At 38.9% G+C, this 72089-nt stretch overlaps 3 protein-coding genes and 1 pseudogene across 3 annotated transcripts; 2 read left to right on the top strand and 2 right to left on the bottom strand.

Moving 5' to 3' along the window:
* The first annotated feature begins 21497 nt into the window (after positions 1-21497).
* Positions 21498-21965, top strand: LOC138893326 (uncharacterized; annotated as a pseudogene).
* A 9109-nt stretch (positions 21966-31074) lies between these two features.
* Positions 31075-41170, top strand: LOC104096700 (T-complex protein 1 subunit eta). Its single transcript, XM_009603114.4, has 14 exons — positions 31075-31256; positions 32041-32301; positions 34497-34622; positions 34746-34949; positions 36560-36729; positions 36855-36990; positions 37731-37847; positions 37974-38093; positions 38170-38268; positions 38352-38441; positions 39495-39582; positions 39830-39918; positions 40127-40201; positions 40848-41170. The coding sequence occupies exons 1-14, from the start codon at positions 31242-31244 to the stop codon at positions 40935-40937; spliced, it is 1680 nt and encodes a 559-aa protein (XP_009601409.1). The 5' UTR covers positions 31075-31241; the 3' UTR covers positions 40938-41170.
* A 691-nt stretch (positions 41171-41861) lies between these two features.
* LOC104096701 (pentatricopeptide repeat-containing protein At5g11310, mitochondrial) lies at positions 41862-45231 on the bottom strand. Its single transcript, XM_009603115.4, has 2 exons — positions 44401-45231; positions 41862-43326 (listed from the first exon to the last, which is right to left on the bottom strand). Exons 1-2 carry the CDS (start codon positions 44996-44998, stop codon positions 42098-42100), a joined length of 1827 nt encoding a protein of 608 aa, XP_009601410.1. The 5' UTR covers positions 44999-45231; the 3' UTR covers positions 41862-42097.
* Positions 45232-46204: 973 nt separating this feature from the next.
* LOC104096702 (ABC transporter G family member 32-like) lies at positions 46205-56912 on the bottom strand. The gene is made up of 25 exons (XM_009603116.4): positions 56195-56912; positions 54214-54334; positions 54036-54124; positions 53872-53956; positions 53573-53732; positions 53416-53492; positions 53274-53324; positions 52965-53055; positions 52585-52886; positions 52221-52499; positions 51807-52123; positions 51541-51701; positions 51330-51433; positions 50795-50945; positions 50407-50529; positions 50236-50330; positions 49815-50147; positions 49446-49736; positions 49178-49261; positions 48764-48897; positions 48451-48678; positions 48067-48238; positions 47706-47960; positions 47076-47378; positions 46205-46383 (listed from the first exon to the last, which is right to left on the bottom strand). The coding sequence occupies exons 1-24, from the start codon at positions 56467-56469 to the stop codon at positions 47106-47108; spliced, it is 4251 nt and encodes a 1416-aa protein (XP_009601411.1). The 5' UTR covers positions 56470-56912; the 3' UTR covers positions 46205-46383; positions 47076-47105.
* Positions 56913-72089: the final 15177 nt, after the last annotated feature.

Below are 72089 nucleotides of genomic sequence, written 5' to 3'. Positions count from 1 at the left end.
TACGGCATCACCCTTCGTGCATTAACACTCTCCCTTACCATAATGCAATGCATAAATAACAATAGGGAGATAGAATAACAAGTACAAACCTTACTTCAACATTTGGTTCCATAACATCAATCTCAACTTTGAAATAAAAATTTCATTATCACCAGAAAATCCGTAAACATGATAAGAATGATAAATTGAACAATACTAGTATAACACATAGCAATTAGGCATAGGAATGAGACAATATAAGAAAAACTAAAGAAACATGGAAAACAGGTAAATTGGTGGTGCATAAGTACTCGTCACCTCACATATACGTCGCTCACATGAATTTCACTTAGCAAGTAATCTAAGGTTCCTAATTCCTTCAAGTCAGGGTTAGACACAATATTTACTTCGCTCCGAAGGCCACTTAATTCTCAATCACAGCTTTTTCTTTGGAATTCACCTCCAAATCACTCGTATCTATTCAAAAATGACTCAATAATACCAAATACTGCTAAAGGAATCAATTATATTGCATAAATTAAATTTCCCAAATTATCCTCCAAAAAGTCAAAAAATTGACCCCGGGCCCGCTTGGTCAAAACCTGAGGGTCGGACCGAAATCCATTTACCCAGTCATCCCCGAGCCCGAATATATAATTGATTTTGGAATTCAACCTCAAATTGAGGTCTAAATCCCCAAATTTCCGAAATTCCTAGTTTCTACCCTAACCCCTAATTCTATCATGAAAACTCTAGATTTTAGGTTGAAAATTCAAGAAATGTAATGGGTAATAAAAAGAAAATGGTTTAGAATCACTTACCAACAATTTGGGTAAGAAATGACTCTTGAAAAATCGCCTTTCACCGTTTGGTTCTTGAGAAAAATGATTTTTTGGCTAAAATTCCGTTTTTGGATTCTGTTATGTGGTAGGCGACAATGTTCATCGTGTTCGCAAGACCCAGCTCGCGTTCGCGATGGTTACTTCCCCTGGCCCTCGCGTTCGCGAGGCATTGCTCGCGTTCGCGATAAAGGAACGACTGACTCCCCCCTCCCCGGTGCCTAACACTACGCGTTCGCGATGGGCTTGTCGCGTTCGCGAAGGGTAACGCCCCCATCGCTTCGCGTTCGCAACCAATCCTTCGCATTCGCGAAGAAGAAATCCCTGCCTCATCAGTTTACTCTTCGCGTTCGCGAGAGGACCTTCGCGAACGCGAAGAAGGATATGCCAGACACCAGAATCTGCAGAAAACCAGATTTTTCCCTAGTCCAAAACACCCCGTGGCCTATCCGAAACTCATCTGAGCCCTCGGGGCTCCAAACCAAACATGCACACAAGTCTAAAAATATCATACGAACTTGCTCGCGATATCAATTCGCCATAATAACACCTAGAACTACGAATTTAGTACCAAATCAAATGAAATTCTCAAGAACACTTTAAAATTTCTATTTTCTCAACTGGACGTCCGAATCACGTCAAATCTACTCCGTTTCTCACCAAATTTCACAAACATGTCTTAAATATCATAACGAACTTGTACCGGGAAACTAAAATACGGACCCGATACTAAAAATGCCAAATATCAATCAATTATTAAAAACCAATAATTTCCAAACTTTTAATTTTCATCAAAAAATCATAACTTGAGCTAGAGACCTCTGAATTCTATTCCGGGCATACGCCCAAGTCCCATAATTCGATACAGACCCACCGGGACCGTCAAAATATAGATTCAGGCCCGTTGACCAAAAATATTGACCGAAATCAACTAAAATCAGCTTTTAAGGCAAAAATTCTTATTTTCATTAGTTTTCAACATAAAAGCTTTCCGGAAACCTGTCTGGACTGCGCACGTAAATCGAGAAGGGTAAAAATGAGATTTTTATGGCTTAAGAGCGCAGATTCGAGTTCTAAAATATAAGATGACCTTTTGGGTCATCACATGTTTAGACTTGATTCAATGATGCTTGAATTTTGTAACTTGTGTTTGGATGTTTTCATTAGTTTATGTTTACTTTAATTGTTTGTATTTTATGGGTTTAAGTTGAAATGGTGGATTAATTGGTTGGAATGGTGGATTAATTTATTGGTTGCTGTATTTTTTAATTGGCAGGTGGTGTGGCTTTAAAGCAGCTCAAATTTGGCAAAAGTTGTCCAGTTTTTTGACTGTTTTCCGACCACAGTAGTAGTCAAATGCTCGAAAATTTTCCATATTCAGGAACATTTGCGACCGCAGTAGTGGAAAACGTAAAAAAATAAATAATATTAAAATATATTTACGACTGTTGTAGTGGAAAAAGTAAATAAATAAATAATATTAAAATTAATTAGCGACCGCAGTAGTGAGAAATTTAAATAAATAAATAATAATGGATTAAATTTGTGGGAAGACTAAAATAAATAAAAATGCATTGTAATATTTGTGACCACTCTGGTGGGAAAGTTTAAATTAAATTATAATTATTTATAATATTTGCGACTGTAGTAGTGGAAAAGCTTATATAAAAATAAAAATTTAATTTATATTGTTTGCGACCGTGTCAGTCGCACAATTGACAATATTAACTAGTCGTTTTTATATTTTGATTTTGGGACTACCGTAGTCGCAAATTACAGACGGAATAAGTCGCAAACTATTTCAGATCAACTATTTTGCGACCGCATTATTTCGGTATGAATGTAGTCAGAAACCAGCATTTTGTGACTGCATTCCGACCGTTTTGACAGTCAAAAACTAGCCATTTTCTAATAGTGTTTAATTTTTTGGTTCTTTATATTAAATTTTCAGACCTTTATTGATAGTCTTCTTTGAGACATCTGAATATAACAACTTCTTAATACATTACATGTGAAGCAAGCAAAATGCTCTAGAACTCTTTTTTGGGTAATTAAAAGGTTTTGGCAAAAATTTTAAGTGTTTTTAGAGTGAAAATTATATTTCTTTGAAAACTATCTAAAAGTAATTTTTTAAAAACGACAAAACATACACGCTTTCTAAAAAAAATAAAAAATTAAACAAACATGTTAGTTCAAGCTACACAGACAAATAAAAGTTAATTCACATTTTTATGGGATAGTTGATTTTTTGCTTTGCTGCCTATATTTTCCATAGTTGCGAATAAACCTTCGTGTCGTTGTAACGTCATGTATATTTAAGTCATCATTCTCATTTTTGGTGTAATTTGTATTTAAATAATGTGTTATTTGTTTTCATCTTTTGAACTTGAGAAGATTTGTTATAACAGTTTTGGGACTTTTTGTGATTCGATGCCATTTTTAAGAAAATGAATCAAATAAGACATTTTATGGGTTTTAACATTTGTTAACACTTGACAGTTGATGGAGTGCTTATATTTTTCATATTAGCTTTTAGTTATGATATTAAATTAAGGTTAAACATTTTACAAAAACAAAATGTTCAAGCTTATTTTTGTTTTAGCCGGACATTAAATGATATATAACAAGTTGTAATAGCATATCACTTAATATTGAGTTCACATTTTGCTAATTGATCTAGTATTTATAAACCTTCGATCCTTATATATACTTCATGAGCATACTTATTAATATTTATATTACAAAATATAATAGACACGTGCAACGCACGTATCCTAAAACTAGTTAACAAAGAGAAGAAAAAAGAGAAATTATTAATTCTTTGCTCCTAGTTGTGTACTTTCAAGCCCAATTCTATTTTTCGAATCCGAAAGATGCATTACTATTTACAGCAAGTATTACGCCATATATAAAGACATCAATCCCCCGCTTGTTTTGGATAATTCCTACTTTATGCAACATATTATTGCTTGTTCGATTTTCTAATTAAGTACGTGACGAGAGATTATCATATATTACGAAATACCTCATACAACGACTTAATTTTTTTCTACCTTCTTTCGGGTGACGCCTCACCGTTTTAAGACAAGCCAAATCATGGTTGCTTAGTACCTATAGAGTTCTGGTTGCGTCCATGTGCTATTTAATTTTTATGTTGTGTAACGAGAGTTAATTATTGACTTTATAAGGTGTGTCCGTATAAACTACGCATATATATTGCAAGTTTGACTTTTTCCTCTTAACCTTCTTTTAACACTCAATTTCCTCCTTATATTGCACATTGGAATATAAGTATGTCTTTATTATAAATACTCGTTAAAAATTACTAACACAAAATAAGAAAGTTGTTAAAATGATGCAAGAGTACAATAAAATCCTAAAGTATCATGTTGTAACTTAAAATTTTCAATATTTATTCAAGGAATTTTTTCATTCCTATAATTTATTTGAAACCTTATTACGAAAAATGTCCATGTATTGGTATTTACCTAACCTAAACACATTCTAGTTACAAAATATATACAATCCACCTTAAAAGGTTCCTAATCCATTATTTGTGTCTTCAATCAAGGGATTTAGTTATACCATTTTCCTTTGTTCCCTCCTCTCCCCCCTCTTCTCTGCTGATTCTCTCTTTCTCCCCATATCTCGAGTAAACGGAGTACTTTGAATAATAACGAATTTTTCAACTAAATCTGCTACTCTAACAGACTTTTCTCAAAATCCTCTTTCTTACTCTTCTTTTTTATCTCATTTATATACTCTTTAAAGTGTCAATAGATAAGCTAACCTCATGTACTAGTAAAGGTAATCACTGAATTGAATGATAATGAATTGGGAATTCTTTCCAACTACCCTGCCCTTCATCAAGGACCAACCTATTGCAAAAAGTTCAAATACTATTTTAAGATAACCTGCTTTACCCTTAAATCTTGTCCTTTAATTAATAAAGATGAATATTATGAATTATTGTTCCAACCGGCAACTACCATGCCCTTAATTCTACAAATGAATAAAATCTACTAGAGAATGCTCAAGGAAAATTCAAAGTTACCGTTACACCATCTTCTCTTATAATTAAATTCTTGCATTTTCTTTGCTATCTGTTCATATGGATGGGATAGTAGTGGTCGATATGTTAATTTCAATATCGACAAAATTTTGATAAACTCGGAGTCAAGTTACGACGCATTACTTTTAGCCATTACAGAGCATCTATCAATTGATATACAATTACAACTTTCATACATTATTTCTATTCAGTTGTATACAACTACAATATCATACCACTTAAATACAAATTTTATACAATATGTCTTTTGTATCTGATTTATACATAGTAAAAATAAATTTTATATAACTAATTATATATTATACAACTTATCTATAACTTTCATACATTATTTCTACCCAGTTATATATAACTACAATATCATACCACGTAAATATAATTTTTATACAGTATGCCTTTTGTATATTTTGTATCTGATTTATACATAGTAAAAATAAATTTCATATAACTAATTATATATTATACAACTTATCTACAATTTTCATACATTACTTCTACTCAAGTATATACAACTACAATATTGTGATGACCCAAAAGGTCATCTTATATTTTAGAACTCGAATATGCGCTCTTAAGCCTTAAAAATCTCATTTTTACCCTCCTCGATTTGTGTGCACAGTCCGGACAGGTTTCCGAAAAGCTTTTATGTTGAAAACTAATAAAAATAAGAATTTTTGCCTTAAAAGTTGATTTTAATTGATTTCGGTTAATATTTTTGGTAAACGGGTCCGGATACGTGCTTTGATGGTCCCGATAGATCCGTATCAAATTATGAGACTTAGGCATATGCCTGAAATCGAATTCGGAGGTCCCTAGCTCAAGTTATGAATTTTTGATGAAAATTAAAAGTCTAAAAATTAATTATTTTTAAGAATTGATTGGTGTTTGGTCTTGTTAGTACCGGGTCCATATTCTAGTTTCGGAGCCTGGTACAGGTTTATTATGATATTTAAGACTTGTCTGTGAAATTTGGTGAGAAACGGAGTTGGTTTGACGTGATTCAGACGCCCAGTTGAGAAAATAGAAATTTTAAAGTGTTCTTGAGAATTTCATTTGTGTTGGTGCTAAATTCATAGTTCTAGGTATTATTTTGGCGATTTGATCGCGCGAGCAAGTTCGTATGATATTTTTAGATTTATGTGCATGTTGGTTTGGAGCCCCGAGGGCTCGGGTGAGTTTCGGATAGGCCACGAGATGTTTTGGACTTTGGAAATCTGGTATTTTGTTGCAGCAAGTATTCTGGCATGTCCTTCTTCGCGTTCGTGAAGGTACTCTCGCGAACGCGAAGAGTAAACTGGGCAGCTGAAGATTTCTTCTTCGCAAACGCGAAGGCTTGGTCGCGAACGCGAAGCGATGGGGGTGTTACCCTTCGCGAACGCGACAAGCCCATCGAGAACACGTAGTGTTAGGCATTAAGGAGGGGGAGTCAGCCGTTCCTTCATCGCGAACGCGAGCAATGCCTCGCGAACGCGAAGGCCAGGGGGGAGTAACCATCGCGAACGCGAGCTGGGTCTCGCGAACGTGTAGGCTTGGTAGCCAGTACCCTTCGCAAACGCGACAGTACTCTCGCGAACGCGATGAACACTATCGCCTAGCACTTAACAGAATCCAAAAACGGGATTTTAGCCCAAAAAATTATTTTCTCAAAAACCAAACGGTGAGAGGCGATTTTTCAAGAGCCATTTCTTTCCCAAATTATTGGTAAGTGATTCTAAACCATTTTCTTTCAATTACCCATTATATTTCTTGAATTTTCAACCTAAAATCTAGAGTTTTCATGGTAGAATTAGGCGTTAGGGTAGAAACTAGGGATTTCAGGAATTTGGGGATTTAGACCTCAATTTAAGGTCGGATTCCAAGACTAATTACATATTCGGGCTCGGGGGTGAATGGGTAAAAAGATTTTGGTCCGAACCTTGGGTTTTGACCAAGCGGGCCCGGGGTCGATTTTTTGATTTTTTGGAGGAAAATTTGGAAAATTTAATTTATGAAAAATAATTGAGTCCTTTAGCAATATTTGATATTATCGAGTCATTTTGAATAGATACGAGTGGTTTGGAGGGACTTGTGTGCAAAATTTGAGGGTCAATCGAACTTGATTTGATAGGTTTAGGCATTGAATGTAAAAGTTGGAAATTCTAAGTTTCATTAAGCTTTAATTGGAACATAATTCGTGGTTTTAGCGTCGTTTTAGGTGATTTGAGGTTTTAATAAGTTCGTATGATGTTTTAGGACTTAGCATTATCTCTTTTACGTGCGTGTTTCTATAAGTATTTGCGCGAGTTTAATTTTATATATAGAGAGGGACCTCGATGGGAATCCACTTTTAGCAGCTAACTCAAGCTCGCTTGCCTTAGCAATTTCGACATTAAAGTCAATGACACCAGCTTTGGCCTCTTCCAAGGTTTTTCTCCTCATGTTGTACATGGCGTAAGTTTTTTCAACAATTAGGGAAGCCTTTCGGCACTTGAGTTCTTCCTTGAGTTGGGTTACCTCGGCAGAAAGTTTTTCCAGGCGGACCTAGCAGATTTGAGGCTAACATCAAGGTCGTGGATAGTTGAACTAAAGAGCCTATTATGCTCGATAGTTTTCCTGTACTTCTCTTCTAGCTGGGCGTGTTTCTCCCCCACAACAGCAAGCTCTTCGATTTTGGAGTTCAAGGCTGTCTCTAAGTTAATCACTCTTTCAGCGGAGACAGCCTCACGCTCAGTTGCAGCAAGAACGGTGTCCTGAACTTCAGCCCATTTGGCCTTGGCTTCATCAAATCTAATCCTCAGCGGGCCAATTTCTTGGATAAGGGTTACCACTTCTTGCTCGCTTTGCTGCAAATGAGCCTTCAAAATAACGACCTCAGTAGCTTTGGTTTCCAGTTCCGAGAGGCGGAGAACAGTTCAGTCCCGTTCCACCAAAGGCTGATTCCGTTCAGAAGTAAGTTCCTCCTTCTCACAAATCAACCTCTGAAGGACCTCAAAAGCAAGAAAGTTGGCCTACAAAATAAGAAAAAGTAAAACTTAGAATACATTCATCAAAAGTAGAAGAAATAACAAAGGAAGAAAGGAACGTACCGCTGCGGCATTGCGTATGGAGTTGTTCAACAAACACTCTCCCAAGAGTGCTTGAATATTTTATTAGTCTTTCTCTAAAGCCAAAGGCTTCAAATAATTATCAAGCTCCACCGACCGGAATGGCAAGTTGCATCTGGTAGAGACCGAAAGAATAACGTTCCTCCTCCTTTGTGGATCTTCAGAAGGGGCAGCATAATTTTGCCCCAAATTCCGATGAACTGGGGACTATGGAAGAGGAACACCCTCTTCATGGTCAGGTACGGTCGGTGGAGGCGATGTAGCAACTGCTGGTAGAAGAGTGGATGAAGATGGAAGTGATGTAGCAGTTGCTAGTATTGGTGAAGATAGAGATGAAGCTGATGGAGTTGAAGAGTGAGAAACAGCTGCATCAAATGCAGTGCTGGTTGTTGGATGCTTGCCAACCAAAAACGACAAGGACCCGATACTCAGCCCCGCAGTATCGGGTACAATAATGGGGGCCCGAAAATGGGAGTTGACATTATCTACCAAATCAAACTCTCCCCAAATTGTAGAGGCATCGTCCTCGGTTGGTGTAGCTCTCTCAACAGGTCGAGCATCTGGTTGAGATGATGAGGATCATTGTCTTCTATGTAGAGAAGCTCATTCATTACTAGTTTCTTCAACATCAGTAATCATCACAGTGTCTATGACCGGCCCGGAAAGAGGACCAGTCACCATCGCCACCGGAGATGACTCGGGGGCATCAATCTTTGCCCTCTTATTCTTTTCCCCAGCCGTGGAGGAATGTCTTCTCTTCGGTTGTTTATCCTCCGGCTGGGGACCTCGTAAAGAAGTGTTTGTACCCGAAACAGGCCCGGAGATACCTGTTCGAGTAAGTGCCTCCTGAAGCAGTCTCGTTGCATCAGCAGGATCAGCCAAGACATCCTCCTTGGGGACAACAATAGAGCCCGCAGGTAGACCTAATTTTGTGACAAGTCAGAAGAGTTCAACCAAGTTCTCCGTATACAAAAAAAAATATTGGGAGCGAGGTAAGTTAAAATTACCATGATTTTTGGCCTTCCACCCGTATTTAAGGGCCAGTTTTTTCCACAAACTAGTTTCGGGCGTCGTGATGTCCAAGAACTTTTGAACCCACAAGTCCAAGACTTCCATCACCGGTGGGATCCATCGAGTTGCTGAAACAAACGAATGATGGGGGATCAATACGGCTATAGAAAATATTTAGTAAAAGGAAATACTAAAAAAAGAGCTTACGAGTGTGGTTCTAAGCGGCCGGAAAGGATGAAACCGTTGCCGGAATGATGTCATTAGTGGCGACTGCAACGAACTATTCCATCTACCCACAGTCGTTGTCATCATCCATGCTAGACAGCAAAGCATGGTGGTCATGCTTGCAGAGGTTTATCATTCCCCCACGGAAGATTTTGGGAGAATAGAGATTCATCAAATGAGCTAAGGTTAGCTCCTCTCCAGTCTCCTGGCACAAGCATCGAAGGCATGCAACCGTCCTCCATACTGAAGGACTTACCGGTGCCAAACACACCTGGTAGCGAAGGCAAAACTCTGGGAGGGTCACAGAATCAAGCTCTCCACTCAAAGAAAACGCACCCAAAGTAAATGGATACATGTAAAAGTATGTAAAACCTTCCTTGGGAGGGTCACTCACTCCGATATATCATGAGCAATGATATCCAACTCATGGCGGCGGCAGTCTTCCTTCACAGGAGGAATACTGGAAGGACGAATGGAAGAAGGGTACCTACTAACAGCCCATGTATGAGGGTTAACAGTAGGAAATTTCTCTTCTAAGTCCTTTGTGGTATTGAGTCTCCTTAGGATGATGGTACGCACCGTTGGAGGAGCAGAGTCCCCGGCTTTGTTCTTGTTCTTTGAAGAACCGGTACGCTGGGAGGAATAAGCCATTGAATAAGAAGAAGGAAAATGTTTTTGTTTGAAGAGAATTAGAGAAAGGATGGATGTCACGACCCAAACTCCCTCCGTATAATGTCATGACGGCACCTAGTCTCTACGACTAGGTAAGCCTAACAAATTGCGAAAAATAACAAAACGAAAGTAAAACTTGGCAACTAACAGTAGTGGATAACTGAATAACTAGTAACAATGCCGCTCGACATGTATAATAACCAACACTCTAGTAATACACAATATTCCCAAAACCCGAAACATCATAAGTCATAAGCTACAGGAGGAAACTAGTATCTCTATACACCAGAGTCTAATAAAAGAAGTACATAAGGTAATTGACATAGGGGAGGATAAAAGGGGACTCTGAGGTCTGTGGACGCGGCAGATGTACCTTGAAGTCTCCGTACAGCAGCAAGCACTCTCAGCTAATAGCGGGGCTGATAAGAAGTACCTGGATCTGGACACAAAAACATGTGCAGAAGAGTAGCATGAGTACGCCACAATGGTACCCAGTAAGTGCCAAGCCTAACATCGGTCAAGTAGTGACGAGGTCAGGTCAGGCCCACTAGTAAATAATAAATAAGGCGGGAGAATATACAGTATAATAAGAGACTAGAATTTAACAAAAAAGAAACACAGCAAGGCAACAGTATAATACATAGGGGTAAACAACACGGGATCTCCCGAGATATCGTCTCGTAGTCCCAAAATAAATATACAGGGAGAACTCCCGAGGTACCGCCTCGTAGTCTCAAAAGTAAATATACAGGGAGAACTCCCGAGGTACCGCCTCGTAGTCTCAAAAATAAATATGCAGGGAGAACTCCCAAGGTACCGCCTCGTAGTCTCTAAAGTAAATGTACAGGGAGAACTCCCAAGGAGCCGCCTCGTAGTCTTAAAAGAAAATATACAGAGAGAACTCCTGAGGAACCGCCTCGTAGTCTCAAAAGTAAACACACATCTCAAACCGACAAATACGATAGTTAACAACAAATATTTCTACAGTTATACTAATAAAGATCAAGAAAAAGCAGGAAATCAACTAGGCATGCTTCACAGAGTTCAAATAAGCAGTTAAAGCACGTAGACATGCGATATTATACTAAACAGGATAACTACACATATTGGGATAGCTTAATTAAGAATGAAAACAAACTAATACTCATTTAAACGGTATAACTTAAATTAAAGGAAAAACAAGTTGCTACTCAGTAAAATAAATCAGGTTTTACAACAAATAGCCTGTGTACGTACTCGTCACCTCACGTACACGACGCTCACATATCATAACAGTACCAAATCCTAAGGGGATTTCCCCCACACAAGGTTAGGCAAGCCACTTACCTCGAACCAAGCTCAATTAATCGGTAACAATGCCTTTTCCACGAATATCCGACTCTGAATAGCCAAAATATAGCCAAAATCAATTACATACCACAAATACAACTATAAGAAACTAATCTAATTAATGAAATCAAAGCTAAAGCAAACAATTAGAAAATCGACCCAAAAAGCCTCCCCGAGTCCACGTCTCGGAATCGGGTAAAAGTCACAAAATATGAACATCCATTCACTCACGAGCTCATTCGTACCAAAATTATCCAAATCATATATCAAAATCCCAATCAAAACTCAAAAACTTAGTTGGAGAACTTCTCCCATTTTTTCCAAATTTCTCAGCCAAATTCCTTAATTAAATGATGAAATCAACTATAGATTAGTGGAATATAACCATAAACGAGTTAAGAATCATTACCCTAAAGTTCTCTCTGAAAAATTCTTGAATTATTGCCTCAATCCGAGCTCTCAAAGACCCAAAACGAAAATGAGATCAAACCCTCGAAATTGACCTATTCTGCCTAGCGATTCCGCATCTGCGGACTACCAGTCACACCTACGACGCCGAACTTGCGGAATTTCCATCGCAGGTGCGGAAATGACTTAAGAGGCCTGGGACTGCTTCTGCGATGAGGTGGACGCACCTGCACGTGCGCACCTGCGGACAATGGTCCGCTTCTATGAAGTCCTCACCCACTCGGCTCCCGCTTCTGCGATCACTCCCTCGCAGGAGTGGCTCCGCTTCTGCGCCCCTTTTGTCGCACCTGCGACCACTGGTTACCCAGACCAGGGCCGCATCTGCGAGCTCCCTTCCGCACGTGCGAGTCCGCACCAGAAACCAGAAAACTTCAGCAATTTGCATAAGTCCAAATTTAATTTGTTAAGCATCCGAAACACACCCGAGGCCCCGGGACCTCAACCAAACATACCAAAAAGTCCTAAAACACCATACGAACTTAGTCGAGCCCTCAAATCACATCAAACAATGCTAAAAACATGAATCACCCTCCGATTCAAACTTAATGAACTTAAAACTTTAAATTTCTACAACCGATGCCGAAACCTACCAAATCACGTCTGATTGACCTCAAATTTTTCACACAAGTCATAATTGACATTACGGACCTACTCCAACTTCCGGAATCGGAATTCGACCCCGATATCAAAAAGTCCACTTCCGGACAAACTTCCCAAAAATTCGACTTTCGCCATTTCAAGCCTAAATCAGCTACAGATCTCCAATTCACATTCCGGATACGCTCATAAGTCCAAAATCACCCAACGGAGCTAACGGAACTGACGAAACTCCATTCCAGAATCATCTTCCCACAGTTCTGACTACGGTCAAAATCCTAAGACTTAAGCTACCGTTTAGGGATTAAGTGTCCCAATTCACTCCGAAACCACAACAACAACCTCCCGGCAAATCACATAAGCAGAAAAAGATACGGGGAAAGTAGTAAACAGGGGATCGGGGCTATAACACCCAAAATGACTGGCCGGGTCATTACATCATCCCCCTCTTAAAATAATCGTTCGTCCTCATATGAGTATAGAGATATACCTGAAGTGGTGAAAAGATGAGGATAACAGTTGCGCATATCATGCCCGGTCTCCCAAGTCGCCTTCTCGACCGACTAACCCCTCCACTGAACCTTCACTGAAGCAATGTTCTTTGATCTCAACTTTTGGACCTGCCTGTCCAAAATAGCCATTGGTTCCTCAACATAAGATAAATCCTTGTCCAACTGGACTGAGCTGAAATCCAACACATGAGATGGATCGTCATGATACTTCTGAAGCATCGAAACATGGAATATTGGATGAACTCCTGCTAGACTGGGAGGTAAGGCAAGCTCATAAGCAACCTCCCCAACACGTTGCAACACCTCAAAGGGACCAATGAACCTTGGTCTCAGCTTGCTCTTCTTCCCGAACCTCATAACGCCCTTCATAGGTGAAACTCGGAGCAAGACCCACTCTCCAATCATGAATGCAACATCGCGAACCTGCCGATCCAAATAACTCTTTTGTCTGGACTAGGTTGTGCGAAGTCGATCCTGAATCACCTTCACCTTATCCAGGGCATCCTAAACCAAGTCTGTACCCAATAATCTAGCCTCGCCCGGCTCGAACTAACCTACTGGAGATCGACACTGCCTACCATACAGAGCCTCATACAGTTCTATCTGGATGCTCGATTGATAACTGTTATTGTAGGCAAACTCCGCAAGTGGCAAAAACTGGTCCTAAGAACCTCCAAAATCTATCACATATGCACGGAACATATCCTCTAATATCTGAATAGTGCGTTCGGACTGTCCGTCCATCTGAGGGTGAAATAGTGTGCTCAACTCCTCTCGAGTACCCAACTCATGTTGTACGGCCCTCCAGAACCGTGATGTAAACTGCGTACCCCGGTAAGAGATGATAGATAGCGCTACGCCATGAAGCATGATGATCTTGAGGATATAAATTCGAGCCAGCTGCTCGGAAGAATAGGTAGTCATCATAGGAAGGAAATGAGCTGACTTGGTCAGCCTATCCACAATCACACAAACTGCATCAAACCTCCGTTGAGTCCGTGGGAGTCCAACAACAAAATACATAGTGATCCGCTCCCATTTTCATTCCGGAATTTCTAACTTCTGAAGTAACCCACCTCGGCGCTGATGCTCATACTTCAACTGCTGGCAATTTAGACACTGTGATGACCCAAAATATTATCTTTAAATTTAATAATTAATTATGCGATCTAAGCACTATTTACCATTACTCGACTTGTGCGTGCAGTCCGTAAAAAATTTTCTGAAAAGTTTTCAGGTGAAAAATGGATTAAAATGTGCGTATTGTGAATTGGGACTTGGGCGTATGCCCGGAATTAAATTCCAAGGTCCCTAACCCGAGATATGGAATTTTGACGAAAAAAATTAAAGTTTAAGTTCAAATAGTGACCGGATGTCGAATTATGTGCAAATGACCCCGGAATAGAATTTTGATGATTCCAACAGCTCTGTATGGTGATTTTAGACTTAGGAGCATGACCGAAATTTTATTTGGAAGTCCGTAGTGGAATTAGGCTTGAAATGCCGTAAGTTGAATTTTTGGGAAGTATGACCGTGGGGTTGACTTTTTGATATTAGGGTCGAAATCCGATTCTGAAAATTTTTATAGTTCCGTTATGTCATTTATGACTTGCGTGCAAAACTTGAGGTCAATCGGACTTGATTTGATAGGTTTCGGTGTTATTTGTAGAAATTGAAAGTTTCAAAGTTCATTAGGCTTGAATCTATGTGTGATTCGTGATTTTAGCGTTGTTTGATGTGATTTGAGGTTTCAAATAAGTTCGTATGATGTTTTAGGACTTGTTGGTGTATTGGGTTGAGGTCCCGAGGGCCTCGGGTGAGTTTCGGATGGTTAACGGATCAAAAATGAGACTTAAACAGTTGCTGCAAAAGCTGCTGCAAATTCTCTTCTGTTGTGCAATCGAGCCCCCAGAAATCGAGCCGAGGATCAAAGGCAGGCTCGAGATCCATGATCGAAGGCCCAGGATCGAGGGTTATAACCAAGGCCAGTGATCGAAGACCATAAGGATCGAAGCCATGATCGAGAGCCAGGATCGGACTCCCCATGATCGGACTCCCATGATCGAGGTCCAGGATCGGACTCTCATGATCGAGGTCCAGGATTGGACTCCACGATCGAGGTCAGCCTGGACAGATCCGTAAGTTATAAAAACAGGGGGGTTTCGTCCCATTCGCCATTTTTAACAACTTGGAGCTTTGAGCAGAGGTGATTTTTGATATATCTTCAAGGAAAAACATTGAGGTAAGTGTTCTTAACTCAAATCTTGGTTAGATTACCCGAATCCATCACTGTTTTTAACATTTAATTAGTGATTTAAGTTAGAAAAATTTGAAAACCCTCTTGGATAGATTTTTGGATTTGAGGGTCGAATCGTTATTGGAAGTTAGTCATTTTGGTATGGTTAGACTCGTGGTTGAATGGGCGTTCATATTTCGTAACTTTCGCCGGATTCCGTGATGTGGGCCCCACGGGCAATTTTTGAGCTAATTTCAAATTTTATTGAAAAATATGATATTTTCTTATGAAATTGATTACTATAATTTTTGTTGACTGTATCGAATTAATTATGACTAGATACGAGTCGATAGGAGTCGAAAAATTGAGAAAAAAACATAATACTTGATTAAATTGGAGCAAGTCGAGGTAAGTGACTTGTCTAACCTTGTGTGGGAAAAATTTCCCCTAAAATTGATATTATATTGAAATATGTTGAAAGTCGTGTACATGAGATGATGAGTGTGTACACGGGCTAAATGTGAAAGATTATATTTTTAAATTGTGTAGATAATTGTTACGCATTTATTAAATTATTTTATCTTGTTATATTCTTCATCATTGATCTTTGATATATATATTTTTTAAATTTGTTTGCCTTTTCCTACTAGTTACTTTACCTGTTTAATTGAAACTTGGTTTCTTTTATACTGTGCATTATTGAAGGTTGATTTTATTTAAATTAAATATTATTAATATGAAGTATTTGACATTTTTAAATTTGATATTGAAGCAGCGTATTAAAAATTTGAAATATTATTTTCTTGAATTATTTATTCTTGAATATTTTCATAAGATTTTTTTTTGGATTATTCTGGCATGAGCCGTGAGCTCTTTATTATTGAAAAATATTGTTGTTGATTTTTTTTTTGTGGAAAATTGAAATATTGGGCACTTGAGGTGCAAATTGTGATATATTGTGATATTGATACGCATGCGATGGTATAAGGTCTGGGTGTTGAAACGCATGCGGTGAGATAAGAGTGGTTTAATACGCGTGGCTAGTAGGGGTGACTACTAGAAGTCATGCGGTGTGATAAGGGTGGCTAAAACATGGGATGCTATTTCGGAAAAAAAAATGCTTTCGTTATATAAATTGTGAAGGCTCTCGCGGTGGTATAAGGAAATGAGATATTGTGAAATTATTTATAATTTGGGACTACGAGGCGGTACCTCGGTAGTGCCCTTGTTGATATTGATTTATGGCCATAATTGCTCTCGATTAATTGTTGTGATTTTCATAAAGTTGAAGGAAATTCTGTTTTGATTCCACGAGATATTATTTGCAATTATTTGGTGTCATTAAATGTGACCTACTATTTGATTCATTTCTAATGTCATTTTATTTTACTATATTGATAAACATTTTACCATGCCGTTATTATATTCCAGTAGGGCCTCACCTGACCTCGTCACTACTCTACCGAGGTTAGACTTGGCACTTACTGGGTACCGCTATGTTGTACTCATACTACACTTCTGTACATCTTTTTGTGCAGATCCAGGTACATTTTACCAGCCTAGACGTCAGTGAGTTACCTGCGCACGGAGACTTCGAGGTATATCTGCCAACGTCCGCAGACTCCGGAGTCCCCTTCTATCACTTTATGTTGCTTCCTTATATTTTATTTAGACCTTGATATATAGAGACATTGAGAATAAATTCTTAGAAGTTTGTGATTTATTTCTACCGGGTTTTGGGAGTTGAAATTGTTTGAATTATAGTTTATCTATTTCAGATATTATTATTATTCTGCATAGACTTAGAGACTAGGTGCCATCACGACCTCATACGAAGGGAATTTGGGGTCGTGACAAGTTGGTATTAGAGCACTAGGTTCATAGGTGTTATGAGTCACAAACAGGTTTAGTAGAGTCTTGCGGATCGGTACGGAGACGTCTGTACTTATCTTCGAGAGGTTATGGAACTGTTAGGAAATATTCACTTCTTTGATTCCTTATCGTGCATATTTGTTGACTTCAAAATTTTAAACAATTGTCTTTCTATTCTCTCACAGATGGTGAGGACACGCATGACTGGATCTGATGATCAAACACCCGCGCCCCCTGTTGGAGCCGCAAGAGGCTGGGTCGGGGCAGAGGCCGAGGAAGACCACGTGGTGCAGCCAGAGCACCTGCACGAACTGCTACACCAGAGCCACCAGTAGCTCCAGTTAGAGAGCAGGCACCTGAGATGCCTGTTACTACTCCTGCACTTCAGGAGACTCTTGCCCAGTTTTTGAGCATGTTTGGCACTTTAGCTCAGGCAGGATTAATTCCACTTGCTCCTGCCACATCTCAGACTGGGGGAGGAGTGCAGACTCCCGCTGCCCGTACTCCAGAGCCACGTGCCCAAGTTAACCATGCCCCAGAGGTTATACCAGTGCAACCAGTTGTCCCAGTTCGGCTTGATATTAGGACAGTAGTTTCAGAGGGGGAGCAGCTTAGGCTCGAGAGGTATAAGAAGTACCACCCTCCCACTTTCAGCGGTTTAGCTTCAGAAGATGCTCAGGATTTTCTGGAGGAATGTCACAGTATCCTTCGTACTATGGGTATTGTGGATTCCAGTGGGGTTTCTTTCACTGCATTCCAGTTTAGAGGAGCAGCCTACCAGTGGTGGCGGGCATATGAGTTGGATAATCCCGCTGAGTCATCTTCACTCACTTGGACTCAATTTTCGGATATGTACTTAAGGGAGTATGTTCCTCAGAGTCTTAGGGATACATGGCATGCAGAGTTTGAGCAGTTGCGCCAGGGTTCTATGACTGTGTCAGAGTATGCGGTCTGATTCAGTGATTTGGCTAGGCATGCACCAGCCTTAGTTGCTACTGTTCGAGAGCGGGTTCGCAGATTTATTGAGGGTCTTCACCCTAGTATCAGATACAGTATGGCCCGAGAGCTAGAGATAGACATCACATACCAACATGTGGTGCTAATTTCTAGAAGATTGGAAGGTATGCGGACTCGGGAGAGGGAAGAGAGGGAAGCTAGGAGACCCCGAGATTCTGGAACATATAATAATTCTCGTGCCCCAGTTGCAGCCCGTCATGGTAGAGGTTATGTGAGCCATCCTATTCATTCAGCATTTCCAGCTTTCAGTGGTATTCTGATTACTCCCAGACCACATGTTCTATATTATGCACCACCAGTGTCTTCTGTACCTCCTGTACGGGGTGCTTTCAGCGGACAGTCTAGTCGATCAGGCCCGAGCTAGTCTCAACAGCCACGTCCTCCGAGGGCTTGTTTTGAGTGTGGTGACACTCGTCATATCATGAGGGATTGCCCCATAATTAAGAGGGGTGCACCTCCACCGATTTCTCAGGCCCCACCTATTCCGTAGGGTCCTCAGGCTTCTCAGGCCATGATTACTGCACCAGTTGCCACTCCACCTGCACAGCCAGCTAGAGGTGGAGGTCGGGCAGGTAGAGATCGCCCTAGAGGGGGAGGCCAGGCCAGATATTATGCCCTTCCTGCTATGACAGATGTCGTTGCATCTGATTCTGTTATCACAGGTATTATTCCGGTCTGTCATAGAAATGCATCAGTTTTATTTGATCCATGCTCCACTTATTCTTATGTGTCATCTTATTTTGCCCCGTATTTGGGCGTATCACGTGATTACTTGAGTTCTTCTATTTATGTATCTACACCCGTGGGTGAATCCATTATTGTGGACCGTGTGTATCGGTCGTGTTTAATTGTTATCAGTGGTTTTGAGACCAAAGCTGATTTATTATTGCTCAGTATGGTGAACTTCGATATTATTTTGGGCATGGAATGGTTGTCGCCCTATCACGCTATTCTTGATTGTTACACCAAGACAGTGGCATTGGCTATGCCGGGTCTACCGCAGCTAGAGTGGAGAGGTACCTCGGATCATGTTCCTAGCAGGGTTGTTTCATTTCTTAAAGCTCAACGAATGGTTGAGAAGGGGTGTGATGCGTATCTGGCCTATGTGAGAGATGTTAGTATTGATACTCCTACTATAGAGTCAGTTCCTATAGTAAGAGAATTTCCTGATGTATTTCTAGCAGATCTTCCGGTTATGCCACCTGACAGGGATATTGATTTTGGAATTGATCTATTATCGGGTACTCAGCCCATTTCTATTCCACCATACCGTATGGCCCCAACAGAGTTGAAAGAATTAAAAGAATAGTTACAGGAATTTCTTGATAAGGGTTTCATTCGGCCTAGTGTATCGCCGTGGGGTGATCCTATCTTATTTGTAAAGAAGAAGGATGGTTCTATGTGGATGTGTATTAATTATCGCCAGTTGGACAAGGTTACAGTGAAGAACAGGTATCCATTACCACGTATTGATGACTTATTTGATCAGCTTCAGGGTGCCAGGGTATTCTCAAAAATTGACTTGCGTTCAGGCTATCATCAATTGAAGATTCGGGACCTAGATATTCTGAATACTGCTTTCAGGACTCGGTACGGTCATTACGAGTTCCTTGTGATGTCTTTTGGGCTGACCAATGCCCCAACAACATTTATGCACTTAATGAATAGTGTATTTCAACCCTAACTTAATTACTTCGTCATTGTATTTATTGACGACATTCTGGTGTATTCCCGGAGATGGAAAGATCATGAACAACACCTGAGGACTGTGCTTCAGATTTTGAGAGAAAGGAAGTTATATGCAAATTTTTCAAAGTGTGAATTCTGGCTTGATTCAGTTGGATTTTTGGGTCATATAGTTTCGTGTGAGGGGATCAAGGTAGATCCAAAGAAGATTGAAGCAGTGCAGAGTTGGTCCAGACCGTCCTCAATTACGAAAATTCGGAGTTTTCTTGGTTTGGCTGGGTATTATCGCCGATTTGTAAGGGTTTCTCTTCTATTGCTACATCTATGACCAAATTGACCTAGAAGGGTGCTCCGTTCAGGTGGACCGATGAATGTGAGGAGATCTTCCAAAAGCTCAAGACAGCTTTGACTACAGCCCCAGTATTGGTATTACCTACAGGTACGAGATCTTATACTGTGTATTGTGACGCGTCACGTATTGGTCTCGGTGCAGTATTGATGCAAGAAAATAGGGTGATTGCCTACACGTCTAGACAGTTAAAGGTGCATGAGAAGAATTATCCTGTACATGACCTAGAGTTAGCAGCTATTGTTAATGCCTTAAAAATTTGGCGGCATTATTTGTACGGTGTCCATTATGAGATCTACACCGATCACCGGAGTCTACAATATCTGTTTAAATAGAAGGATCTTAACTTGTGGCAGCGAGGGTGGTTGGAGTTGCTTAAGGATTATGATATCACCATCCTCTATCATCCTGGGAAGGCCAATGTGGTGGCCGATGCCTTGAGTCGTAAGGCGGAGAGTTTGGGCAGCTTAGCATATTTACCGGTAGCAGAGAGGCCTTTGGCCTTGGATGTTCAGGCCTTGGCCAACCAGTTTGTTAAGTTGGATATTTCCGAGCCGAGTCGAGTTTTGGCTTGCGTGGTTTCTCAGTCTTCTCTTTATGATCGTATCAGGGAATGCCAGTATGACGACCCCCATCTGCTTGTCCTTAAGGATACAGTTCAGCACGGTGATGCCAAGGAAGTCACAATTGGAGATGACGATGTATTGCGGATGCCGGGCAGGCTATGTGTGCCTAACGTGGATGGCTTGCATGAGTTGATTCTCCAGGAGGCTCATAGTTCGCGGTACTCCATTCATCCGGGTGCTGCAAAGATGTATCAGGACTTGAGACAACACTATTGGTGGAGGCGGATGAAGAAAGACATAGTGGGTTATGTATCTCGCTGTCTAAATTGTCAACAAGTGAAATATGAGCATCAGCGACCGGGTGGATTACTTCAGAAGTTAGAGATTTCAGAATGGAAATGGGAATGGATCACTATGGATTTCATTGTTGGGCTCCCATGGACTCAGCAAAAGTTTGATTTAGTTTGGGTGATTGTGGATAGGCTGACCAAATCAGCTCATTTCATTCCTGTGATTACTACTTACTCTTTAGAGCAGCTGGCTCAGGTATACATTCACGAGATTGTCATACTTCATGGTGTACCGGTATCTATCATCTCTGACTGAGGTACACAGTTTACCCTACGGTTTTGGAGGGAAGTACAACGTGAGTTGGGTACTCAGGTAGAGTTGAGTACAGCATTTCACCCTCAGACGGACGGACAGTCCGAACGCACTATTCAGATACTGGAGGATATGCTTCGGGCGTGTGTGATAGATTTTGGGGGTGCTTGGGATCAGTTTTTACCACTTATGGAGTTTGCTTACAACAACAGTTACCGGTCAAGCATTCAAATGGCTCCGTATGAGGCCTTGTATGGTAGGCAGTGCCGGTCTCTAGTGGGTTGGTTCGAACCGGGCGAGGCTAGACTATTGGGTACAGACTTGGTTCAGGATGCCCTGAAAAAGGTTAAGATGATTTAGGATCGACTTCATACAGCCCAATCTAGACAGAAGAGTTATGCGGATCGGAAGGTTCGCGATGTTACATTCATGGTTGGTGAGCGGGTATTGCTCCGGGTTTCGCCTATGAAGGGTGTGATGAGGTTCGGGAAGAGGGGCAAGTTGAGCCCTAGGTATATTGGGCCTTTTGAGATTCTTGAGAGAGTTGGAGAGGTGGCTTACAGACCTGCACTACCACCTAGTCTTTCTGCGGTTCATCCGGTATTCCATGTTTCTATGCTTCAGAAATATCACGGCGATCCGTCTCATGTGTTAGACTTCAGTTCGGTTCAGTTGGACAAGGATCTATCTTATGTTGAGGAACCAGTGGCTATTTTAGATAGGCAGGTTTGAAAGCTGAGGTCAAAGAACATTGCTTCCGTGAAGGTTCAGTGGAGGGGTCATCCGGTCGAGGAGGCGACTTGGGAGGCCGAGCATGATATACGCAGCTGTTATCCACACTTATTCACCAGCTCAGGTACTTTTTCTAACTCCGTTCGAGGATAAACGTTTGTTTTAGAGGTGGAGAATGTGATGACCCAAAATGTCTTTAAATTTAATGATTAATTATATGATCTAAGCACTATTTACCATTACTCGACTTGCGTGTGCAGTCCGTAAAAAATTTTCCGAAAAGTTTTCAGGTTAAAAATGGATTAAAATGTGAATTAAATGCTTAAAACGCAACTGAGTTGACTTTGGTTAACATTTTTAGCAAACGGACTCGAATTAGTATTTTGACAGTTCCGGTAGGTCCGTATCGTGAATTGGGACTTGGGCGTATGCCCGGAATTAAATTTTGAGGTCCCTAGCCCGAGATATGGAATTTTGACGAAAAATTTAAAGTTTAAGTTCAAAGAGTGACCGGATGTCGAATTATGTGAAAATGACCCCGCAATAGAATTTTGATGATTCTAACAACTCCGTATGGTGATTTTGGAATTTTATTTGGAAGTCCGTAGTGGAATTAGGCTTGAAATGCCGAAAGTTGAATTTTTGAAAAGTTTGACCGAGGGGTTGACTTTTTGATATCGGGGTCGAAATCCGATTCTGAAAATTTTCATAGTTCTGTTATATCATTTATGACTTGCGTGCAAAATTTGAGGTCAATCGGACTTGATTTGATAGGTTCCGGTGTTGTTTGTAGAAATTGAAAGTTTCAAAGTTCATTAGGCTTGAATCTATGTGTGATTCGTGATTTTAGGATGAGGTTCTAAAATTTGAGGTCCCGAGGTCCCGAGGGCCTCGGGTGAGTTTCGGATGGTTAACGGATCAAAAATGGGACTTAAACAGCTGCTGCAAAAGCTGTTGCAAATTCTCTTCTGCTGTGCAATCGAGCCCCCAGAAATCGAGTCGAGGATCGAAGGTAGGCTCGAGATCCATGATCGAAGGCCACTGATCGAAGGCCCAGGATCGAGGGTTATGACCAAGGCCAGTGATCGAAGGCCATAAGGATCGAAGCCATGATTAATAGCCAGGATCGACGGCTGTGATCGAGCCCCAGGGTCGAGGGCCATGATCGGACTCCCATGATCGAGGTCCAGGATCGGACTCTCATGATCGAGGTCCAGGATCGGACTCCACGATCGAGGTCAGCCTGGACAGATCCGTAAGTTATAAAAACAGGGGAGTTTCGTCCCATTCGCCATTTTTAACAACTTGGAGCTTGAGCAGAGGCGATTTTTGATATATCTTCAAGGAAAAACATTGGGGTAAGTGTTCTTAACTCAATCTTGGTTAGATTACCCGAATCCATCACTGTTTTTAACATTTAATTGGTGATTTAAGTTGAAAAAATTTGAAAACCCTCTTGGATAGATTTGTGGATTTAAGGGTCGAATCGTTATTGGAAGTTAGTCAGTTTGGTATGGTTAGACTCGTGGTTGAATGGGCGTTCATATTTCGTAACTTTCGCCGGATTCCGTGATGTGGGCCCCACTGGCAAATTTTGAGCTAATTTCGGATTTTATTGAAAAATGTGATATTTTCTTATGAAATTGATTACTATAATTTTTGTTGACTGTATCGAATTAATTATGACTAGATACGAGTCGATAGGAGTCGAAAAATCGAGAAAAAAATATAATACTTGATTAAATTGGAGCAAGTCGAGGTAAGTGACTTGTCTAACCTTGTGTGGGAAAAATTTCCCCTAAAATTGATATTATATTGAAATATGTTGAAAGTCATGTACATGAGATGATGAGTGTGTACACGGGCTAAATGTGAAAGATTATATTTTTAAATTGTGTAGATAATTGTTACGCATTTATTAAATTATTTTATCTTATTATATTCTTCATCATTGATCTGTGATATATATATTTTTTAAATTTGTTTGCCTTTTTCTGCTAGTTCTTTTACCTGTTTAATTGAAACTTGGTTTCTTTTATACTGTGCATTATTGAAGGTTGATTTTCTTTAAATTAAATATTATTAATATGAAGTATTTGACATTTTTAAATTTGATATTGAAGCAACGTATTAAAAATTTGAAATATTATTTTCCTGAATTATTTATTCTTGAATATTTTCGTAAGTTTTTTTTTTTTTTTTTTGGGATTATTCTGGCATGAGCCGTGAGCTATTTATTATTGAAAAATATTGTTGTTGATTTGTTTTTGTGGAAAATTAAAATATTGGGCACTTGAGGTGCAAATTGTAATATTGATACGCATGCGATGGTATAAGGTCTGGGTGTTGAAACACATGCGGTGAGATAAAGGTGGCTTGATACGCATGGCTAGTAGGGGTGACTACTAGAAGTCATGTGGTGTGATAAGGGTGGCTAAAACGCGGGATGCTATTTCGAAAAAAATGCTTTCTTTAAATAAATTGTGAAGGCTCTCGCGGTGGTATAAGGAAATGAGATATTGTAAAATTATTTATAATTTGGGACTACGAGGCGGTACCTCGGTAGTGCCCTTATTGATATTGATTTATGGCCATAGTTGCTTTCGATTAATTATTGTGATTTTCATAAAGTTGAAGGAAATTCTGTTTTGATTCCAGGAGATATTATTTGCAATTATTTGGTGTCATTAAATATGACATACTATCTGATTCATTTCCAATGTCATTTTATTTTACTATATTGATAAATATTTTACCATGCCGTTATTATATTCCAGTAGGGCCTCACCTGACCTCGTCACTACTCTACCGAGGTTAGGCTTGGCACTTACTGGGTACCGCTGTAGTGTACTCATACTATACTTCTACACATCTTTTTGTGCAGATCCAGGTACATTTTACCAGCCTAGACGTCAGTGAGTTACCTGCGCACGGAGACTTCGAGGTATATCTGCCAACGTCCGCAGACTCTGGAGTCCCCTTATATCATTTTATGTTGCTTCCTTATATTTTATTTAGACCTTGACATATAGAGACATTGAGAATAAATTCTTAAAAGCTTGTGATTTATTTCTACTGGGTTTTGGGAGTTGAAATTGTTTGAATTGTAGTTTATCTATTTCAGATATTATTATTATTCCGCATTAATAGGCTTACCTAGTCTTAGAGACTAGGTGCCATCACGACCTCCTACGGAGGGAATTTAGGGTCGTGACAGACACCGAGCTACATACTCCACTATGTTCTTCTCCATCCTCCTCCACCAGTAATGTTGCCTTAAGTCCTGGTACATCTTCGCGGCACCCGGATGAATGGAGTACCGCGCTGTGAGCCTCCTGGAGAATCAACTCATGCAAACCATCTACATTGGGCACACATATCCTGCCTTGCATCCTCAATGCACCATCATCCCCAATAGTGACCTCCTTAGCATCACCGTGCTGGACCGTGTCCTTAAGGACAAGCAGATGGGGGTCATCATACTGACACTCCCTGATACGATCATAAAGAGAAGACCGAGAGACCACAAAAGCCAATACTCGACTCGACTAAGAAATATCCAATCTCACAAACTGGCTGGCTAAGGCCTAAACATCCAACGCCAATGGCCTCTGTTGCTGCTGGTTGATATGCTAAACTCCCCAAACTCTCTGCCCGGCGACTCAAAGCATCGGCCACCACATTAGCCTTCCCCGGATGGTACAAAATGGTGATATCTTAGTCTTTAAGTAGCTCCAAGCACCTCCGCTGACGCAAGTTAAGATCCTTTTGCTTGAACAGATCCTGCAAACTCCAATGATCGGTGTAAATCTCACAAGGGACACCGTTCAAACAGTACCGCCAAATATTCAAGGCACGAACAATAGCTGCTAACTCAAGATCATGGACAGGATAGTTCTTTTCATGCACCTTCAATTGTCTTGATGCGTATGCAATCACCCTACTATCCTGCATCAGCACCGCGCCAAGACCAATCCGCGACGCATCATAATATACAGTATAAGACCCCGAACTTGTAGGCAATATCAATACTGGGGTTGTAGTCAAGGTTGTCTTGAGCTTCGGAAAGCTCTCCTCACACTCCTCTATCCACCTGAACGGAGCACCCTTCTGGGTCAGCCTGGTCATAGGTGCTACAATAGATGAGAACCCCTTTACAAAATGACAGTAATACCCCCCACCCAAACTAAGAAAACTTCGGATCTCCGTAGCTGATGACGGTCTAGGCCAACTACGCACTGCTTCCACCTTGATCCCATCACTCGATACTACATGACCCAAGAATGCCACTGAGTCTAGCCAAAGCTCACACTTTGAAAATTGTGCATATAACTTATTTTCTCTCAAGGTCTGAAGTACAGTCCTTAGGTGCTGCTCATGATCCTCCCGAGTCCGGGAGTACACCAGAATGTCGTCAATAAACACAATGACGAATGAGTCAAGATAGGGCCGGAACACATTGTGCATCAAGTGCATAAAAGTTGTTGGGGCATTGGTTAATCCAAATGACATCACAAGGAACTCGTAGTGACCATACCAAGTCCTGAAAGCAGTCTTCGGGATATCTTGCTCCCGAATCTTCAACTGATGATAGCCGGAACGTAAATCAATCTTGGAAAACACTCTGGCACCCTGCAGCTGATCAAATAAATCATCAATACGAGGCAATGGATACATGTTCTTCACTGTAACTTTGTTCAGCTGGCGATAATCAATGCACATACACATAGAACCATCATTATTCTTCACAAACAAGACATGAGCACCCCAAAGTGACACACTAGGCCGAATAAAGCCCTTATTAAGCAACTCCTGTAATTGCTCCTTCAACTCCTTCAACTCAGGAGGAGCCATACGATATGGAGGAATAAAGATGGGCTGAGTGCTCGGGAACAAATCAATGCCAAAATCAATATCTCTATCGGGCGGCATGCCCGAAAAATCAGTTGGAAACACATCTGGAAAGTCCCTCACTACTGGGACTGACTCAACTGTAGGGGCATCAATACTGACATCTCTCACATAAGCTAGATACGCGTCACACCCCTTTTTCAACCATTCGTTGAGTTTTAAGAAATGAAATAACTCTGCTGGGAGTATACTTTAAGGTACCTCTCCACTCTGATCGATGTAATCCTAGTATAGCCAGCATCACGGTCTTAACGTGACAATCAAGAATAGCATAATGGGGTGACAACTAGTCCATGCTCAAGATAACATCAAAGTCTACCATACTAAGCAATAATAAATCGGCTCTGGTCTCAAAACCACTAAGAGCAATCAAACACGATCGATACATGCGGTCCACAACAAGAGAATCTCTCACAGGAGTAGACACATAAACAAGAGAACTCAAGGAGTCCCGAGATACGCCCAAATACGTGGCAAAATAAGAGGACACATAGGAATATGTAGAGCCTGGATCAAATAAGACCGACGCGTCTCTATGTCAGACTGGAACAATACCTGTAATGACAGAGTCGGAAGCAACTGCCTTTATACGAGCCAAAAGAGCATAATATCTGGCCTGGCTTCCCCCTCTAGGGCGACCTCGACCTCCCAGACCTCCACCTCAAGCTGGCTGAGTAGGTGAGGCTGTAGTTGGTGCTGGAATCATAGCCTGAGGACCCGGTGGAGCACGCAGTGGCTGAGAAGTCTATGGAGGTGCACCCCTCCTAAGTCTGGGGCAATCCCTCACCACATGGCGAGTGTCGCCACACTCAAAACAAGCTCTCGGAGGGCGTGGCTATTGTGACCGGCTCGGGCCAGGTCTGCTGAACTGGCTGCTAAAAGCACCCCGTACATGAGGCACACTAGATACTGGCGGTGCATAATAAGGCTCCTAGGGTCTAGAAGGGGCCAAAATACCACTGGCGGCTGGAAGAGCTGAATGAACGGGGGCGACTCACATAACCCCTACCATGGCGAACTGCAACTGAGGCACGAGTACCACTGTAAGTGCCAGACTCTCGAGACCTCTTGGCCTCCCTCTCCTCTCTATCCTGAGCGAGCATGCCCTCCAATCTCCTAGCAATACTCACACCTGCTGGTAAGAAATATCCATCTCCAGCTCCCTGACTATACTAATCCTGATACTGGGGTGGAGTCCCTCAATAAACCGACAAACCCTCTCTCGAACTGTGGCAACCAAGACCCCTGCATGTCAGGCCAAATCACTGAAAGAAGGAAAAATAGGTTGCTACTCAGTAAAATAAATCGGGTTTTACAACAAATAGCCCGTGTACGTACTCGTCACCTTACGTACACGACGCTCGCATATCATAACAGTACCAAAATCCTAAGGGGATTTCTCCCACACAAGGTTAGGCAAGTCACTTACCTCGAACCAAGCTCAATCAATTGGTAATAATGCATTTTCCATGAATATCCGACTCCGAATGGCCCAAATCTAGCCAAAATCAATTACATACCATAAATACAACTATAAGAAACTAATCTAATTAATAAAATCAAAGCTAAAGCAAGAAATTAGAAAATCGCCCCAAAAATTTTCCCCGGGCCCACGTCTCGAAATCGGGTAAAAGTCACAAAATATGAGCATCCATTCACTCACGAGCTCATTCGTACCAAAATTATCAAAATCCCAATCAAAACTCAAAAACTTAGTTGGAGAACTTCTCCCATTTTCCCAAAATTTCTCAACCAAAATCCTTAATTAAATGATGAAATCAACTATAGATTAGTGGAATATAACCATAAACGAGTTAAGAATCATTACCCAAAAGTTTTCTCTGAAAAATCCTTGAATTATCGCCTCAATCCGAGTTCTCAAAGACCCAAAATGAAAATGAGATCAAACCCTCGAAATTAACCTTTTTTGCCCAGCGATTCTGCATCTGCGGACTACCAGTCGTACCTGCGGAATTTCCATCGCAGGTGCGGAAATGACTTAAGAGGCATGGGACCGCTTATGCGATGAGGTGGCCGCACCTGCGGACAATGGTCCGCTTATGCGAAGTCCTCACCCACTCGGCTCCCGCTTCTGCGATCACTCCCCCGCAGGAGCGGCTCCGCTTCTGCACCCCTTTTGTCGCACCTGCGACCACTGGTTACCCAGACCAAGGCCGTATCTGCGAGCTCCCTTCCGCACGTGCGAGTCAGCACCTACGGTCTCCCCACCGCATGTGCGAAAACACAGAAACTAGAAAACTTCAGCAATTTACATAAGTCCAAATTCAATTCGTTAAGCATCCGAAACACACCCGAGGCCCCCGAGACTTTAACCAAACATACCAAAAAGTTCTAAAACACTATACAAACTTAGTCGTGCACTCAAATCACATCAAATAACACTAAAAAGACGACTCACCCTCCTATTCAAACTTAATGAACTTGAAACTTTAAATTTCTCTAACCGATGCTGAAACGTATCAAATCACGTCCGATTGACCTCAAATTTTGCACACAAGTCATAATTGACATTACAGACCTACTCCAATTTTCGGAATCGAAATCCGACCCCGATATCAAAAAGTCCACTTCCGGACAAACTTCCCAAAAATTCAACTTTCGCCATTTCAAGCCTAAATCAGCTACAGACCTCCAATTCACATTCCGGACACGCTCCTAAGTCCAAAATCACCCAACGGAGCTAACGGAACTGACAAAATTCCATTCCGGAATCGTCTTCCCATAGTTCCGACTACGGTCAAAATCCTGAGACTTAAGCTACCGTTTAGGGACTAAGAGTCCCAATTCACTCCGAAACCACAACAACAACAATCCCCCGGCAAGTCACATAAGTAGAAAAAGATACGGGAAAAGTAGTAAACAGGGGATTAGGGCTATAACTCTCAAAACGACCGTCCGGGTCATTACAATGGAGAACAAAGATGCAAATCAAAAGTTCGAGAAATTATGAAGTGCAAAGGAAAAGAATAATGTGTATAAGTAAAATTTTGGCGGTTAAATTCATGGCCATGATTACCTCGATAATCAGCAAAAGTTGTGATGAATCGTGGGATGACGCATGTTCGGAGCATTAAATGCGGAGAGATGTGCGTCTAATCAACCGTCAGAAGCCTTCAGAGGGAGTTATAGTAATTCCCGCCAAAAGAGTATTTCTACCAACTTCCCGGTAACACAAAATCATATCACCGGAAAGGAGAGGGACTATCTGTACAGGGTGAAATATGATATGACACGTGGAACCCTAGACAGGGATGGCCGAAGACCGAACGTAGCCATTCCGCTTGTCACAAAAGGGATAACGTTCATAAATGTGTATTAAATGCTCTGCGCCCGGTAACATTTAATAAGGAATATTCTGCATCATTAAGAGCGACGACCCGTTACAGAGAATTTGGCATTTATATTCACCGTTACATCTTCATCAATGACCCTCATAATTGACATTAAAGGAGGGCACGATCCTAGGACCTCCTTCCCTATACACAACTATAAATAGTGAGAGGACATGAATTTTCTGGCTAAACCTATACTTCATTCTATACAAACCTTAATACAATCTTACTTTTCCGCTTTTTGATCTCATCATTGCTGTGCCCAGAAACATTGTTCACGGAACTGTCATCTCTGTTGTTTCGTCTACATTTCAAGGCTAAGTAATGTACATTTCTTCAATTTTTGTATTATTTCAGGATCAAATTAGTTCACTTGTTTAGAAACCACGTATAAATTCAACTGTACTATTTTACGGATAACACTAATGTTATATGAGATGGAATATAGTGAGTATTTTGTGAGATCAATTACCACACGAGAGGTAAATACACAATTGAATGATGGAGGTGTCTGATTCACCATAATTTAGAAAAATTAATGTACACGTTAAATATATATTTAAGTAATAAAGGTAAAAACTTATTCGCATTGGGTGTTTTCATCAAACTATATCAACTTATCATATTAAGTAATGTAATGAGGCGAGAATATATATTAATTAACTACAGTTAAATGAGCAAAGTCCTTGTATTAATTAACTATGGTTAAATATAGTTAAATGAATGAAGTCCATGTGTACCCAATTGATAAATTTTTATCAGTAATAAATGTATGACACATAATTTTTACATAAATTTATTAATTAATTATAATTAATTTGTTTCACTACTTAATTATAATTAATCATTACTCCAACATATATTCTTATACATCAATTATAACCTAACCTGTAAAACTATGATGTGGCGCATATAGCAAGTTCCTTTTTCCCTATAACTTTCTCAACTTCTAAACATTTCCCGTCACTCTTTAGTCTTTAGCGAACGAACTAGAGAAAGTATAAACCCTAACGAGTAGGGAAAAACCCTAGGAAGTTCCACTTGTACCCAGGCTTCTGCTTCTTCGGCCATTTGCCAACTTACCAAGTAGCATACTTTCTCGCTCAATTGATCTCTCTCGCCATCAACAATGGCGTCTATGATGGTAAGCCTCGATTTATTTTTCGACTGTATTAATGCTCTTTCTAATTACTGAAAGAATAGAAGGCTCCGACTAGTGCCCGGTAATGCGAGAAATGTAGGCAACTTTTCATTTTAAAGAACAAATCTGAGTAGAGCTGTTTAAATTTCTCAAAAACGTGTAACAAGTTGAAGTGTAAGTTGTGGATCTAGGATATTAAGTACGTGTCTGTGTGTGTAAACTAAGACAGAGACAGGTAACGAAAGGCTGTCGATGTGGCAGGGGAGGTTGCCAACTATGTCAATCCACCCATCTTTATAAATATTGATGTTTTTTTCAACTATGAAATTCAACGAAGCCTACATTTTGATCGGAACAGCTGAACATTGGTTGCGTTTGTTCTTTAGTTTGTCCTCAGTAAATTCAGATTAATGTGGTACCATGAGAGTATGGAAAGTGTTTATGGTGAAGGTTTTTTGTTACATTATAAGGTCAGGCTTTTGTGAATATGACTACTGTAGGATCGACATTAATTAGAATGTGCAGACTTCTGTTGCCAGGTTGTTCTACTGTTACTACTTTGTCTTAGAAGACAATTTTTATCAGTATTGGAATGAAATGGGTCCAAGTAGATGGGAATGTATATAGAGGATTCTATAGCCAACTCCAACTAATTTGGAAATGAGGCACAATTAATTGATTGATTGGATATACCTATATGTTACTGGTGTATTTTTTCGTTTATTATTGTTCCCTTTTTTCTTCTAAATCTTTTTCTGATCTGGTGTTGTGGCTTTTGAAATAACAGCAACCTCAGATCATATTGCTGAAGGAAGGGACTGATACGTCCCAAGGGAAGGCACAGTTGGTGAGCAACATAAATGCTTGTATGGCTGTGGCTGATGTGGTGCGTACCACCCTTGGTCCTAGGGGTATGGACAAGCTGATCCACGACGAGAAGGGAAACACGACTATTTCGAATGATGGTGCCACTATAATGAAGCTTCTAGACATAATACACCCTGCTGCAAAAATACTTGTTGACATCGCCAAGTCCCAAGACTCTGAGGTATGCTGTAAATTGTAATTTTGCTGCCTCAGCATTCATGCTATTTGTCGCTATTATAACATCAGTTGAATAGTGTAGTTCTGAAATTCAAAGTTGATTGCAGTGCTTTTACTTCAAATGTACATAAGACGTGGCTCATAAGTTGGACTGTATGTGCAGTGTAGAACTTATGAGCTTGGGAAATTTGATGATTATACTGGACAATGTGTGTGTGGCAGTTAGTTTTATGGTCGTCATCCTGAATACATACTCTTTTAGAAGATAAAGTTGGTAAAAGAATTTTGAGCCGGAGAATTGGAATATGGTAAGCTGCGAAGGATGTTTGTTAAGTACATATCACCCCGAAAAAAAGAAAGAAAGTGAATGGTTAGTTAAGTTCTAGAAAATCTATTAGCAATTCTTTTCTTTAGATAATGTGGATTTTCCTTGGAAGCAAATTTTAGGAATTGCGGACCAGTGTTGTCAAAGGCGCGCTTAAAGCGCGCTTAAGCCCTGAACCGAGGCTCAAAACATGTTGAGCGCTTCGCCTCGCTTTGCGGGCGCTTTTGTGTCGCATCAAGGCTCTAAGGCATACTTTTCTTTGCGTGATCCTGAAAAAACGACACTAAGCAATATCACTTTGTCGTAATTTTTTCAATTTCTTTGTCCATATATTTGTTATATGTACTTATAATTATTGGTCTTGGATTACATATACATATTTTTACTTTTTCTCTAGTTGCGCCTTTTTTCATTAAAGCCCACACTTTATTTGTGCTTTGCGCTTAAAGCCCCAATAGACCTTAGAGCTTTTTTGCGCTTTTCGCCTTTGATAACACTGTTGCGGACCTGATCTTATGTTTTGAGCCACTTTGAATAAGATGCAGTAGACTGGTCTTCTTTAATTGTGTCAGCTGGTTCTTCTGTCAAGGTAATAAAGAAAGGTGGGTCTGAAAATAGGTCCATATTGTGGTTATTTAAGGTCATTTGATGTAGGAACTCGACATTCAAAGGAATTCTTCAAAACAGGCAATCAAGTCATTCTCCCTTATACCAGAGCTCTCACTTCAAAATTGTTTTGCTAGGAAACATGTGGCAGCCCATTGGATAGTCTTGGGGCCTGGTGAGTCGGTGACAAAAGTATTTCACCTAGTTTGGCTGATTGCAACTTTAGACTCACACGGACATATGGAAACTTACTGTTGGTTTGACATCTAAATTGTCAATTTAGATGGATATGAAAGCAGGTGGGCATCAGTGTAGTAAGTCATTTTTTGGGGGGTTTGAATTGAAAAGTTTGCGAGTACGGGTTCACATGAAAGTAGTGGGATAGTGGACATGTCTTACATGGCATATGATATCATCTGTGTTGTTATTATGTTGTTTCATCTTAGTGGGTACAAGCACTTCTTTTGCTGATAATACATGAAATGTAAAAAAAGCAGCTTCGTTGTATCATTATCTGGCCAACTGATCACACTCAATGTCAGAGGAGGACAGAAGCATTTCATTTTTACAGTTTTAGAGTATTAACAAGTATAAGGGGAAAAAGAAAGAGATAAAAGAAAGGGATAAAAGAAAGAAAATAGTGTGCTTTATATGGGATTTTGTTGGGCATTGGCTTCCAAGCAACTATAGGTCGAAATGTCATAAAGAAAAGGAAGCTGCTCTGGAAATGACAAAAAATGCATTATAACAAGAGGGAAGAAAGGTGAAGAGATGGTAGAAAAATATTACGAAGTTCACCTAGGCTTCCTTGTCCTAACCTCACAATCAAAGTAGCTTTTAGCTTAAAGAAGCTTAGAGAGCAGTAAATGTTATAAACTCATCTTTTTATAACTGTGGCGATCATATCTCTTGGCCTTTTTGCTAAGATCGAGGGGAATATCTTATAACCACATTGCTCTTTGTTTGATCCAGTCGAATAACCTGCAGCTTGTCCACAAATGTTTCAGGTCTTGTAAAAATTTGGAGAATAGGACAGTAAACTAACACTTGAAGATATAGTATTGCAATTGATTATATGTTATGTAAATCCACAACTTGTTGATTTGGTCTTTTGACTGAATGGAATCCATAGTAAGCTGTGTTATAAGATTGTTTTATTGTTGCATGAATGTTTAGTTCGAGTTATTTCTGTATTTTTGAATTGACCTGAACAACATATACGGATCCCCTCCACCCCTTCTTCATTTCTAGTGCCTTGATGTCTGCAGGTTGGTGATGGAACCAGTACAGTAGTTCTGCTTGCAGGAGAATTTTTGAAGGAAGCCAAGCCTTTTATTGAAGAGGGTGTCCACCCTCAAAATCTTATTCGCAGTTATCGAACCGCTTCTAATATGGTAGATTTTTCCTCCTGTTTGCTCATTCCTCTCCGTCTTTCCGCTTTTGCTCTGTTCAGTGTTCACTGTCCCAGATGGTTTAGTCATCATAGTTCATTGAGTAATTTGATATTGATTATATAGGCAATAGAGAAGGTAAAAGAATTGGCTGTTAGCATTGAGGGAAAAAGTTTGGAAGAAAAGAAAAGTCTGCTTGCGAAGTGTGCTGCTACGACTCTGTCGTCGAAGCTTATTGGAGGGGAAAAGGAATTCTTTGCACCCATGGTTGTGGATGCCGTTCTTGCAATCGGAAATGATGATAGGCTGAACATGATTGGAATTAAGAAGGTATACAATCTTGCAACTGATTTTTTTTCTTTTATAAGGCTTTGATTGCTTTCTGACTTTGTGACGGTGGCTTGTTGGTTCTTTTTTTTGGGTCAAAGAGTTAACTGGTACTTCCATAAAGTATCAGAGTTCAGAGATCATTTTAGAGCTTATATTGATCTGAGTATCCATCTGAATGTTGTAATATTGTTCATGACTTGTTTAATCTATAAGCTATGAATTTATAGAAATATTTTGGTGCAGCTCCTTTTCTTTTTAAAGTACTGTTTCCCTGCTCTTTTAGGTTTTCATACTTTCTGTAACAGGTTATCAAATTTTCATCAGATAAAGAGACTAATAAGATTTCTGTTAAAAGTTTTACGCTCTGAGCCCCCTTTGAGTTGTTAGGCCAAGATTTAGGGTCCTGTGTCTTCCCTTATCTTCCCCTCTTTTTTCCTCCCAAGCCAGAGGGCTTACAAGCTTAATTGTTTACTCCATTTAACTTGTTGATAAAAATGTGCAATGGGCTAGTTACCCCTTTTGGCTGCTCTCTGTAGTAATAAAGTTGTTAAAACATTGGCAAACCTAAGTTGAGTTGTTACAGCTAAACATTGCTATAAAGGGAGAGCTCACATCCCCTTCAGTCTCCCTGAAAATAAAGGAAATCTAGTAGAGAAGGAAAAACAGTCTTATTAGAGGCTCGATTGAGGCGCGCTTAAGTGCTGAAACTAAGTTAAAACCAAAACCATGCACTTCACCTCGCTTAGGTGGCACTTTACTTTAGGCACTGAGGTATTTAAGGCGCGCACCTCATCGCTCATGAGCTCAGTCTTTAAGATGGTAGTACTAGACATTATATATTGTTGGTAAACTGATTACATTAATTGTTTAAGAATGTCGTGAACAAATATTTAGTGATTAGGGTTAGCAAATCAAATTTTTTGATGAGAAAACAACCTCTAAAAAGAAAAAAACATCTTTCAGCGAGATCCAAAATTTAAAATTGTTTTTTAACTTGATTGACATGGTTTTCACTTCATATATTTCACTTAATTATAGTTGTTTTTTTGTGTTGTAGTTATTTCTCTTGCATTACATATAAATGTTATCTTTCTTCATTAGTGCCTCTATTCATTAAAGCTCATACTTTAATTTCACTTTTCGCTTAAATCCCGCAATAAAGTTAGCGTTTTACACACTTTTCACTTCTGCTATGGGAAAAGAACGAAAGATTTGCAATATGCTAGACGTATGGTTGTAGCCCAGATTGCTTTAGTGGATAATTGGAGCATTAAATTAGAGAATATCATTGAATCTAACTTATTTATCAAGGAAAAAAAAGGTTCACCAATAAAAAAGAAAGTAGAAAAATGTTCGACAATGTTGTCCTATGTTGCGCTGCTTTTGCTAATATCTTTATTCTTTAGCTTTGATATGTGCTAGGGTGTGGAAGAAAAAGGTGATGATTTATTCTTTTGAGTAAATTGAAATAGACCTCTGAGCAAATGAAGAGCATATATGCTGTTGCATTACAACTTAATTAGAGACTACAGAAAATTTTAATATTGACTCTACAATCTCATTTAATATTTTTCTGACCTTTTCCTTTTCTCCATTTTGTTGATGTGTAGGTGCCTGGAGGTAATATGCGGGATTCTTTCCTTGTAAATGGTGTTGCCTTTAAGAAGACATTCTCCTATGCTGGTTTTGAACAGCAGCCAAAGAAGTTTGTGGACCCCAAGATACTTTTACTGAACATAGAGTTAGAGCTAAAATCAGAAAAGGAAAATGCAGAGATAAGGTAGTATGTTTCAGACGTACTTCTGATTTTGTTTGAGAAATGTGTAATTTCTCCAATTTAATATTTTCTTTCATAAGTTCCACTGTTCTGTATGTGCTTACTCCACCTAATCATCTTCTGTATAGGCTTTCAGATCCAGCGCAATATCAGTCTATTGTTGATGCAGAGTGGAATATCATTTATGACAAGTTGGATAAATGTGTAAAGAGTGGGGCCAAAGTTGTGTTGTCTCGACTTGCTATTGGGGATCTGGCCACACAGGTTGGATACAAACTTGCCTTACAGTCCATTGCTTTAATTAATGATCTTATCTTCACATGGATTCTTCAGAGAGCTAGAATTTAGAGAGACAGTAAGTAAAATTTAGAGAGATAGTAAGTAAATGCAATAAATGTTGCAGCCTGATCTTTGGAGAGATATAGTCATGCCGATTTTTGTTGAGTCATGGTAGTTTATTACTTTATTCCGTAATATCAAAGATGTTGGAAAATGCAGATATGCTTAATGAACAAAGATTGAGTATGTGCCTCCCTCACCATCTTCTTTTCTTCCTTTTTTTCTCTTGACTCATTGTGCCTCCCTCACCTCTTAATTTTGGCTGGAGAGGGAGGTGTCAGTAATTTGACAACAAGCCAAATTATCTAGAAATTGACAGTGTTTCCGTGAAGGAAAGTAGAAACTATAGTTTCTCCATCTGGTGCTTTCCGTTTAATTGATAAAATTCTAAAATTCTTATAAACTGTTGAAGTTTTGATCAGAAAAAGAGAGTTTTCCTTGATGCTTAATTGCTGAACTTCAATTTTTTGACATGGCTTGTTTTCTTGCTGGTTGCTGCAAAGAGATGTAAAGAAAGAGTTAAATGTACTTTTGGTTACCGCCATCATCTGATTAAGGCTACATTTTCTACATTTTTGCCAGAACCATCTTACTGACGCTTATTTCGGCTATAGGAGATTATCGTGAAGATTATGACTAATATTCTTTGTCTTTTATGTGCCCAGTATTTTGCAGATCGGGATATATTTTGTGCTGGTCGTGTCGCTGAAGAGGATCTGCAGCGGGTAGCAGCTGCCACTGGGGGAACAGTACAGACAACTGTGAACAATGTCATTGATGAGGTTTTGCCCTTGTACCTGTTACCTATAATCTTACTGGGACAATTGTAGACACCTCCCATAACATGGTTGAATTATATTAGATTTTGGACAATAACTTTTACTTTAACCAATTGGATTATTATCTAGGTTCTTGGCTCTTGTGAGCTTTTTGAGGAGAAGCAAGTTGGCAATGAGAGATTCAATATATTCAGTGGATGTCCCTCGGGCAAGACCGCCACTATTGTCCTTCGTGGTGGAGCAGATCAGGTTTTTGATCACTTCAGTTATGCATACAACTATTATTTCATTCCTTGCTCCTAATTTTCTTTTCAATGATCTGTAGTTCATAGAGGAATCCGAGAGAAGCTTGCATGATGCTATTATGATTGTTAGAAGGGCTTTGAAAAACTCTACAGTCGTTCCCGGAGGTGGTGCTATAGATGTAAGAGCGTTCTATAACCTCCCGGAAAGATTTCATTGTGATAATAATTATACCTTATTGATTGAGAAAACCCTTGTATGCAGATGGAAATAAGCCGTTTCTTGAGGCACCATGCTCGAACAATTCAAGGAAAATCTCAGCTCTTTATAAACTCTTATGCAAAAGCTCTTGAGGTAGGGATTCTTCTTTCATTTCGCTTTGACAGAGATGTTATGTTCTATTTTTCCTAGAATTAGCTAAATGTATGCTGATGTTGTGTCACGTCTGGAATTTGTATGTGCTATTTGAATGTATTTCCAATGTCTTGAATTTTCGCTCTCTATATACTTTACTTTTGTGATAAGGTTCCAACATCAATTGCTAGCTTTGTCAAGTTATCCTGGAGAACAGGAGAAATAGATGCACCACTGATAACACAAAAAAAATGTAGAAATAAATGCTAGTGGTCTATTCAGTCATAGAAATGCAAGGATGACTGTTACATGCTAGGAACTCCGATAATAAGAAATAGATGCTAGTGGTCTTTTCATTCAGAAAGAAATGCTAGGATTTATTTTCAGTCTGGTAAATGCCAGAAGCCCTGACAATGCAGCATGGTGAAAGGTGCTTTTTCTTTTCTCTGTGGTCCAAGACTTGCAGGAATTTTGAATCAGTGCACGGTGGATGTAAAAGGCAGTTTGAGGGATTTTAATTGTATTGTCCTTCCTTGCCACTTTTATTCTCTTGGAGGTCTTATGATTAGTGCTTTCCCTTTATCATAAAATCACTTTCTTCTACTTTGGTGTATGTTGTCACGCTAGTCTACTTCGATCATTGGTTGTGTCCTAGACCTTCTTGCATTAGTCTAATTTGATAATTGGTTTTATATAGATCTGCTTTTAATGAGTTAATCTTTGTTGGTCAGATATTTTTTTACCAAAGAATTCTCTTGTTTGATTCCAAAAGAAGCCTATCGTTTCTTGCTGTAAAAACTCTTTTAAGCTATTGATATTGCTCCTCCTATGTGGTAAGATATTTGTCTGTATTATCATTCGTAGTTAGCTAGGGCTGCCGATGCTAGTAGGTCTTTGAGATAGTCTGTGGTGTTCTTTTTGGGGACAATTTCTTGATATTGCTTACTGTGAGGTTTTATGGAATTTTTTCATTTTGAAATGTATCTCCTATTCCTTATAGAGCATGTGTTCAATTCTGTGATACGTTATTAATTCAGTTCTGGCATAATGCAGATTATTCCCCGTCAGCTATGTGATAATGCTGGTTTTGATGCAACTGATGTGCTGAATAAGCTCAGACAAAAACACGCTCTTCCATCTGGTATGCCGACCAATATTTTGGGGGATATATAATAACAGTAGCTTATTGAGAAAGTACTAGTAGGAATGGTAGATTCTTTTATGTTTCCAAGTGTACTAGCCATTGTTACGAGAGTTGATAATTTATTCTGGAATGGCTTCTGGTAAAATTTTGGGGTTCTTTTCTTAGAGTACTCAATGGTAATGATTTTGTCCAAAAAAGAAAGGAAAAAACATACTCCTTAATGATAATGCACTATGCTGGACAGGTGAGGGTGCACCTTATGGAGTCGACATCAATACTGGTGGCATTGCCGATGCATTTGCCAACTTTGTTTGGGAGCCAGCAGTCGTGAAGGTTAGTTACATTCACTGTTTTTTGCGGATAAATTTAGTTTAGCTTGTTATTAATCAACCACTCATCTTTTGGCACTTGTTTGTACTAAAGCATCAGTTTTTTAAATGAAAATTACTTTTTCAAAATTTTAAAAAACTAAAGGATCAGTTTTTTCCCCAAGTTATGCTTGTATTTCTTAAAAATACTTTATGATTTCTACTTTGTCCAGATAAATGCCATTAATGCAGCCACCGAAGCAGCATGCCTCATTCTGAGTGTGGATGAGACAGTGAAGAATCCCAAGGTAATTTCGACTTTGTGGAACCACTTTCTCCCCAGTTTGTTTACCTCTACCACTATGGACATAATAGACAGTGCATATTGGGTTTTGCAAGTCTCCCTTTTTTCTGCTTTTTTTAATCTTCAAGGTTAAGTTGCTTTAAGAATCAGAACAAAATTCACAACTTCCAACGTTGGAGGGGGCAGGACTTGAGATCCTTTCGGCCTAACCTTAATGGCAAGGTTGTTAGTTGGTACTTTGCATTTTAGGGCTCGGCAGGTGTCAGAAAGATGTGGATGGAGAGACTCTATATGGCGCCATTAGCCTTAAGCTGACCAAGTCAAAGCAGTCCTGTCACTCTGTCTTGCAGTCTGAGCTAGATGAGAAGCGACTGGAGTGTGTAAAGGTGTTTTTGAGTGCTCCTACATCTCTCAACTTTTTTTGATAACTTAGAAACCCTTGAGGGAAAGTTGGCGTACGGTTCGAAACTTGGTGGATAATGAGCCTCTATGCAATTTTTGTGTTGTTTTAGGTGGAGTTTTGTGGATTACTTTTATGTTTTTATCTTGCTCATCAGATTTTCTTTTTTTGCTTGTGTTGGATGTGTTCGTCGCACTTGTATGTGTCCTTGCTATGCTAGAAGTAATTCCTATTTCCTTTGAAATTGCAGTCTGAGAGTGCTCAAGGAGATGCTGCTGCAAGCGCTATGGGTGGTAGAGGGCGTGGAGGTGGTCGTGGTCGTGGAATGAGGCGGCGATAGATTTCACAAGTTCTTTGCAGATTTTGCTATGATTTTCATTTAGACTTTTTTGCATTGTTCACTCCTGCTGAGATGAAATCGAAAGAATGCAAGGAAAAGGAAGCAAGGGGGTTGACCCCTTGATGGTACGCCATCTTTGTATGTGATGTGATTCCCAAAATTGGTCTCTAAATTCTGGCTGATGAGTTTATTTTTATTTGTGAACTAATTTATTCCGGGTTTTGCAACTGTCATATTTCCATGTATTTCTAGTTGTCTCCCCTGTCGTATTGAAATCAGTGCAGAACTCCCTTGTAAGCCAATGGAGTAAAATGCATCCTTGACCAAAATGTTAAAATTTGGACATTGATTCTTTTGTAGTTGCCGAAAGATCAAAGCATTATTATGTTATTAATCTGGCACATCCTGAGAACTAACGCATCTCCGCTGTCATTTTTTCAATGTGCGAAGCCTGCTGGTGGATATATGCGGAATTCCTTCAGGAATAAACTCCATCTGATCGTGAAAGGTTCACAGTTATACTAAATAAGGAGGTTTAAAACTAACAGCTTAAAGACAGCAAATTCAAAAATGAAATACGATCAATGCAACTCCAGACAGCTACTGCCACAACTTAGAGCATTGTCTAATTCCAATGGCATATATAGGATAATAGGAAAAGAAGCCATACGGCAAAGGGATTTTGCAAGAACTATGAAATAAATTAGTAGGAAGTGGTAAATCGATCTTTGTTTGAAAAATTAGATGTAATTTCTTTGAGTCATTCGAGCCAAAAACAGAAGGATTGTGCATGTGTCATTTGTGCATATTTTCAAGTTATGTTACTCTTCATACCACATATTTACTGTTTAAGTTCAAAGTATGATCCAGCATCCTACATTGAGCTAGCTTGCAACTCCTTTATCTTTGACGGACCATATAGCGTTCAGAAGTATCGGAGAAGGGCTTAGCATTGTGAAGTTCGTGCACGACAAAAGATCCATCACATATACATTGTCTTCTGAACTTTATAAAACCTAAGTTTACAAATCAATTTTTCTGATAAGTTCACAAATCACATATTTTTTTGATATAAAAGCGTACAGGGTTGTGCTGGAGTATGTACATGGCCGAGACTTGTGAATCTATTACAGAATAATCATAGGACAACACAACGTTGACTAAACCAATTCCACTCGTTTACTAATATTTTCTATAAGCTGGTTTGCACTCAGCACAGCGTTCTCAAGGGGAGTTCTACGCTTGACAAGCTGTCTTGGATTTCTACATGTCTGTAATATATCTGACATTTTATCAGCTTTCTCAATGATGGATTTTCTTCTCGTATGCGAAGAGTCTCCATCTTCAATATATGTGTTGGGCAACTTCTCAGAGTGGGGTGTAGAAACCATCATGTCTCTAAGTTTCTGTACCTTTTCAGTCATTCCTTGTTTTTTGAGATCATTGCACATTCTCTGATATGTAAGATACTGAGGAACTAGTCCTCTCCGAATCATGTCACGAAACCACTCAATAGCATCATCAAATCGATGCATCTTGCAGAATAAATGTATAAGCATGGTACTTGTAGCCAAGTCCAAATCAAAACCCTTTGCCCTCATCTCTTGGATAATTTGCATTGCCAGATCCAATCTATCCTGCTCACATAGCATCTTTACCAGCAGATGGTATGTTAGTCGATCTGCAACATATCCAGATTCAATCATCTTGGTATAGAGGTTTAAGCCTTCTTCAATCTTCCCAAACTTGGAGAAGTACCGAAAGAAGTAATTATAAGTTGTTGCTGTTGGCATAAAACCTCTATTTATCATCATCTTAAGAATCTTACTCGCCCCAATAAGATCTCCTGCCTTGCAGAATCCTTTCACCAACGAATTGTAAGTTGATAGAGTTGGACCAGATTCCAAAACCGACAGCCTCTCCATCATTCCTGATGCTTCCTTGAACCGCCCAGCTTCTCCAAATGCATCTATTATTGGATTGTAGACAACCGCATTGGGCTCAATTCCTTCCTCTTTCATCTCACCAATCAATTCAATTGCCATCTCAACTCTACACATCCGGCATAATCCTTCGACAAGGGTACCATAAGTTACAACATTAGGTTTTATGCCCTCCTTTTTCATCTCAGCCCACAACCGCTCAGCTTTCTTGAGCTTTCTTGATCGAAACCATCCATTTAGCAATATATTATAGGCCCGAATAGATGGCGACCAATTTGTGTCTTGTCCTTTTCGTCTATAAAAATACTCAGAAGCTACCCTCACATGCCCCTCTTTGCTTAAAGAATCTAATAGTATCTCAAATAAGTTGTTTTCGAAGCCTAAAGCATGTATAAAGTCTAAATTTGAAGAAAATTCATATGTTCGAATTGCTGGTAAGAGCATACCTGCAAAGACAAAAATTTACGTCACGCATGTACTCTTAAGATGATTAGAACTTTCAAGCGTAAACCAAATATTCATGTGACCAAAAGTTCGAGGTCATTTTATGAATTCACTAGAGAAGATACGTTGCACTGGATCTTTTTTTGCAGTTGGTTTTCCATTCAATGACATCATGGATTGGATATAAATGGCAGGCACTAAAGGAAAGAAAAAGAAAAAGAAAATCAATTTGGCATGATAACTGCATTCAATATGGTTAAAGCAAGACAGTTTTTCCTCTCTTTTATTATACTCCCGTTGTCCCATTTTATGTGACACTTTCCTTTTTAATTTGTCCCTAAAACAAAAAGAATGATATATTTCTATATTTAGAAACAATTTAACTTGAAACTTCCCGTTTACCCTTAAATCTTAATGATATGATGTATGGCATGTTTTAGCCTACAAGTTTCAAACGTCTAGCTTTCTTTCTTAAACTCCGGGTCCAGTCAAACACCATCACATCAAATAGGACGGGGGGAGTAACAGAAATGAATTACCATGTCAAAATTTGGCTGAACATAATCACATTATATAACAAACCAATATCTTTTATGGGTGCCCTGATAGATATTCCCAATATTACTTTCTGACAAGCAAAATCAAACACATTAGACTCTTTGAATATCAAATAACAACTTAGTGTATAAGTTTAAATTTAAAAATAAATAAACAGAGCAGCATTTTAGCATAATGTACAAAAGCAATTTCAATTGCAAAGCTTTCCCCTCACTGACATCAGATTGTGAGCACACCACTTGCTAGGGGAATTGAAAAATCAGAGGTCAACAAGTCTAAAACATCACCTATTTTAAGCAAAACATAGCTGGTTTCAACCATGGGATAAATGAGGATTATTTCAGCAGGTTGACGGCCAGCCTAAAACTAGTTGAGCTATAATAGATCCTCTGCATAGTAAAATTATGATCCCAAACTACTTTAAAATTGAGGTGCAGTGAATTCATTCATTGAAGTTTTAATCATTTTTATGTATGATTTTTTTTTTTGGGGGGGGGGGGGGGGGGGGGGGACAGTACCTGCCCTTGCATATCGTCTGATCATTATTGCAAATGTATCAAGATTGGGTCTTTCAATAGAACTGAGTCTATCAAGTATCAAATTCCAAGCAGAATCAAATTCCCTTCCCTTGCCAAGGGCATTAACCATAGCATTAAACACAGTAACAGAAAACTTAAACCGCTCTTTCTTCTCAGCCCATAAGTAAAGGGTAAACAAAGGCTTAGGAGAAGAATCAAAATGGGTGAAAAGTTGAAGAAACAGAGGCTCATTTACTTCAAAAATCCCAGCTTTATCCAATGCATTTTCAAGAATAGGTCCAGGTGGGATAGTGGGGTCACTGAGGAGGTCACATAGGGTGGTGAAAGTAGTGGGGCAGTAATTAGGGGTGGTGAGGTTTTGGGGTTGGGGTGAATTGAGGGGGGTGGTGGGTTGTTTGGGTGGGTGGTGCAGTTCAGGTGGTGGTAATGGCCATTTCATCAGGGGCTTTACTCGTGTTGATTTCAGCTTTGAATGGGTTGAGAAGAGCTTCGAATTAGGGTTTTTTTGGGTAGTGGTGAGATGTGAGAGAAGAGAAGTTAGAGAGATAATGGAGCGGCGGATGTTTAGAGCTTTCATTGCTCCACACTAAGCAAACAATCTAATACTAAATAAAAATCTTATACTAGTTCATAAATTAAAGCATTTGTGTATCCACTGTTTCTGTTGTTGGATTTGTGTCTGCTCATTGGAGAGAAGAAGCAAAGAGTGAGGTAGTAACTATGGCGGATTGGGATTTTTCTGGGGTTTATGCCAATGAATTCAAATCTGTAAATAGTTTTATCTCGGAATTGCTAATACACAATATTCTTACTTAATATTATATCTCCCATAAAATAATTTATAGATTGCGTCTAACATAATTGCCATCTTATTTAATACCACCAATCGAACACTATATCTAACATCTTGTTTGGATGGTTGTTATTTATTGTATTGTGTTATTACTTTAAATATAATTTTTGTTTTGTTTGTCACTTAAATTTTATTGTATTGCATCGTTAAATCCATCTTATCTTTCCTACGCCGAGGGTCTTTCGGAAACAGTTCCTCGGGCCCTGCCTTCTTGAAGGTAGGGTAAGGTTTGCGTACATACTACCCTCCTCAGATATCACTTGTAGGATTACACTAGGTCTGTTATTGTTGTTGTTGTATCGTTAAATCCGTCGTGTCGAAAAGTGACACTTTATTTAACGACGGATTAGGTGTAGTCTCTATGTATCGTTACCTTGATTTTTTTCCTCTCATTTTGCCATTCCTTATTATAAAATAAGCATATTTTACCCGTTATCCTATTTTTTTATATAATAATTCTACTCTGTCCCTAATTTTTTCTTAGTAATGTTGCAAGTTTATTTTTCATATTGTTGGTATGTGACATTACGAAACGACGGCAAAGAATAGAATCTATTCAAACGTTGTATTGATCAAATAATACAATACAATATAGTACAATACAATGCGATACATTATGAAACGACAAGTACCAACCATCCAAACAAAGTGTAATAGTGATGCGCCGATTATTTTTCTTATGCAACCAACCAAATTCTATATTTATGTGGGTATTTCACTTTTGAACTACATTTCGATTAAAAATCTTGAAAAATTGAACTTGAAAAAGTCAAACTATGTCTGTCTATAAGATGAGAGGGGGGTGGGACTATAATTAAACCATACAAATCCTTGTGCGGATTCAAATCTGCTTTATCCCGCCATTTTGTAACAAATTCATTTTGAATAACCTCTCCAGTAAAAAAAATGTGTATAGAGAAGCAGAAGAGATGAAAACAATATGTAATTCTTATTATATACAAATCATATGGAGTATGTAGTACAGAAATTTGATCCATCTATATAAAATTGAAAGTCACAGAAATTCATGAGAAATATGTGTATTGTAGATGTAGTTGCATCCTTATTCTCTTTAAGTTGATCAATGAATCAAAACTGAGATAAGAACCCTGCAACAAAATACAATGTATGTTATCTCTTTCTTAAATTAATAATTGCAAAATTAGCAGTTTTTAGCTAATATCAAATTCAAAATTTAAATAAAGTGAGTGGGGGTACCACTTAATATATACACACATTTTTTGAATATTTTCGTTAAATCTTTTGCACACGCATATACTGATATACACACAAACCATGAGTTCAAGGTAGTGAGTGCACGTGCATCAACTGCTTATATGTTTGATTCGCCTCTATCTTAGGCAATATTATCACACTCCCCTTAAAGTGAATACTTCACATTTTTTCCTTTTATTTATCTTTTTTTCGTCTTCTTTCGGTATGCAGGGATCATCCATAGTCGCATTCAGATTACATGATATATGATTTAGATTGAAACATATGAAATATATGCAGGAGTATGCAGGGCGGATATACATACCTCAAGCGGTGTCATGGGACATCGGAATTTTTACTAGATTTAATATATGTTAAATAATAAGCAAAATGAAAAAAAAGTAGGTGTAAATATAAAACATAATATTGATTGTCATTATAGTAATTTATTTATTTGTTCACTTGTTCAAATATTGACACCACTTACGGAAAACCCTACATACGCCACTAGGAGTATGAAACATCACATAATGAAGGCAAGACAAGAATTTGAGAGCACAAAACTCTTTTGATGAAATCATATTACCTTTAGTGTTAACATGTATGTCCCTTATCTTCATCTTCTCTGGAAGTTGAAGCATTTGATTGCAAAAGCAAAGGTTACTGCAAATAGTATACAGAAACCAACCACTGCAACACCAGCAATGCCTAAGAAATCATGCCTATATCCAAACTGTTCTTTAATGAACCTTTTTATTGGTAATGTATGAACACCATCAGCAAGCCTAAGATGTTCATTTACTTCTCCATATTGTGATGTTAAAAGTCCATATAAACTCCAGGCTACTGGATTAGCCCAATAATACCATCTCCACCAAATAGGGATTCTCTGTAAAGAGAAAAAAACTAAGTTAGTGAATATAACAAATCCAAGATTTTGTGATTTCTCGTTCATCGATGAAGGAGAACTTTGGCGTAATTGGTAAAGTTGTTGCCATGTGGCCATGAGGTCACGGGTTCGAGCCGTGGAAACAGAAATGCAGGGTAACACTGCATACAATAGACCCTTGTGGTCCGGCCCTTCCCCAGACCCTGCGCATAACGGGAGCTTAGTGCACCGGGTTGCCCTTTCGTTCATCGATGATCACATGATGAAAACGACTGCTAACAAACATTTGTGTTCATGATGAAAGAGAACATGCCAGAGCAATATTACCATTCGAGAAATCATGAAACCGCTGAACAAATTCCACATCATATAGAATGGTGCAGCAAGAATTGCAGCAATGTTATGGTTTGGAGAGACTGAAGTTGTCATCATTCCGAAGAAAGTGAAGTATAGTAGTGTGAAGTACATGAAGTATATGTACCAAATGAACTTCCATACGTTCCACTCGAAAGATGCCATGAAGTAGAATATGGTACTATAGATTAGTGTCTGTATGAAAACATATGGAAATTCAATTGTGACCTGCAAAAACAGTTGGGTCCAATTTAGATAGGCAAGAACATCATTTGCGGACCAAGTCTTACATTGAGTCATGAAAAAGCACATGAAGAATATCAAGATGACATGCCTGTGCAAATGCAAAGGGTAGAGCTGAGTACATCCCTGCTGCTCTTTCTCGATACGAGACGAATCTTTCAACGTATACCACAGGTTGGACAGAGGACGCGTTCGTGATTCCAATAAAAAGAACTGCTGCATACATGGATCCCATAGCATTTAATATGTCCTGCTGAGTACTCCTGTGGTGAAAAAGTTCGCAGATTAAGTGAAACACTAAAAACAGTTGCTAACTTGTATTAAGGAGAAATTTCAGTATGACAACATTCAGTTGACTGATTATGCGGAATCATTTTAATGACTTCAGTCTTGTGCCAAATGTGTCATAAGATCAAAATGAGTGAATATATTTCTATCATTTTGAATGGTGAAGACAAAGTTTCAAGAAAGAAACCTCTTAGAACCAAACTTCCAGCAAATACTACCAAACATCAATGAGATTATGACCGTGTAGAAGAAGCGAACAGCAGTATATTGTGGATTTCTCCAGTAGGACAGGTTTTGCTTCCAAAGACATGCAAGAAACTGTCCAAAAAAGGACTGAGAGTACTTGCTTGGGAAAGTTAGTTCAACTGAATCTTCTTCTGGTTTGCTTAAACTTTCAGCCATTTCCTCATTTTGCCTGAAATGACCAAAACAAAGTTAATTATAAAAAACAAAAATCAGATATTTTCTTAATCTCTCACACACACAACACACACATCTACCTATATAAAGTTGATTTTCGATAAATGTCTGCAAAATCTATGCCGAGGCGATTTTCTTCCGCTGGAGAAGTGACTTCAAGAACCCAAGCAGCAGGGTTCTGTCCAGACTTAATTTTGTGAACTCCTTGAATTGCCTAGCAAAATTAGAACGTGATTATTTATTATGCAATTTTAAGGCATAGCAAGCTATGGATTGATGAGTTAAGGAGCAAAGGCCAGCCCAGTGTACGAAGCATCCCGCATTCACGCAGGGTTCGGGGAAGGGTCGCAGCTCAGGGAGTATAATGTAGGCAGCCTACCCTGAAACATCAGTGGTTAATTCCACGGCTCGAACCCGTGACCTATAGGTCACACGGAGACAACTTTACCGTTGCTCCAAGGCTCCCCTTAAGGAATTGATGAGTTAAGAGATACCTCAAAATACTGAACAAGCTTGCATGATCTGTTCCCAAGTGAACCAGCATAAATGAGCTCTCCACCTCTTTTCATGAGCAAAAGCTGAATACCACATAAAATCATGCCTTACTTTCAGAAGCTAAAGGTACTAATCATATCTTTGAGTTTATTATTCATCATACTAAGATGAAAACATAGGTGACTGGTATATAACTGCTAGAACTGTAACTACAGTAGTGTAAACTTCAAGATTAGATGTGCATTGAGAAAGATTTAAGATGAAAACCTCGTCAAAAGATTCGAAGATATCTATACTAGGCTGATGGATGGTGCAGACGATTGTTCTTCCAGTGTCGACAATGTTTCTCACTGTTCTCATTACAATGGCTGCAGACCGGGCATCTAGTCCTGAAGTAGGTTCATCCATAAATACTATTGAAGGATTGGCGACAAGCTCAACTGCAATCGTCAACCTTTTCCGTTGCTCTGTTGACAATCCATCTACCCCAGGTAGGCCAACTAAAGCTCGACGTAATGAAGTTAGTTCCACTAGCTCCTCAACCTCTTCAACAAAAGCCTGCAAAATTGGTTCTTCCTCAGGTTCAGTATGTACAAATTGTGAAACGATCATAAGTTTAAAGAACTAGGCGATTACCTTTTGTGTTTTCAGATCAACCTGAGAAGATAACCGGAGCCAAGCAGAAAACAGAAGTGACTCGTGGATAGTTAAGCAGGGGGAATGAACATCATTCTGTTCACAATATCCAGATACCCTTGCAAAAGTTTCTTGCTTTTTGGGGTGTCCGGAAATATAGATATTTCCTACTATATGTCCACCAGTTTTCCTACCAGCTAAAACATCCATTAGTGTAGTTTTACCAGCACCACTGACACCAACTAATGCAGTAAGCACGCCTGGCCTAAATGCACCGGTAACATTGACTAGTAACTGCAGTTTATCTCCTGCTAAACCTTGTTGCTTAAGTTCCTGAAGAAATAATTCACACAATGCTAAAGGGATTTGTTATGGAACAATTGCATTCATTGCTACTAGAATTAAACTGCTGTTTGTTTACCATGGGCACGTCAACGTAGTAACTGATGTCTCTAAAACACATGGAAAGTGGCCGAAAAGGAAGAACCATGCCTCTTCGTTTCTTCTGCTCCCTTCCTGCCGAGAGACCAGAAATCATGAATTTTTCATTGAAATAAAAGAAAACTTTGAAACTGAGAATGCTTTAACAGACCAGTGAATGAGTGTGTGTGGTTCAAAAACTCTCCAAATGGAATAATGTTATATTCACTCTCTTGTTCTTTGTCCTTGTTCTGGATCTTTCTCTTTGAGACAACTGCTTGCTGACTCCCTAATGCTGCAGAAAGTTGTAAAAACATGATAAGTTTCCTTTACTGTTAGCAGTGTGGCTATAGTTACACTTTACATTACAAGTACATCAGTTTGCATTAAGATCAAGACATGTCAACTAGTAATACTAGAGCATTCAAACATCTTTCATTTGCGCAATTCTTTGCGACAGCTAGAGTTCCTCTCTAAACATGTCATAATAGAAGACATGCAGAACCAGAATATAGCTGTGCGGGGTGATTGTATGGAGGATTTTTGAAAACAGAACTTACGGTTAAGGTAGGTCAGAAATATCGTGAAGAGGATGTTGAACAATATTGTATACCCAATCAATGCACCAACACCGATCCAATACCAATAGTCCTCTGGAAACAAGCTGCGGACCTTCAATAACATCTGACCCAGAGGCATGTCCCCAAATCTCTGCCAGTTTAAAAAGAAAAGGTAAATCTATGTCCAACAGTAGTACTGATTACCAAATGAGCAACATTAGTCGATAGTAGTCCAAACATATTTTTGTGTGAAGCATCAACCCAGTGCTGTGGCACTTTTATAGTAGTCATTTCTAAGTGATAATGAATTATACAAGTTAACTAGAAGGCCTTCGACACCATGTGAAGAGAACTGTTTGTATACATGCTAATATCTGGTTTTCATGAATAAACATTGAGTTACATTTATTCAAATCAGCTTACTTGAACTACGTGTGGTCTTTATTTATAAGCTTATAGATTGACTTTTTGACTGGCAAACAGAAAGATCAAAAAAGAAAACTAGGACGATGGATAAACGTATAGATGCTTGTACCTTATCCCAAGAATGGCCACGGAACTCATTTACTGAAGCTGCATTCTGGGCATACATCAAAGGCGAAAACCAGTAACCCCAGATCCACCAACTTGGGATGCTATCTATAACAATGTGAAAGTTCAACCACAAATTAGTTAAATTAAAGCCATTTTTGCTCAGGGTGAAGTAACTAAATCATAGATTAAGCGAAATTGAGTATGTAAATGACCTCTTGAAAGAACAAATCCTCCGAGAGCCATGACAACCAACATTGCAAAAGATCCAAAAGTATTAGCAACTATCATATTTCTGCCTAGTGCTGCCATCAAGCGGAAGAGACCTATTGACATCTGATGCAATGAAAGATACAACAAAAACTGACGGAGGCACCTGAAACAATTAAATAAAATAAGTCCTAACTCTATCAAACATGGTGATAAGTTAATACAGAATCTAAAACAAAAGGAAAAAATCGACAAAAAAATAAAACGATACCTAGTTATTTGAGGATCAAAGCCAACCACATAGTATGTAGCTGCAACCCAAATAAAGGACTCTAAAATTGATGTGGGGATACTCAAAATCCAAGATGGAAGAGTATATGTCCAACAGGGGTAAAAGTGCAAATCCCTCTGCTTGTACAGAACAGGAAGCTTGGCGATCAGCATAGGCACCTCCAAGAAGCCATTGAAAAGAACCATAAGAATTGCAAAGTAGAGAGCACCAAGATAAACAGCTCCATCTTCAAGTGTATCGTGATGCATTGTTGAACGGAAGAACACACTCATCATTATCAAGATAATCAAAAAGAGCTGCAAAAATAGAAAACAATATTTCCTTCTCAACAACTAATAAATAGTATTACTATAAAATGGATCTAAATTATGATGAAACTGCTAAAATTATGACCTGTGTGATTTTGAAAACAAGCACAACTGAGTTCCTTTTTAACAATAACATCTGCCAGGAAAAACTGATCTTTAGAAGCTCGGATTTTTTCACACCATAAGTACTAGAGGACAGTGCTGCAGGGTGATCGTCACGTTTGTCAAATGGGATAGCCAGCTCTTGTGCCAATGCATTACCAACATGAAAGGATTGAAAGCTTTCAACAAACTTTGTTGCCGGTACATAGTTGTACTGGCTATTGAGAAACCAATACTGCCCTTGATCTTTTTCAGATGTTACCTGAGCAGAGATAGCAAGAAGACAAACCAAATAAGAGCACCATTTTAATATGGAATCAGTTTAATGCTTAAACTCTGACAATTACCTCTTGAAGAAAATCAGCAACATTTTTCCTGGAGGGGCATTTGAAACCCATAAACTCAAAGAACTCAAGTGCACTTTCACGGGGACCTTGATATACGATATGGCCCTCACTTAAAAGAATTATATCATCAAACAGACAGTAAGTTTCAGGGTCAGGTTGTAATAAAGAAACCAGGGTAGTCCCATCAAATGCGCGAGTCGTATGCTTTAAATACTTGACAATTTGATAGGTAGTTGAACTATCAAGCCCGGTTGAGATTTCATCCATTAAGAGTACCCTTGACGCACCCATTAGCAACTCACCTGCATACATGTCTCACAACTTCAATATTCCAAGCAACACTTTTTCATCAACTAGTAGCAGAAAATGAAGGGAAGTACCAGTAGTAAGGCGCTTCTTTTGACCACCTGAGATCCCTTTGAGCATTTCATCTCCTACTAATGTATCCGCACAAATATCCAATCCTAAAATCTTTGCAGATATTTCAGAAAGATATAAAAGAAATGTCCAAATAATAGTCCGCAAAGTACAACGAAGTTTATAAAGCTATTATCTTTTATCTAGTACAAGATGCTATTGCATCATAGTACCAGTAGATAAAGCAACAGTGATTTCAACATGTAAAACAAACATAGAGGAAAATATAGCTCCAGATGCAGCATGTGGAGTGAATGTAAAAAAAACAATACCTGTAGAATGTAATCTACAACTACACTTGTCTGTTCTCCCAATGCTACTGCCTAGGAGAAAACAGTTACATCAATATTCAGATGAAGCGGTTTCTCTATATAGATACCCTGGAAAAAGCAAACTTTTACTCAGCTGACATACCTTAATAAAAATATCAATATCTTGATCAGGAATTATTCCAGCATTTTTCTCTCTTCTTAGAAGTTCCATAACCAAATCTGCTCAAATTTAATATGGTTCTATATCAAATTCAACTACAAAAAGTATTGTAAAAAAGTGCAGGTCTAGATAATATTACCATGCTTAAAACCGATACCCTGGCAACGTCCAGAGAACTCAAGTGTCTCCCTTACTGTCATTTCTGCAATATGTGAATCCCTTTGGCTGATGTATGCAGCAGTCCGCGGAGGAATAAACTCCTTCAAATCATGTCCATTGTAGGTAACTTTTCCTGACATCTTCAAAGTAAGTTAACTGCATTAATGAGGAACTATAACAATCTTTTCAAAAACAAAAAATAGCTGCAACTTGAGCTATAACCAAAACTTGAACTTTTCAGTAATTTTTTTAGTAACAAATGAATTTTAAGGAATGTACCTTCAAATCTTTATCAAGGCGGCCAGCAAGTGCCAAAAGCAATGTTGTTTTTCCAGAGCTTGGAGGACCCAATAGTAGAGTCAACCTGAATACAAGACTACCTCAGGAGATTTGAAATTTAACTCGTCGACATGATACACACTTCATTGGAGCTCAAATTTTACCTTGAAGGCCTTATAAAACCACTTATGTTGTTTAGGATAGATAATTTCTTTCTCCGACTTGGGAAAATCCTCAACTGTCTCAAGAAAGTCTGTTCTCATTTTTATGACAGAAACATTGTTAGACACTAGGCACAGTGAAAATGGTAACATAGCAAAGACATGAGATCTGTAGGCTAACCTCAGTCATGTTGAATATGAAGTTTGGAACTGTAGGCAATGCTCTGTCTCCTACATGGACCATTGCATCAACTTTAAGATGCTGAAAGCAAACCTTAACTTTTGGGAATTCCAAATTCACCCTGAAAGTTAGATTAGTTCGATAGGTTTTAGAATATAAACGATACAATAGATAGTGTTGAAGATCATACGGATGATAAACAATACAAGTTAATTAAATAGTATGAAAATTGTTCACTATCGATGAGAATATGCTATGCAAATTAAAATTTCCTACAGCTCGTATTTGGACATGATAACCATGCCAAACACCACTATACTATGAAACATATTCACTTGACATGCTATTCTAAAATGTTTTTGCTATAAGATTAATATATGTTTCTTCAACCAATAGATCCAAATTTCAGCTGATCCTAAAAGATGTATAGATTTCAATGTTGATCCTTCTTATGGTAATTTTCCATTATTTTATCCCTTTGAATGAAAAAAATCTAAGTCAAACTCCAGAGACCAACCATAGTTAGAGATAGGCATAACAAATGGTCATATAACTATCACTTTTTTTTCACCAAAGTCATATAACTTTGTTTTCTCACACAAAAATCATAAAACTTTCACTAACTCACACAAAAATTATAGTGGTCAGAAAATAAATATTTCGGTAGTATTTTCTTGTTTTATGCTTTTTATTTTTTATTTTCAGTCTAATAAATAATTACCCAATTAAAATAGAAGAAATATGAGTATATTTTTAGCCGCTCCTAAAAATAATATTATATATATATATATATATATATATATATATATATATATATATATATATATATATATATGTATATGTGTGTGTGTGTGTGTGTGTGTATTATATACATATAACATACATATTCTATATATATTTTGGATAGCAAATGCAATTAGTTTCGGCCGACCAGTTAATTTTATATTTTTCCCTTAAAATAGGAATGACCCAACCCAGCCTGACCCAATACCCATATACGTAAGTTAAATAATACGAAAAGTGCATTCTTCCCCCATAAAAAAAATTAATTAGGAATGCATGAGATTCTGACAAAAAAATAAAGAAACAAAAGGTATAATTAGAGAGTACTTGAAATAAAAATGCTATCAATTTGAATAAAAATCTTGAAAAGAAAAATTAAAGATAGAAGTATCATGTTTTGAAGGATTTACTATTCATTTTTAGTATGGTCGGGTGGGCCAGGGCGGGTTGAGTCATTCCTATTTTAGTTGGATTAATATTTATTAGACTGAAAATAAAAATCACAAAATAAGAAAATACTACTAAAAAAATATATATTTCGATCACTATGATTTTTGTGTGAGAAAATATAGTTATGTAACTTTGATGAAAAAAAGTCACAGTTATATGATTTTTATGTGAGAAAACAAAGTTATATGACTTTAATGAAAAAAGTCATATTTATATGACCATATGTGAAATTTACCCCAACTAAGTGGAATCTGGATTATTCACAACTATCAGGTTTAAGACTCTTAAACCTTCACTTAGCTCTTTTAGCTTTGGTGTCAACTTTAGGAGGCTGTCTATGTATTTGACCTTTTTAGTATATCAAACCAAACATCTACAACAACAATAACTACGCCTCAGCCCCAAACAAGTTGGAATGGCTATATGAATTTTCGCTGACCATATTTCTCAAAATTAACGTACTAACAAGACTAAAATCTATTCTCAACTAGTAGTTATCACTTATATGGATCTTTTTTGACAATTGTTCCCTATAATCCATGCATAATAATTCATGTATTAATAATCTCTATTAGAATTCCCGCATCAAGATATAAACATTATTGTCAAACAAGTTATAAAACCAAGTAACTTTCTTTGTGCAAAAGAAAAACTCCAGAGAAAGCAATAACACCTGCTAAACAAAATGCAGAAATACAAATCACAAGCAATGAAATTGAATATAGTGAGTAATAAAGCAAAAACTTACGCCTCAAATCTTTCCTTAACTCTTTTAAAGAACAGCTCTGTATCTTCATTAATGGCATTAATCAACTTATCCAAGACTTGCTTCTGTTGTTGATCTTTCATTTTACCAACATCAACCAAAGAAACCTCTCCAGAAATGTCCCGAAAAATCGAAGTCCGGGCTTGGATATAAGTAGGAGATCTCTGCAAAGCAGCTAATACAAGAGCCTCTTCATGTTTGTTGGCTCCATTTTCACTTGTTCTTGTGAACATATTCTCTGAGGAAGAGTTCCACATTGCTGTGGACCTAAGTGTTAATTAATTAAATCCACAGCTACAAAGTTATAAAGTTGGATTTTTAGGAGAAATGTAGAATGTGATTACAAGAAAGTATAGGGAAAATTAAAGGATAGTGATTATAATTTGTGAGGTGAGTAATGTTAGATGTGTCTATCCAACAACTTTGCAGGCTTGAAACTTTAGCATTAATTTGGTGTGTTACTACTTCTTCTTCTCTACCCTCAACCAATCTATGCATTTTTCTCATAAAATCATGAATAGAAAGTGACATTTTGAGAGAGAGAGATGGGAAATAGATGAAGTGTTGGAAAATCTTTGTTAGACTTTGGTTACAAATGCTATACTGAAAAGTCAAGAGTTACTTGCTGGACTGAAAAATAGTTAAAACAGTTGGGAAAAAGGTGCCTTTAGCATTTCCTCCACTCTCAACTAAAATCCAAAGAAGAAATGTGAAATTTTGAAAAAGAATATAGTGTGGGATTCAACTGCAATTTAATGTACTAATAGTAATATAAAGGTGCTTATAATTTCTGAATTTTTTATTTTTTTATAACTATTCGTGTAGCGTGTGGAATCCACCAATAATGAGGAGGACTGTTGGGCTAAACCAGCCTAAAGATACGATTTTTTTCAAAAGGACTCATTCTATTAATAGATTCTTATATGTCGCCTCCCAATCTTTTCAGCTACCTATGAGACCTTCGCACACCCAACAATCTTACTTCGAACTAAAAGTTCCATGTGACCCATTACTACGATCCACAGGTCTCTCCACGCCATCACTCTGCTATCGCCATGGTCTTCTTGTTAAACATGTGCTATGATACCAGTTGTTGGGCTAAACCAACCCGAATATACTTTTACATGGTGTGATATTATCCGATTTGGGCCAAGCCCGCACAATTTTCCTCAAAAAGTCTCACTCCATTAAGAGATTCATACACCTTATATGAAGTATCCCAGTCTTTTCAACTATAAATATGAGACTTTGTTCGCACACCCAACAATGACTCTAAGACGAATACAAAATTTTATATCAGTTAACGAAATATCACTGGACACAATGTACTCTTGTGGCTATGATCGCTAACAAAGTATAAAATATATATATTTTAAAGTTGTTCAACTATATATAGAAGTCTGATTCAACATGTTGCTTATTAACTATCTATATCTATGTATATATAGTGTAAGCAGTAAGTTGCAACTTTGATCTCATGTGTAAAGGTACGTGTAGTTTAATTATTTTTGTTTAAAATGTTACTAGTACATTTTATATGGTTTGCAAATTTGTTTCTAACTGTACTATATGGTATTTTTGTTTGTTCATATAAATGCTTTTAAGACTTGTCAGAGTTCTAGATTGTCCGTCAATATAAATCATTGAAAGACCATAAATATGACAACTGAGCACAAGCTGTTTTTACGTTACTTTGTCTAGGCTTTGGACCAGCCCCATTTAAATTCTACATTTTCTGATCATATCACATTTGGCATTAACTCTATGATGTAATAGGTGCACTGAGAAATTTTCCATTTGAGAAACATTTTACATGCTCTTTTTCTTTAGGGTCTGTTTGGAAAGCCACCCAATAATTAGAATTGGCGTAATTATTAGAGTAGTAATTACACATCCTATTAATTAATTACACAGCCTAGTAATTACATAGTATTGTAATTACGACGACCTATTTATTTGTTATGATGTAATTGCAGGTGTACTGTTTGGTTGCATAAGTGTAATTACATAGTTAGGTTAAATTTTAAATATAAAATTAATTATCAAATATTAAAAGTTAAGATTTAACAAATATATGTCTTTATAAATAATATTTAATTTGACATTTAAGATAGATATTGTTTCTTGAAAATATATTAATTACTAACTGCATATTTGTAACTAATATTGTAAAAATAAGTGATATATACTTTTCAAATTAATAATATTTTACTTTAATCAATTGTAAAAACTAAAAGTACATATTTTGTAAGAACATCATGGACTGCATACTTGATAAAATGATTAATTTTTATAAATATAATGCCATAACATTACTCAAATATTTTATAAAAAAATAATCTATCAATTCGAACTGAACAATGAATGAAACGCAATCTGAATTATAAGTGACTACTAGTAAAGTAAATAAAATGGAAGCGAAAATATAACATAAATTCAAAATCCAAAAAAAATAACATAATACTCTTATGTAAATTATAACATAAAATAAGTTTCAACATAATTTAAGTAAATATAATTCAAAAGAAAAGGAAGACATAAATCTATAACCTCATTTAACAGTGAGATTCTACTTTAATGACATCACTCATTATATGCTAAGTTTATTAATGATTCATTATTTTTAATATTAGGAGGAGTAGTTTCAAAACTAGTATATTATAACAGAATTATACTAAAGGGCAGCCCGGTGCACTAAGCTCCCGCTATGCGCGGAATCCGAGGAAGGGCCGGACACAAGGGTCTATTGTACGCAGCCTTACCCTATTTTTCTGCAAGAGGTTGTTACCACGGCTCGAACCCGTACCTTAAATAAAAAAAATATAAAATATAAAAAATATGAGCAACTACCTGGAATCACAAAAAAAAAAGTTGAAAACTGAGAATATTATCTAAATATTAAAAAGTAATATATCATTTTAACATAGTTAAATTTGCATATAACCTCATCCAATAACAAAGTTCAACTCTAATGACATCACTCATTATAAGTCAAGTTTGTGGATGACTTATTTTTTCTAAGATTACGAGGTATAAGTTTTTAGAAAAATTAGAATAATAACATTGTTAAGTGAAATAAAAAAATAAAGAAAAATAATTAATAACAGAAATAAAATATGAGAAATTATGTAGAAACACATGAAGTAAAAGTTTGGAAATGAGAAATAAGAAAATAAAAAAGAAATAATGTAAAAAATAATATTTGAAAAAAAAGAAATTAAGAAGTTAAAAAAATTATTAAAAAAGGTAAATTAAAAAGAAAAGAAAAGAGATTCAAAAAATAATCGTGTAATTACATAATGTAATTACCAGCAATTCTCAGAGTGTGATTATACTCCATCAATTATACCCAAATTACATGTTAACCAAGTAACTACTTGGTCAGACAAACATGTCAAAACTGTGTGATTACACTCAATTACCCCCAAATTTAATTAAAGGATGGCTTTCCAAACATGCCCTTATAGTTTTCCTTCTTTTTTTTTTCCTTCCACCATTACTTTTGCGTTGAAGGCGGAAAAATAAAGAAAACGTTAAACCCAAATATTGACCTTAATGTATATACAAGTTTCCCACTAATGAGATTTTATCGGGTTATTGTTGTTATTGTAATGTATATACAGTTAAACATACTTTAACAACCTCGTTTGCTCTGGATTTTTTTGGCTGCTACTATGAAGTATTATAGAGAACATATATTACAGCTAAAGGTGGATCCAGAATTAAAATTAATGTGTTCAACTTTACAATGAATTAATTATACTATTAAAATTATGGGTCCAATCTAATATTTGTTAAAATTTTAGTAAATTCTTACCTACATATTTATACTCGGTGTCGAATGTCAAAGGCTACGCCTGCCCCCTGATTATAGCATAGCAATAAGTTAGTTCCAAAGAAAACTTGACCGTTATAGTGAACTATTACTATAAAGGATAACTGTTATAAAGAAGTTTGATAATTCACCGTGAATTTATAAAGATTAATTCTATTCTCTACTCCGACGTGAATCGTCCAAATATTGTGTTCCTTCTGTCCAGATTTACAGACAGACTCTTTATTAAAAGACACTCCAAATTAATATTTTACTTCATTTTACAATTTATCCTATTTTATATAATATTCAGAAGTTTTTAGAAATCAAATCTATTGAACAAATTAAATTCTAACCGATGGCATTAGACGCTAGCTCTTTATGTCTTCATTTTATAATATTCAACAGATACTAAAAATAAAAATGTTTTAACTGTGTTTTTTTTCCTTTTGGGTCAAGACTTATATATTTACACCTCCTTTTCTCTTAATGTTAATTCTCCAACAAGTATTTCGGTCAAATAAATAAGGTCTTGAACTTGAAGTTGCCTATATATTAGACCATTTGCTTGCTCAATTTAATGTCAATCACTTCCTAATGTAAATGCATTTTAATTGACAAGACAATTTTCTATAAAAAGAGAAATGAAATGAAAACAGAAAGTCTGGAATCCAATTGGTTTCGATGCGTAAAAAAAATGGTTTCAAACAATGAAGAATGAGCACGTATATATTTGTTTACCCAAAAAACGAATAGAGTTGAATTTATACGTAGTTCTAAGGATACGTGGTATAACTTGGCACAAATCGAAAAAGTGAATAGAAATATATCGAATATTGACTGTAAAAAGAATGAAATATAGACCAAATTGAATGACAAACGATTTATGAACAAGCAAGACAAATCAATGTACAAAGCCCAAAAAAGGATAATTACTATATGAATATCAATAATCTTTTCAATATGAGAGTGTGTAGATGTCCTTGTGTCTCCTTACAGAAATGATAGTCATTCCTCTTATAGTGAAAAAAATCCTACTTTAGATATAAAAAATACATAGGGGAGATCCCATGATGGATTAGTTAATTGGTTTTTCCTTAATTCCCACCGAAATTTCTCCCTTAGTGCGGCTATGACGGCTCTTGTCCCTTAGCTCGATCTTGATCGGATTTGGTATTGGTCGATCTCCAGATTTAGAGCTCGATATTGACTTGAGGCCCGGTATTGACTCGGTCTCGGTATTGGTCGGTCTCTGGTTCTTGAACTCGATAGCACCACTTCATATCATAGTTCGATTTAGACCCGAGCTCGATAGTGACTTCGAGCTCTGTATTTGATCGGTCCCTGAAACTTGAGCTCGGTATCCTGGCCTCAGATCTCATCTCGATATTATGAAGACGACCTTCGGTCCATTATGTTCCAATCTTGACTAATCATACGAAGGTCAAAACCGGTTTTGATCGTATACAGATAGTCCCCTCATTTCTCGGGAAGGATGTGGCGAGAAACCGACATGATTTTCCAACGACACGACTAGATATATACTGACGTTTGTATCGAGCCCGACCATGACATACGTGATAGATGTCCCGTCGGTTCAGTTACCAAGGCATTAAATGCATGTCAGACGATGGTCGGCAACTGCTGATTTTGAACCGCCATTGCCAAACCTATAAATAGCTCTTCTCTTTACCATTTTTTACTTTTAGATCTCCAATCTCCAAATCTTCTAAGTTCCTTTTTGCATCTTCTGAGTTCTTTATCTGTGAATCTGTGATTTTCACTACAAAATCTCTCTTTAGAACACCAAATCTTGTCATCTCCCTCTACTTTCAATCTTCAAATCCAAATAACCTTAGGCCAAATCCATCATTCTTTTTGGCAAATTGTTATTTTGATCCGCTTCATCGCGAACAAAGTCGAGGGGATGCCTTTCACCCTAGACCACCTTATCAGGTTGTACACCCCCACTTCTACCGAGGTGGGTTAATAAAACTTTAGTGTCGGGCCACCAAAGTGCTGTTCTCGAGATAGACGAGGACATGGACCGAGGATGGATGGGCCGGTTCATTCGAGTGAAGACTTTCGACCTAATCCCGGCCGAGAAGATGCCATTTTACGAGGAATGGAATATGAAGCGTAAGTATAATTCTACTGTTAGCTCCTATTATTTTTCTCCTTCATTTCTTTCTCACCGCTATCCTTTTCCGTGATATAGCGGTTGCTTGGATGCTCGGTGCAATTCCTAACCTTAAGAGCTGGGTACGAGACCTGGCTTCGACCTCTACATATGCCGAGCGCTCGTAACGTGATTTATCAAAGGGCCGATGGGAGGCCAAAACATATGGTAAGTTTCTTTCCCACGTCTTTGTTGACCTTTTAAAGCGTTTCTTACTTATTCTCTTTTTATACAGGCCTTGGCAAAGATGCTGTTATGAGGCCCTTATCCAGTGAGGAGGAGACTTCGATCCCGGTACCAAAATCGGCGAAGGAAAAAAAGAGAAAAATGATCTCGAGCTCTGAGGATCCGGAACCTAAGAAGGCGGCTCGTAAGCCGAGAAAGAATATCATCCTCCTGATTGAAGACTTTGTTCGGCATCTTAGGGATGAATATGAATAAGAGGGAGATGATGACTCCGGGCTGGTGGCCCGAGTGAAAATGAGCACCGAGGCCTCAAAGGCTACTGAATCGGTGAAGGCAGCAAAGATTCCATCTCGTGATGAGGGAGTCTCGGGAAGAGAATTGTTCGAAGTCCCCGAGTCATCGAGGATCGAGGCTACCTCCCACCATAATGAGCCAATGGTGGGTACGACTGTAGGGGCTGATCTTGAGGCCCCTTGAGATGGAGAGAATGCCCCAAGCGGTTCACTTGGGGCAATAGAAATTGGAGGCTCCCTGTTGCTCCCCTCATTTTCTGAGGGAATGATTCGAGAGGCTCTGGCCTTGAAGACCCTTCCCATCGAAGGAGGCCACGAAAGGGAAGATCCCTTTTGTGATTATTTTACTTGGGTTGAAGATGATATCGGTCTGAGCGAATTGGAGGTCTCGAGGAAGGACTTGGGTGAGGCATCGAGCCCTTTCAACAAAGTGCGGCAAGCTCTGAATCGGGCAAACCTTTTCTCCTCTTGTTGGTATTACCCTTGTGTTTGTTTCTTTCCTCCTATCTAACTTCTTTTATTCTTTCTGCGTAGGCCTCAACGTTTAATCAGGAAGCATTTTCTCGGTCTCGAGCTGAGTTGAGTCAATATGAGGCCAACCTTCAAGGGCTTACGGAGGAGAGGAATGCCCTTAAACTTCTTTGTGGGCAAAGAGAAAAGGAGATCAAGGACCTCCGAGCTGAATTGGCCAAGGCTCATCAAGACCAGCCGACCTGACCGAGGCGGTAATAAAAATCTTAAAAACTCATGGGCTCGATTCGGGAACGGAGGCTAACATTTCAATATCACAACTACAGCAGAAGATCGAGATAATCGAGCAACTTCGTGAGGAGGTCGATATGATAAAGGCGGAGACCTTGGGTTGGAAAGAAGGTATGGACCGCTTCGCTGCAGAAAAAGAAACTGCTTTATCTAAATTGTTATCGGCCAAAAGTCAGCTTCGAGGCTTGAAGGAAAAAAAACTCAATTCAGGGGAAGAGGATAGAGGAGCTCGAGGCTCGGTTGGCTTTCGAACTTTCAAAGGCAAGTCTGAAGCTGAAAAGGCAAAGGCCGAGGCAAAGGCGATTATGGCCATCTACCGGGCTGATGCCGCTCAAGTACAAGCGATAAAAGTAGCCGAGACCGCCCAAACTCAGGCATATTGGTTTTCTGAACTTGCCAAATGCCAATCTCGGAGGAAAACCCTCGAGGAGATCCATGATCGAGATTTTGACCTTACCGCAGAGATAATAAATGCTAAAGAACTTGAAGCCGATGCTGGAGCCTTAGCTTCCGACGATGGCGATGATGATGATGAGAGCAAGAGTGGGTCTGAGAGCGGGGAGGAGCTCGAGGGAGGATAGACCGCCCCCGGAGAAAATCAGGAACCTTAGGGTTTTTTCTCTTTTTGATTTTTTTTTTGTGTAGGGTCCTGATCGGACCTTGTAAATACTCTTATGTATATAAAGATCTTTTCCTTTCCCGACTTGTCTTTGTTTCATTTTCTGCCTTGTAAAAATTTTGTTTCATTCATGCCTTATGAAAGTTTTCATAAGTTCGAGGCTTTAGGCAATTTGACCGAAGTCGGACCTTGTGAGTGTTTGCTCGAACTCGAAGTAATGTAGCCCGTAGGCTTTATAGTCGAGCAAGTATTTGCTCGAGCTCAAAGTAAGGATAGCCCTTAGGCTTAATAGTCGAGTGAGAATTATTTCTCGAACTCAAATTAATGTAGCCCTTAGGCTTAACGGTCGAGTGAGTGTTTCGCTCGAACTCGAATTAATGTAGCCCTTAGGCTTTATGAGTGAGTGTTTTGCTCGAACTCGAATTAATGTAGCCCTTAGGCTTAACGGTCGAGGTAGTGTTTGCTCGAACTCGAACTCATGTAGCCTTTAGGTTTTATGAGTGAGTATTTACTCGAACTTAAAATAAGGTAGCCCTTGGGCTTTGTAGATAGTCCCCGGAATGGTTGCTCGAACTCGAGTTGGGGTAGCCCTTAGGTTTTATAGTCGAGTGAGTGTTGCTCGAACTCAAAGTAATGTATCCCTTAGGCTTCGTAGTCGAGTGAGAATAATTTCTTGAACTCGAAATAAGAATAGCCCTTAGGCTTAGTGGTCAAGTGAGGACTTGCTCGAACTCGAAATAATGTAGCCCTTGGGCTTCGTAGTCGAGTGAGAATGATTTCTCAAACTTGAATTAATGTAGCCCTTAGGCTTAACGGTCGAGTGAGTATTTCGCTCGAACTCGAATTAATGTAGCCCTTAGGCTTTATGAGTAAGTGTTTCGCTCGAACTCGAATTAATGTAGCCCTTAGGCTTAACGGTCGAGTGAGCGTTTGCTCGAACTTGAACTTATGTAGCCTTTAGGATTTATAGGTGAGTGTTTACTCGAACTCGAAATAAGGTAGCCCTTGGGCTTTGTAGATAGTCCCCGAGTGAGAATGGTTGCTCGAACTCGAGTTGGGGTAGCCCTTTAGGCTTTATAGTCGAGTGAGTGTTGCTCAAACTCGAAGTAATGTAGCCCTTAGGCTTCGTAGTCGAGTGAGTTTCTCAAAAACGAAATAAGAATAACCCTTAGGCTTAGTAGTCGAGTGAGGACTTGCTCGAACTCGAAATAAGGTAGCCCTTAGGCTTCGTAGTCGAGTGAGAATGGTTTCTCGAACTCGAAATAATAATAGCCCTTAGGCTTAGTGGTCTAGTGAGGACTTGCTAGAACTCGAAATAAGGTAGCCCTTGGGCTTCGTAGTCGAGTGAGAGTGATTTCTTGAACTCGAATTAATGTAGCCCTTAGGCATACGTGGAGCTTGATCTTGTTGATTTTTCGGTTGGCAGTCCCCAATTTATGGGGTAATTTTTCAAACTCCGGTCATGGTCGGCCCTTGAGCCTGTTTGCATAATAGATCATGAAATAGAAGAATCTTTCCGAGATATGAGATATCGGTAAAGAAGCAATTTCTCTTTATAAGTCATTATACACGTTCATGTTTTGTGTCAGGGCTTGAGCAAACTATACGGGCATGGTTCGGTTTGACCATTTGGCCCTTACAATTTTTCCTATCGAAATCCTGTTGCCATGAAGTAATTTTATTGCACCGAACTTAATATATTCGAGGGTAATGCCCATCTAGTATTCGAGGTTGATTGAAAAGAGGCCTCGGATACTATTGAACTGTTCTAAGTTAGCGCGATCAATGGTAGCCTCATTAAAAACCTTGCCGAAAAACCCGTTTGGGATAAAACCGATCTAAGAAAAAAAGAGTGCAACGCGTGCTTTCAGACCTAAAATCTTCCGGTTGAATAATCTATCCCTGTTTCTGGTCGAGTACCTGCAAGGGTTAATTTCAAAATATAAATGAACATGGGAGGGTCGTACCTTAGCAGTAATATCGTTTTAGGTGTGAAACATTCCAATTGCTCGGTAGTTGTTTGCCGTTTATCACGGCAAGCTTGTAGGACCCCTTTCCGACGATTTCGAGGACCTGATATGGTCCTTCCCAGTTCGAACGTAGTTTTCCTTCATTCGAATTTTGGGTGTTGAGAGTGAATTTCCTTAGTACCAAGTCCCCAATTTTAAAATATCGAAGATTGGTTCTACGATTGTAGTATCTTTCGATCCGCTATTTTTTGGCGGCTAATCGGACGAGAGTGGCCTCTCGTCTTTCGTCCAATAATTCTAGTCTCGTGTTCATGGTCTCGTTATTCGACTCCGTTGTTGCATATCGAAACCTGATGCTAGGTTCTCCGACCTCAACCGGAATAAGAGCTTCGTACCATAAACCAACGAGAATGGTGTTGCCCCGGTACTGGATTTAGATGTTGTGCGGTATGCCCATAGGACTTCGGGCAGTATTTCTCTCCATTTTCCTTTAGCGTCGGTTAATCTTTTCTTAAGATTTTAGATGATGGTTTTGTTGGTCGATTCGGCATATCCGTTTCCACTGGGATGATAAGGTGTTGATAGGATTCTTTTGATTTTATGATCCTCGAGAAATTTAGTTACTTTGTTGCCGATAAATTATTTTTCATTATCACATACAATCTCGGCTGGCACCCCGAATCGACATATGATGTGGTCCCAAATGAAGTCTATCACTTTTTTTTCTCTGACTTTCTCGAAAGCCTGTGCTTCAACCCATTTAGAAAAATAATCAGTCATAAACAAAATAAACTAAGCTTTACCTGGGGCCGATGGGAGGGGGCCGACGATGTCTATCCCAATTTCATTAAAGGCCATGGAGATATGACCGAATGGAGTAGCTCCCCTGGTTGATGAATCATGGGCGCATGTCTTTGACATTTGTCGCATTTTCGAACGAACTCCCTTGCATCCTTGTTCATATCGGTCCAGTAATATCCTGCTCCGATTATTTTGTGGACCAAAGAATTGGCACCAGAATGATTCCCACACGTGCCTTCGTGAATTTTATGTAAGATGTAATCGGTGTCTCCTGATCCCAAACATATTGCCAGTGGACCATCGAACGTCCTTCTAAATAGCGTTTCGTCTTCGAATAAGGTGAACCGTGCTGCCTTCGTGCGCAGAGCCCTCGAATCTTTTGGATCTGAAGGAAGCTTCCCGTTCTTGAAGTATTTTATGTATTTGTTTCTCCAATCTCAGGTTAAACTCGTGGAGTTTATCTCGGCGTGGCCTTCTTCGGTTACCGATCTCATGAGTTGTACGACAGTCCTCGAGTTGAGTTCGTCATCTTCGTCCGATGAAGTTAAGTTTGCAAGAGCGTCGGCCTCACTGTTCTGTTCTCGAGGTACATGTTGCAAAGTCCATTCCTTAAAGTGATGTATATTCACTTGTAATTTATCCAAGTACCTCTGCATTCATTCTTCTTAGACTTCAAAAGTCCTATTGGCTTGATTTACCACAAGGAGTGAATCACATTTAGCCTCTATGACCTCGACTCCCAAGCTTCTAGCTAGTTCGAGACCTGCAATCACGGCCTCATACTCGGCCTCATTGTTAGTCAATTTTGTAGTTCTAATAGTCTGTCTAATCACATTACCTATGTGTAATTTTAGTGCAATGCCTAATATGGACCCCTTCGCATTCGAGGCACCGTCCGTGAAAAGGGTCTAGACTCCCGAAGAGGTACCCGATTTTATAAGTAGCTCTCTTTCAATCTCGGGCACGAGGGTTGGCGTAAAGTCAGCCACGGAGTCTGTTGAGATTTGAGACTTGATAGCTATTCGGGGTCGATATTCGATATCGTACCCACCGATTTCTATGGCCCATTTGGCCAATCGACCTGAAAGCTCGGGTTTGCACAAAATATTTCGAAGAGGATAAGTTGTTACAACATGTATCGAGTGAGATTGGAAATATGGTCTTAATTTCCTAGAGGCTCTTATTAAAGCAAGCGCTAATTTTTCTAAGTGTGTATATCTAGTTTCGGCCTCGCCTAAGGTCCGACTGACATAATAAATAAGGAATTGCGTACCTCGTTCTTCCCAAACCAGGACTCCACTTACCGCTATCTCCGAGATAGCTAAGTACAAGTAAAGTTATTCGTCCACTTTCGGGGTATGAAGCAGAGGTGGGCTCGATAAATACCGCTTTAGTTCTTCCAAAGCATGTTGGCATTCCGAAGTCTATGCAAAGTTGCTTTTCTTCTTAAGCAGTGAGAAAAATTGGTGGCTCCTATCTGAGGATCTTGAAATGAATCGTCCCAAGACGGCTATTCTCCTCGTTATCCTTTGCACGACCTTCACATTATCTACCACCGTCATGTCCTCGATAGCTTTGATTTTATCGGGGTTGATTTTGATTCCTCGGTTGGATACCATGAAACCAATAAACTTGCCCGAGCCAACCCTGAATGCACATTTTTCGGGGTCAAGCTTCATATTGTACTTCTTTACTATGTCGAAAGTTTACTGCAAATGTTTTGAATAGTCCTCTGCTCGCAGAGACTTAACTAACATGTCATCAATATAAACTTCCATTGATTTTCCTATTTATTTTTCGAACATTCGATTTACTAGGCGTTGATAAGTTGCACCGGCATTTTTAGACCGAATGGCATTACGTTATAACAATTGGTGTCGTACTTGGTGACAAACGAGGTCTTTTCTTGATCTTCCGAGTTCATTTGTATCTGGTTTATCTAGAGAAAACTGAGAGTCTCGTGGCCGGCCGTGGCATCGATCATACGATCGATTCTAGGCAAAGGAAAAGAATCCTTAGGGCGTGCCGGCATGCTTTGTTCAAGTCTTTATAATCTATACATATTCTAAGTCCTTTCTTAGGGACCACCACCACATTTGCTAGCCATTCGGGATATTTAACTTCGCGAATAGATCCTATTTTAAGAAGTTTGGTTACCTTGTCCTTGATGAAGGCATGTTTGACCTCAGACTGGGGCCTTTTTTTTGCCTTTATCGGACGGAATTTTGGATCCAAGCTCAGTCTATGAGTGGCTATCTCCAGTGGGATCCCTGTTATGTCGAGATTGGACTAAGGAAAACAATACATGTTAGCTATAATAAGTTGAATAAGCTTTTTCCTAAGCTCGGGGTCTAACCCCGTGCCCAGGTATACCTTTCGCTCGGGCAAATGTTCGACTAGCGTGATTTGCTCCAGTTCTTCAACCGTTGACTGGGAAGCATCGGTATCATCGGGGACCACAAAAGGATCGAGGGATCCCATAGTCATCGTCTTCGTTAGTCTTCTGATTCCCTAGTTGGGTCGAAGCTCACGTTTGTGATTGCTATTTGGTATCCTGTTCACCCTTCGAATCTAATCACTTTGTCGATGATAGTGTAGATATCAAAATTTCCTCATCAATGGCAAACATTTCTCTTGCAGCCGGTTGCTCTCCGTAGACTATTTTGACTCCCTCCGATGTTGGGAAAGTCGCCTTCGAATACGTGGAACTTCGTTTCTTGGATGGTCCCGACCACGTTTATTGGCCGGACTATCTCGCCCTTAGTAGTTTCACATGCCATATTGAACCCGTTTAGAATCAGGGTTGCGGGCACGATCTGGTCCTGTAGACTGAGCTGCTCTATGACCTTCGATCTATTAATGTTTGCCAAACTACCTCGATCAATTAACACGCGCTTAACTTGAGTTTTATTCATGAGTACAGATATTACCAGTGCATCATTGTGGGGTTACATGATTCCTTTTGCGTGTTCATCACTAAAGGACAAAGGTCCTTTAGGTGCGTAATCCTGAGACCGAGATCGCTTCTCTCTTTCAATCGACATCTTAGTGTGCTTAAGCACCGGCCCTTGGGGGTATCGATCCCACCGATGATCATGTGGATGATGTGTTGTGGCTCTTCTTGTTCGTTTTGTCTTCTGAAATCCCTATTTTTGAAATGGTTTTTGGCCCGTTCACTTAAAAATTCTCGAAGGTGACCTTTATTGAATAAACGGGCTACCTCCTCTCTCAGTTGCCTGCAATCTTCCATTCTGTGGCCATGAGTGCCATGATATTCACACATTTGATTGGGATTCCTCTGGGCAGGATCGGTCTGTAGAGGTCGAGGCCATTTAGTATCTTTGATGCGTCCGATAGCCGACACGATGGCGGATGCATCGACGTTGAAGTTATATTCTGATAACCGTGGTGCTTCCTTAAGTCCGATATGCCTGTCGAAACCATTCTTGTTCATCAGCCCTCGAGACCTTTGGCTTCGATCACTTCTTTTATTGCCTTGTATGAGGTTACGTCTCAGTTCGTTACCCCTATGATCTCCACTATACGGCCGGTATCGGTCCCTGATGGGCCTTTGTTCTCGGTTGGTGTCTCTTTTAATAACGGACCCAGAACCTAACTGGTCGCCTTCAACTCTGATCTTCGATTGATACCGATTGTGTACATCGACCCAGGTAACAACTGGGTACTTGATCAGGTTCTGCTTCAACCATCGTGAAGCCATCGAGCTTCGTTCGTTTAGATCTTGAGTGAAAGCTTGAACAGCCCAATCGCCTATGACTGGCGGTAGATCCATTCATTCCATTTGGAAACGAGATACGAATTCCCTTAGCATCTCGTTATCTTTTTGTCTTACCTTGAAAAGGTCAGACTTCCTAGTTTTGACCTTTATGGCCCCAGTGTGTGCTTTTACGAAAGAATCTACAAGCATAGCAAAAGAATCGATGGAGTTAGACGGTAATTTATGATACCATATCATCGCTCCCTTTGACAAGGTTTCACCGAATGTTTTCAATAATACAAATTCGATCTCATCGTCTTCTAGATCTTTCTCTTTAGTGGCACATGTGTAAGAGGTGACTTGTTCGTTGGGGTCGGTTGTTCCATTATATTTAGGAATTTCGGGCATGCGAAACTTCTTGGGAATCAATTTCGGAGCTGCGCTCAGGGGGAAGGGCTTTTGTACGAATTTTTTGGAATTCAGGCCTTTCAATATCGGTGGTGCCCTCGGGATCTGATCAACCCTGGAGTTATATGTTTCCACATTTTTGTCATTTGCTTCGATCCTCCTTTCTCCTGATTCTATTCGTTTCGTCAGTTCATCGGGTATCTTAACAATTTCGGGATTAGTCCCCGATTCTGGCTCATTTGACCTTACTACAGCTGGCCCCATTTTGTGGGTGACTGCTTGGGGTAGACTAGGCTCGAGTCTGGTCGGTGCCTGGGTTTGGCTCTGCAATTGGGCTATTGCTACTTGTTGAGCTTGCAACATTTCGAAAATCATACGCAAGCTGATTCCGTTTTCCTCAGCGTTTTGGGTATTTCGAGCTGTAGATCGTGTTCCACCATGAATGCTATTTTCAGGGTCGGAACGTTGGTTCGCCTCGATGGCAGCATGTGAATTAACGTCTATTGGCTCTTCGACCCGAGCTCCAACGGGATCGACGAGTGGCCTTCCACCCTCGGGGGTTAAATTGTTGTTCTCATCTTGAAAGCCATCGTTGTCGATAGATAGGGCCATTAATTGAGAATTCGTCGTTTTCAACCTGAAATTCAAAGACACTTCCAAGAGCAAGTGTAAAATAGTGTGTTTCACAGAGATTTGTACCAAATAACCACTATTATCCTTAGCCCCACGGTGGGCGCCAAACTGTTTACCCGAAAAACGGATAGAGTTGAATTTATACATAGTTCTAAGGATACATGATATAACTTGGCACAAATCAGAAAAGTAAGTAGAAATATATCGAATATTGACTGTAAAAAGAATGAAATACAGACCAAATTGAATGGCAAACGATTTATGAACAAGCAAGACAAATCAATGTACGAAGCCCAAAAAAGGATAATCACTATATGAATATCAATAATCTTTTCAATATGAAAGTGTGTAGATGTCCTTGTGTCTCCTTACAAAAATGATAAGTCATTCCTCTTATAGTGGAGAAAATCCTACTTTAGATATAAAAAATATATAGTGGGGATCCCATGATGGATTAGCTAATTGGCTTTTCCTTAATTCCCGCTGAGATTCTC

The sequence above is a fragment of the Nicotiana tomentosiformis genome, chromosome 6, assembly GCF_000390325.3.
Source record: "Nicotiana tomentosiformis chromosome 6, ASM39032v3, whole genome shotgun sequence".
Lineage (NCBI taxonomy): Eukaryota > Viridiplantae > Streptophyta > Magnoliopsida > Solanales > Solanaceae > Nicotiana > Nicotiana tomentosiformis.
This window is presented reverse-complemented; position numbering and strand designations above follow the sequence as displayed.

Bases quoted from the DNA above. Each gene is read 5' to 3' on its own strand.
- LOC104096700 (XM_009603114.4), top strand. The intron at 34,623-34,745 runs GTAGATTTTTCC...TTGATTATATAG, and splicing joins ATCGAACCGCTTCTAATATG to GCAATAGAGAAGGTAAAAGA. The intron at 39,919-40,126 runs GTTAGTTACATT...TACTTTGTCCAG, and splicing joins GGGAGCCAGCAGTCGTGAAG to ATAAATGCCATTAATGCAGC.
- LOC104096701 (XM_009603115.4), bottom strand. From the start codon at position 44,998: ATGAAAGCTCTAAACATCCGCCGCTCCATTATCTCTCTAACTTCTCTT. The intron at 43,327-44,400 runs GTACTGTCCCCC...TTGTCTTTGCAG, and splicing joins CAGACGATATGCAAGGGCAG to GTATGCTCTTACCAGCAATT.
- LOC104096702 (XM_009603116.4), bottom strand. From the start codon at position 56,469: ATGTGGAACTCTTCCTCAGAGAATATGTTCACAAGAACAAGTGAAAAT. The intron at 53,325-53,415 runs GTATGTCAGCTG...GTTTTCTCCTAG, and splicing joins ATATTGATATTTTTATTAAG to GCAGTAGCATTGGGAGAACA. The intron at 50,148-50,235 runs GTAAACAAACAG...TTATTTCTTCAG, and splicing joins ACTACGTTGACGTGCCCATG to GAACTTAAGCAACAAGGTTT.